The sequence below is a fragment of the Helianthus annuus genome, chromosome 15 (genome assembly GCF_002127325.2).
Source record: "Helianthus annuus cultivar XRQ/B chromosome 15, HanXRQr2.0-SUNRISE, whole genome shotgun sequence".
Taxonomy (NCBI): domain Eukaryota; kingdom Viridiplantae; phylum Streptophyta; class Magnoliopsida; order Asterales; family Asteraceae; genus Helianthus; species Helianthus annuus.
In genome coordinates this window covers 97033839-97105927 of record NC_035447.2, presented here as the reverse complement: position 1 = coordinate 97105927, position 72089 = coordinate 97033839, and the positions used below count along the sequence as shown (strand labels likewise).

The 72089-nt window shown below is 36.9% G+C and overlaps 2 protein-coding genes and 1 long non-coding RNA gene across 4 annotated transcripts; 1 reads left to right on the top strand and 2 right to left on the bottom strand.

The window, feature by feature from the left end:
• The first annotated feature begins 16969 nt into the window (after positions 1 to 16969).
• On the top strand, positions 16970 to 20362 carry LOC110911992 (probable magnesium transporter NIPA1). Its single transcript, XM_022156654.2, has 8 exons — positions 16970 to 17457; positions 17827 to 17883; positions 17973 to 18063; positions 18171 to 18331; positions 18809 to 18936; positions 19021 to 19158; positions 19691 to 19783; positions 19874 to 20362. Exons 1-8 carry the CDS (start codon positions 17328 to 17330, stop codon positions 20060 to 20062), a joined length of 987 nt encoding a protein of 328 aa, XP_022012346.1. The 5' UTR covers positions 16970 to 17327; the 3' UTR covers positions 20063 to 20362.
• An 11942-nt stretch (positions 20363 to 32304) lies between these two features.
• On the bottom strand, positions 32305 to 38181 carry LOC110911993. Of its 2 annotated transcripts, none has more exons than XM_022156655.2 (11): positions 37957 to 38181; positions 37783 to 37854; positions 35660 to 35755; positions 35490 to 35565; positions 35297 to 35392; positions 34689 to 34771; positions 34485 to 34592; positions 34254 to 34391; positions 34058 to 34163; positions 33328 to 33539; positions 32305 to 32668 (listed from the first exon to the last, which is right to left on the bottom strand). In XM_022156655.2, the coding sequence occupies exons 1-11, from the start codon at positions 38029 to 38031 to the stop codon at positions 32600 to 32602; spliced, it is 1131 nt and encodes a 376-aa protein (XP_022012347.1). In that variant the 5' UTR covers positions 38032 to 38181; the 3' UTR covers positions 32305 to 32599. The 2 variants fall into 2 exon arrangements, with proteins under 2 accessions (XP_022012347.1, XP_022012348.1); XM_022156656.2 differs by having other exon boundaries at positions 35297 to 35389.
• A 10648-nt stretch (positions 38182 to 48829) lies between these two features.
• Positions 48830 to 49271, bottom strand: LOC118487639. Its single transcript, XR_004882329.1, has 2 exons — positions 49155 to 49271; positions 48830 to 49065 (listed from the first exon to the last, which is right to left on the bottom strand). It is a non-coding gene; the product is annotated as an uncharacterized LOC118487639 (long non-coding RNA).
• Positions 49272 to 72089: the final 22818 nt, after the last annotated feature.

Genomic DNA, 72089 nt, shown 5'->3' with positions numbered 1-72089 from the left:
ATTGATGACCAATGGGGAATGGACCACTAATCCGCTTGCGATCAAAGAATCTTTGTTTGATTTTTTTCGCCTTCAATTCACGGAACCGATGCCAGTGAGACCGAACCTGGTATGCCCAAACTTGACTAGCATTACTGATTCGGATGCCGATATGTTGGTAAGCCCTTTTTCTGAGGAGGAAATTAAAGTTGCGGTATGGGATTGTGAAGGTGACCGAGCACCGGGGCCAGATGGTTTCAATTTTAAATTTATCAAAAGATGTTGGTCGGGACTTCGGTTGGATATCATAAAGCTTTTTGATAAGTTCTTCATGGAGGGATCTCTCAACAAGTGTTGTACATCATCCTTTATCGCTTTAATTCCCAAATCGAAAGATCCGACGGGGCCCGCAGACTTCAGGCCAATTAGTTTAATTGGTGTTATCAATAAAGTGATATCTAAAGTACTCGTGAACCGGCTTAAAGGGGTAATGGGGAAGCTGATTTCAGAACATCAATCAGCCTTTTTGGCGGGCCGAAGCATTACGGATGGCCCTTTGATACTAAATGAAGTACTTAATTGGTTAAAAGCGTCCAAGAGATCGGGGATGTTCTTCAAAGTTGATATCAGTAAGGCATATGACTCAGTTAACTGGGCTTTCCTTAATTCGATTATGACCCAAATGAACTTCCCAAGCAAATGGAGAGGTTGGGTTATGGCTACGTTATACTCGGCCCGTGCATCAGTACTAGTAAATGGGTCGCCAACTAGAGAGTTTGACTGTTCGCGTGGACTAAGACAAGGTGACCCGCTTTCCCCTTTCTTATTTGTCATTGTTATGGAGGCCCTAACTGGAATTATGAAACATGCTACCTCGCTTGGCCTTTTTAGTGGGATAAAAATCCCAAATGGTGGTCCATCTTTATCTCATTTGATGTACGCAGATGATGTAATGTTCATGGGTGAATGGTCGTCATCAAATGTGAATAATCTAAGAAGGGTGATGAGATGCTTTTACTTAGCCTCCGGCCTAAAGATAAATCTTGCTAAGTGCAGTATATATGGGATTGGAGTGAATGATCAGGAAGTACAAGATATGGCCTCTATCATAAATTGCAAACAAGGTACGTTCCCATTTAAACATCTCGGCCTGGTAGTAGGTGCAAATATGAATCTTACTCGAAATTGGAAGTCGGTGGTTGATATCTTTAAACACAGACTGTCACTATGGAAAGCCAAAACACTATCGTATGGTGGGAGAATAACACTCATAAAATCTGTCTTAAATTCGTTGCCGACATATTATTTCTCCTTGTTCAAAGCTCCTTTGAAAGTAATTGAGTCGTTGGATAAAATAAGAAGAGTGTTTTTTTGGGGGGATCGGAAGAAAAGGCGAAAATGAATTGGGTAGCATGGGATAAAACAATCGCTCCGGTGGAGTATGGGGGTTTGGGTTTCGGTTCACTTAGAGACGCGAATCTAGCTATGCTAGCTAAATGGTGGTGGAGGTTTAAAACAGAAAAGGATGCTTTATGGCGTCAAGTAGTATGGGCGATTCATCATAGACCGAGGGCATGGAGTGAATTCCCGGGTAAAGTCTCAATAGCTGGGCCATGGAAAAATATCCTTAGCATATGGCAACCGCTCTCCTTGGTTGGAGTTGATATGAAACAGGATATATCGGCGACAGTAAGAAATGGTAAAAGCATATCCTTCTGGCTGGACAGGTGGGCCGACCCATCGCCATTGTACCTAAAATTCCCGGACATCTTTAAAATCGAATCGGATAAAAACTGCAGCGTGGCGGATCGGTTGGGTTCCGGACAGGCTGGGCCTGCTCTCAATTGGGCCTGGATTCGGTCTGATTTAAGTGGGGTTGAAGCGGAACAATTACATCAGCTCACGGGCCTACTCAATGGTTATGTTCTTGAGTCTGGGCCGGATAGATGGGCCTGGAAATACGAGACCAGCGGGTTTTTCAGTGTGTCCAGTATCAAGTCCTGGCTTGGTTCTTTTAACCGATCGGTCCCGCAACACATTTTTAAGTGGAATAGTTGGGTTCCAAAAAAAGTAGCGATCGTAGCTTGGAGAGGCGAGATGGAGAGGCTCCCAACCAGGCAGGCTTTGTCAGCTCGGAACGTGCCGGTTTTGGATCAAAGATGTGTTATGTGTGGCGAGTATATTGAGACGTGTGAACACTTATTCGTGTCATGCCAGTTTGCACAAATAATATGGCAAAATGTTGCGGATTGGTGCAAGATTCCCCCTATTTATGCGTTTGGATTAAAGGATCTACTGGTTTTACACGAGTCGGTCTCAGGTTCAAGGATGAAGAGGAAAGCGCTGCATGCGGTAGTCTTGGTCTCGATCTGGTGCCTTTGGAAAGCAAGAAATGAGCTCGTATTTAGACAAACGAACCCGAATACCATCAAACTGTTGGAGGAGATTAAAGCAATGGCGTTTCTTTGGGTTAAAAATAGAGCTAAATTGGAGGCTTTCTCATGGGAGGCTTGGAGTCGCTTTTATTTTGGTTAGTTTGTAATGAACATGTATCTGGTTTGGTGTTGATGTAACTGTTGTATATTGGTGGTAGCACCTTGCTACAAGTGGAATAAAATTTTTCTGTCGGCCGTTCAAAAAAAAAAATAACATATTTGATTGGGCCGCAATTTTATGATATCACATGGGCTTACAAACACATGCAACCTGACAATTATGAGCAATTTCAGAATTAATGGCCAACACTCCTTTAATATCTACTGATTTTAATTGGACCTCAATTTGAACAAATCACATACAATATGTACCAATCAATTTCCCATGCAAACATTGAGTTAGCGGCCGACAACTTTAAAGCAAAGATTAATTCTATTTGACCACCTCGTTTCAAATAACTTTCAAACTGTTTCAAATGACTTGGTCACCTCGTTTCAAATTGTGCGACCACTTCGTATAAAATGGACTAATTTGGTGCGAAATGGATTATTTAGAACTCAATCCGTGCGAAATGGAGATTCAAATTCAAACGAAATGATGAACTTTCAAGCAAAATGGACCATTACGTGCGAAATGGAGTCCATTTCATACGAATTGATATTATTTGGTGCGAAATAAAGCTGATGTCTCGTGATTTCGGACCAAAAAATTTAGATTTCTCCCAAATGGCTTTGAATTAAGATCTGAAACTTTGTAGGGTTATAGATCAGGTGTTTTCGCACAACATATCCAAAAATCAGCTAATTTGGACCGTAAAAACCCGTTCAATTTTGCAAAATTTAGTTGAAAACGTGAAAGAATGAGTAGAAGTCAGAATTTTCCAGTGAAAACAAGCTAAATGGTAAGAACTCTTCATCCTGAGCTCTGATACCACTTGTAGGATTGTTTGCACGACCAAACGAGTCGTTCAGAAGAGTTCTCGGACCAAATATATCCGGACATCTAAAAATTTATGTAATCATTAAAATATTTTATTTTAGTGATTGGCATGATAAAATTCCATTCGTCGCGTAATTTGGATCGTTTTTGCGTTCGTTACGACTTCTGTCGTAATTAACCGAATAATGCAACCGTACGACCAAACGAACCGACATCCGAGATGCTTTTGAGCATATTTTAAGTTCCCTATACTTTAACTTCATTTTAGAGCCTTGAAATGAGGTTAACGGGGCTTAAACGTGTCAAAACGCATAAAAAATCAAGTTTGGACCTGTTCTGCCATTTAGTGAAAGTTCCTGCCAGCAAACAAGGCCCTTATGGACCTTGTTACGGTCTGTAAGCCTTCACTAGATCAGCAGAAGCCATTTTATTTAAAACCTAGCTGCTCCTTTGTTTTGCACATGGTTTCCTTCATTCTATGGACTGGTTTTGAACTCCCCTAGTTTGCTAAATTAGTGGGTACACATGGAGGGCTAAGATTGAAGCTCAGATTTCAAGAAATGATCCTAACGGTTTTGAGAAATCTATAAATACCCACCTTGATTCATTTGGTTCTTCACACTTGATCTAATTTATGATCTAAGTTGAAGCCTTTGCTTCATACCTGAGTATTTTAGATCAAGTTCTTCATTGCTTGGACCTTTTGTAAGTCTCCTTCATGCTTGTTCATGTATTTCAAGCATGAAAGTCAAACAGTGTTTGACTTTCTGCTTTGACCAGTCAATGGTCAACACGAAGTTCGTTTGAACTTCACAACATGAGCGTAACCACGATGGTCATAGTCCTTTGTGACTATACCTACGGATTACCACGTTGATTAGGAGTAGTGACGAGTCACAATTTCGGTCAAAATGCGTATTCATGCGTATTTTTGCAACCAAACTATTCTTGGGTATCAAAACCCTTTGTTTTGATATCAAAACCTGTTTTCTAACTTTGTTAAACATGTTTTAACATGTTTAACTCATCACTTTTAGTCTAGTGCTTATATAGAGTCGTAAAGTCAAGCGGTCTAAACCGCCGCTTAGACTTTCGAACTCGACCCGTTTGGTCGATCATTAGGAACCGACCAAGCATGTTTAGTGACCATAGTTGTATAGGGAATAACCTTTCGAGGTTATACCATATGGTCATTAGTTTAATTAGTTGTATGATAGGTTGTTTATATGCCTTAGGTAAAATGACCAAAATACCCTTTTCATGCATAATTGGTATACAAGCATATGTAACCTAAGCTTTTGTCACTTAACTAATTATGCAACATATTTAAACATGTTTAGGCATATAATACTTGTCATAGGACTAGTTAGGCATTCCGAACGTGTTTTACGCGAACGACGCGTTAAAGTAGCGTAAGCTACCTAAACGAGTCGTATTGGGTCGTAAGCATATAGGATAGGTTCCGTTTTAGTATGTAGGCTTTGTTAAACCATATCACATGAGTTCCAATACTCATTTGGTTTACGAAAACTCATCCTATCCGATCTCCCGATTTAGGTCCGGTTTATTAACATAGTTACCTATTCCGATCTCCCGGTTTAGGTCCGGTTAATTAACATAGTTACCAATATTAGGTGCCGGTTGATTTCCGTGATCTCTTTAGCTTTGCTTGGTTGTTGTTCAAGACTTCTAAGCATCCTCAAGTGAGTACATAGTCCCCTCTTTTACTGTTTTCAAATATTTTGGGGTGAAACACATGTGCCTACTTGTTAGTTTCATGCTTTTCATGTTTTTATATCATATGCTTACTATGTTTATATAGTACAAGTATAGTACATGATTTCATTATGTTTTGCTATATATGTTCATTTAGCATGCTAGCACATTGATTTTTTATATATTACATTTTGTTGCATATGTTCATCCAGCATATGGACACATTGTTTTACATTTTGATCCGTTTGAACCATTTGGAACTGTATGATCCGTGTGAATTATTTGATCCGTTGAACCGTTTGGAACTGTATGATCCGTGTGAATTATTTGATCCGTTTGAACCGTTTGGAACTGTATAATCTATGTGAACCGTTTGGAACTTTTTATCTAATCCGTTTGGGACTGTTTGATCTATTTGAACTATTTGAACCGTTGGGTTAGGGAAGTGATTAGGTAACGGGGCAGGTGTAATGTGATAAAAGCATGGTGGATACGTCGCTGATACTTCCTATATATAAGTGCTTTTAACACATTATATATCATTGCGTTATCTAGATCACTTGGGAAAAGGTTATCAAAACAAAGTTATATTTCAAGGTTTTTCTAACAATATAAACCATTTAAGTTTTATTACAAAAACAATTTACGATTTGGGTTTACAAAAACAAATGTTTTGGGTTAAGAATCATGGCTACGAGATTTTATAAAGTTATAACCATCTTGATTTGAGTTGGTTATTTATGTTGCAATACTATACACTTTTCAAAACAAGGTTTTTAAATAAAGTATCGCAACATGTAAACTAGCCATGAATCCGACACTCTCATAAAACCTATGTACTCACCGACATTTTTATGCTGACATATTTTCACATGTGTTTCAGGTACCATAGTTGATGATGTTTCATGATGATATTGATGCATACTCACATAGGATTGGACGAGGCCTTAGTGACTTAATACCAATTAAAGTCAATTTGTTCATGTCTTGTTTCTAATTTCAATACAATGTAATAAACTTAATTCAATAAAACGTAACTTTAATCCATGTGTTGTGAAACAATGACTCTGTTACGACACTCCCCGACGTTTTCGCCGCGGTTTGGTGTTTTAACACGATCGGGGTGTGACAGAAAAGTTGGTATCAGAGCCCATGGTTATAGGGAATTAGGTTATCAGTAATGCTTTGACCTACTCTATAACCTTCCTAGGACCCTAACGCGAGTTTTCTTGCGTTTAGTCGTAAAACAATACTGTCGCCTATCTTTAGGTGACAACCACAACAGGAACACAAATTTCGAATCTGCTTTGAAAACTAATCATCTGTTCTAGGATGATTTATTATAAGGTTTTGAACCTTCAAAGTTTTCAAAATCTTGTCAAAGTTTGGGTCTTAATAATGTGAACACGTGCAATCTGGAAGGGTGGGTGCCTGTATCCTGAGTTTTTTGTCTAAGGCTAGAGTGTTCGTACAAATCCACATAATCGGACCAGCCACTCTTACCTGGGAACTCTTGGGATGAGTGTCCACTTATAGGCTAAAGCATGTCTACGTGGTTCGAACAAATGAGGACCTATTTACTTTGATTTAGCTTTTGTGCGTCGTTTGTTTGCATTCGTGGTTCGAACAAATGACCATCACCCATGCCTTTTCGGTCGGTAATTGTAACATCCTTACCCAATGCCATTTCACTTGTTTTCTCTCTTGTTTCCCCTTTTAGAATGCCTCCACGACGCGATAATCAGGTACCTAATGAAGAACTGACAGCTATCATTACACAACAAATGACTGCTGCAATCCCAAACATCATTGCTCAATGTAACCAAGCCCTCAATAACAACAATAATGCTCCCTGTAACTTCAAGACATTCAACTCTGCCAAGCCATCAAAATTTTATAGGTCTCAAGGAGCGACTGCACTTCTGCAATGGTTCGAGAGTCTAGAGAGCACCTTCAGACATGTTCAGTGTCCAAACGAGCGAAAGGTTGAATTCGCATCTAGTGTCTTTGAGAAACGAGATTTAACATGGTGGAATGGTATGATGAGAGATAGGAGTGCCGAGGTAGCACTGGCTCAAACCTGGGAAGAGCTTCGAGCTCTAATGATGAGGGAATTTTGTCCTCGTCATGAGATTAGGGCATTGGAAAGGGAATTCGACGATCTTAAGCAAGATAGCGGTGAGTATCGAGCCTACACGAACCGTTATGAAGAGTTAAGTCTGTTATGCCCGAACATGGTTACACCTTTGGATAAGGCAATCGAAAAGTACATTGATGGCCTCCCTGACTCAGTACAAGACATTGTGACTGGTAGCAACCCCACTACAGTTAGGCAGGCCATTGAGCTATCCACTACCTTGACTGAATCTCAAATCAGGAAAGGTAAACTTTTTCGAAAGAGTGACAAGAAACCGATAGAGGAATCGAAACCAAAGGATGAACAGACTGAATCCTCCAAGAAGTCAAAGAAGAGAAAGGCTTCTCAGAACTTCGCCGTGGTTGCTCACAATGATCAAGCTGTCCCCAACCAACCAGCTCAACCCCCTGCTAGGAAGCCATACAACGGAACTGCACCCTTGTGCAACCAATGTAGCCTTCATCATCATGCCAGTGTAAAGTGCCGCAAATGCCAAATTTGTGGACTTATAGGTCATACAGCAAGAGTTTGCCCAGTTGCAGCTGCACCAAATCAAGCTGACAACAATCATGCTCAAGCTCGTTTTCCACCAGGTTCTTGCTTCAATTGTGGCGAGATGGGCCATTTCCGAAGAAATTGGCCAAAGCTTGCTAATGCGAATCCAGCTCAGGTGTGAGCATCTGACCAATTAGAAGACGACATTAATTAGAAATAATCAAGCCTTATGTATTATTTTCTTTTGTTGTCAAGGACTATGAAACAATTGTTGTTGTTGTTTATAAATAAATTTTTTATTTACATTGCGATGTATTTATGTGGTTGCATGTATAAACAACATATCCCCTATAATTCCGACAATCAAGGAATCGTATTCCTTGAAGAACAGACTACCCCTAAAATTCTTCCATTTTATGATCTCTTGCGTTTCCACGAAAATCCTAAGTACCCGTTTCTTCCAAGGAAACGAAGTACAAGGCGCAAGTTACAACTCTGGACGAATACCCAAAGTACCACTATAAATCCTTAATATGGTACCTAAGGGTATTTCCTTAAGTCCTTAATTGTTGTCTACCTTAATTCGAATATTACGTTTCCTTGTAAACGAAATCGAATTTTTGGAAGATCATCCTATCTTTTCAGATATATTCTTGAGGACGTTAAAGTCCATCGACTGGGTTCCTGGTGTACCTTGAATACCCATGTTCAAATCGATAGCAAGTTAATAGCAATTAAACAAACTGATAACAAATTTATAACCAAGAAAAAAATTATGTGCTTATGTGTTTATGTGTTGACCTAATTAAAGTTGTCTCGACCTTGTTCAAATTCTATTCCCTTCACATTATAAAACAAACTATGATTACTATGCAAGGAATTACGTAATTATGGATGCATACATAATTGTGGAATTTAGTGCACATAAACCACATCAAGTTTTATCATGTGTCTAGAGTTAACTCTATTCATTTCCATTTATGATGGAGCACCCATTGAGGAAAAATGAACTAGCTATTCATTTTTCACTTCTGAAAGAATATCCATTGAGGGAAATGAATATCCTTTTGATCACCCCTTCATTTCCATTTCTGAAGAATACCTGTTGAGGAAAATGACTCCGTCCGTTCATTTTCTTTTCTGAAGAATATCCGTTGAGGGAAATGAATATCCTTTTGATTATCCCTTCATTTCCATTTCTGAAGAATACCCGTTGAGGAAAATGACTCCATCCATTCATTTTCGTTTCTGAAGAATATCCGTTGAGGGAAATGAATATCCTTTTGATTATTTTTTCATTTCCATTTCTGAAAAATACCCGTTGAGGAAAATGACTCCGTCCGTTTATTTTCGTTTCTAAAGAATATCCGTTGAGGGAAATGAATATCATTTTGATTATTCCTTCATTTCCATTTCTGAAAAACCCGGTGAGGAAATTGACTCTGTCCGTTCATTTTCATTTCTGAAGAATATCCGTTGAGGGAAATGAATATCCTTTTGATTATTCCTTCATTTCCATTCAGAAGAACCCGCTGAGGAAAACGACTTCATCCGTTCATTTTCGCTTCTGAAGAATATCCGTTGAGGGAAAATGACAGGATTTTTCCTTGCATATCTTTGATGGGTTACTCTATGCAAATAGATAATACCCTAGATTCCATGCAAGACAATCGTTTAACACAACGTCACAGACAGACTCCTACGAATAAATTTCGGGACGAAATTTCCTAAAGTAGGGTAGACTGTGACATCTGTGTCACTTCAACCGTCAAACAAATACCAAATCAATGAAATACTGTGTTTTATACTTGGGATTTGTATAAATATGTGTATCATTTGCACATATCAATTCTTGTTCGATTTCGAGCTTTAAATCGCTTTCTAGAAGGTTATACGCAAACTGATGCATAAACGTAATTAGTTTAACGCAAAAAACACTTCGGAACAGTGACATAGGCTTAACATACCTTAAATAACCTTTACATAACTTAGAAATAAGTTTTGGAGGGTTTGGTGTGTCGAAATCAAGTTTATTCGCTTATAGGGACTAATTTCGACAAGCTGCGAAAGTATGCTGATTCGTACTGTAACGAACATTCCAGAACTTGATCATAAGTTTAGTATGCCCTAAATATCCTTTATATAGCTTAGAAATAGGCTTTGAGGGGTTCGGTGTGCTAAAACAAACTTTTTGGTCAATCAGGGACTAAAAGCGCCAAAAAGTGCACAAGTTTGCATTTTCGCGCATATCTTACGTTCTGAATATATCTGGATATCCAAAAATTTATGCAATCATTAAAATATTTTATTTTAGTGATTGGTATGATAAAATTCCATTCGTCGCGTAATTTGGATCGTTTTTGCATTCGTTACGACTTCCGTCGTAATTAACCGAATAACGCAACCGTACGACCAAATGAACCGACATCCGAGATGTTTTTAAGCATATTTTAAGTTCCCTATACTTTTTCATTTTAGAGCCTTGAAATGAGGTTAATGGGGCTTAAACGTGTCAAAACGCATCAAAAATCAAGTTTGGAGTCACAGGGGCCTGTTCTGCCATTTAGTGAAAGTTCCTGCCAGCAAACAAGGCCCTTACGGACCGTATGGACCTGGTTACGGTCCGTAAGACTTCACCAGATTAGCAGAAGCCATTTTACTTAAAACCCAGCTGCTCCTTTGTTTTGCACATGGTTTCCTTCATTCTATGGACTTCTATGGACTGGTTTTGAACTCCCCTAGTTTGCTAAATCAGTGGGTACACATGGAGGGCTAAGATTGAAGCTCGAGTTTCAAGAAACGATCCTAATGGTTTTGAGAAATCTATAAATACCCAGTTTGATTCATTTGGTTCTTCACACTTGATCTGATTTATGCTCTAAGTTGAAGCCTTTGCTTCATACCTGGGTATTTTAGATCAAGTTCTTCATTGCTTGGACCTTTTGTAAGTCTCCTTCATGCTTGTTCATGTATTTCAAGCATGAAAGTCAAATAGTGTTTGACTTTCTGCTTTGACCAGTCAATGGTCAGCACGAAGTTCGTTTGAACTTTGCAACGTGAGCGTAATCACGATAGTCATAGTCCTTTGTGACTATACCTACTAATTACCACGTTTATTAGGCGTAGTGACGAGTCATAGTTTCGGTCAAAATGCGTATTCATGGGTATTTTTTTCAACCAAACTATTCTTGGGTATTAAAACCCCTTGTTTTGATATCAAAACCTGTTTTCTAACTTTGTTAAACATGTTTTAACATGTTTAACTCGTCACTTTTAGTCTAGTGCTTATATAGAATCGTAAAGTCAAGCTGTCTAAACCGCCGCTTAGACTTTCGAACTCGACCCATTTGGTCGATCATTAGGATCTGACCAAGCATGTTTAGTGACCATAGTTGTATAGGGAATAACCTTCCAAGGTTATACCATATGGTCACTTAGTTTAATTAGTTGTATGATAGGTTGTTTATATGCCTTAGGTAAAATGACCAAAATACCATTTTCATGCATAATTGGTATATAAGCATATGTAACCTAAACTTTTGTCACTTAACTAATTATGCTACATATTTAAACATGTTTAGGCATATAATACTTGTCATAGGACTAGTTAGGCGTCCCGAACGCGTTTTCCGCGAACGACGCGTTAGAGTAGCGTAAGCTATCTAAACGAGTCGTATTGGGTCGTAAGCACTTAGGATAGGTTCCGTTTTAGTGTGTAGGCTTTGTTAAACCATATCACATGAGTTCCAATACTTATTTGGTTTATGAAACCTCATCCTATCTGATCTCCCGATATAGGTCCGGTTTATTAACATAACCTATATTAGGTGCCGGTTGATTTCTGTGACCTCTTTAGCTTTGCTTGTTTGTTGTTCAAGACTTCTAAGCATCCTCAAGTGAGTACATAGTCCTCTCTTTTACTGTTTTCAAATATTTTGGGGTGAAACACATGTGCCTACTTGTTACTTTCATGATTTTCATGTTTTTATATCATATGCTTGCAATGTTTATATAGTACACGTATAGTACATGATTTCATTATGTTTTGCTACGTATGTTCATTTAGCATGCTAGCACATTGATTTTTTATATATTACATTTTGTTGCATATGTTCATCTAGCATATGGACACATTGTTTTACATTTTGATCCGTTTGAACCGTTTGGAACTGTATGATCCGTGTGAATTATTTGATCCGTTGAACCATTTGGAACTGTATGATCCGTGTGAATTATTTGATCCGTTTGAACTGTTTGGAACTGTATGATCTATGTGAACCGTTTGGAACTGTTTATCTGAACCGTTTGGAACTGTTTGATCTATTTGAACTGTTTGAACTGTTGGGTAGATAAAATCAGAGGCGGAATTCATTGATTAGATCTTCCTTTCAGCTTGATATGCACTGAGATGTAGTTTAACTGTCGTTTGTATTGATATAACAACGTTACACGAGCTGGCGACACTTCGGCAGAGTTTCGCTACCGGAATCAGAATGTTACAAATGAGAAACCAAGACCTCCTATTTATAGGAAAGCTCAGATCGCATGAACCCATCCCACACGAACTGGTTCATCTCGTGCGAGTTGACAGGTTCCAATCTGTTTCCCGTTTCTTTCGTTAAACGTGTCTTGGTCTATCTATCCTATTGCACGACTCGATACAAGACGAAGTCAACAGACATATACACCAACAATAATCTTTTAACCATCAAAATAAGAAGTAAAAATAGGATCAAAGAAGCTTACTACTAGCACTAAGGCTAAGGAAGAACAAGAAGCAAGATGATGAAGAAATGTAGTGGATAAAAGCTCTTTGTGAAGGTCCTTCAAGTTCCAATGCTTCCAAGCCTCCTAAATATGCTTAAGACACCTTGTAGGATACTTAGATTACGAAGGAATGAATTGAAAAAGGATGATGGTGGGTGGAAGTGTATGGTCGTAGCTAATGGGGAAGGAGGAGAAAGAGTTGTAGTTTTGATGATGATGAAGATTATGTGTTATAATTCAATGGTTATATAGAATTTACTTCCAACATTCATTTAACTCTTGGTTATTATGTTCCAATCCTTACTAGCATATCCATTAAAATAATTAAAAGAAATCAAGGGGTGGGACCCTTGTCCCTAACCAGTTATGAGGGGGGGTCTAGTTGAGATAAAATGGTAAGTTAAGTGTTATAGTTAGATTTCAAGTATACTAGTTAAGGTTATATGTGTTATATGTTTATAGGATGTGTTGTGATGTTCGGTGACCATAACTAGCTTGGAAATAGTAAAACAATGCTTCTAGTGAAAATCTGGTGTTTTGGGTAGTGTTCGGTTGTTCGGTTGGTTACCGGTTCGTTAAAGTGCTAAGTCGCGCAGCTTAGTGTGCTTTATGTTGTATTTTATGACAGTTTTGGTTCCCGACACCTAGGAAGGTATTCAGGACCATTAAATCATAATTCTGCATTATATTTAGTTGTTAAAAAGCTGAATATTGCTGAATTTGTTTATTTTCTGCAGAATTTTGTAGTTTTAGTGTGTTTCTGGCACTTTCTGGTACCTAAATCATCACTAGGTAAGCAGTTTTATGATCCCTACTTTCCTACACTCTATTCTAGTGTAACTCTTGGTTTCGGGCTCATTCTGTGTCTTAACATCACGTCTGTCTAAGTACTGAACTCCCGTCAGTACTTCTTGTTTGTCTGATAACTGTGCTAACTTTGTTTTGTGCATTTATAGAACTATATTGTGTTGCATGTAGTAATGATAAAAGTCTTGCAACATTAAATGTCATTGTATGCATATAACAGTAATCAGAAATTCATTCGTCTTGTAAACTACATCATGCGCAGTCATTAAAGCACCGATTGCTGTTTAATTATTGTACAGAATGCATGGAAAAGTGCCAGTTGTCACAGAGGCAACGTTACCCTCGGCCATATTGGTCTGAGTCAGTAAGGATACGGTCTCGTAAGGCCGAAATATTGGAAGATAATAAAGAAAGTTATTAATGCAAAATGTGGCATGTCTCTCTTTTGGAGGCAACGCTACCCTCGGCCATATTGGTCTGAGTCAGCAGGGATACAGTCCTGCATACCCAGTTTAAAGTTTTAATAGTAGTTTATTTATAAGGGATTCAAGTCGTTCTTACTTCCCCCGATTTGATGCTATCTGCCTCAAGAGAAGTCCTAATAAACTTGAATCAAGTCCTCGCAGGATCTGTACACTGAACGAGGCAAGAACTTTACCCAAACCACCCTTCTAACCCCCTTCCAGGTAGTTAACGTGTTTTATATAGACCATAAAGACATGAATGAGTGAATCAACAAAACATGAAGAGATGATAAAATAAAGTTCACTTTCAGTATAAAAAAAACTAGTTATTAAAGTTATTAATACATATCCAAATAAAAAGTTAACCAAAACGTAGAAATCAAAAGTACTACATAAAATATTTGTCTTCACCAAGTGATATAAGAGATTAGTCAAGCATGACCTTTGTTTGACAAGAACTCTTACGATTAAGCATGACATTTGTTTGACAAGAACTCTAAGATTAGCCAAGTGATGTAAGAGATTAATTTAATGAATTTATTTTCTTCTCATATTGATGTTTAATCTCTTTCTTATTGCTCTATGATGATAATGCTTACCATAAAATGATAAAATTGTCTCTACAATATTTTTATCACCAATATTTTTAAACCCCTTAAAGATATTAACTTCCATCAAATTAAGTACCTAAAAGTATAGTACCAACACAAAGAAATTAGTTTGCACCAAAATAAATATTTTTTGTAAACCGCTTTATCGACTTATTAAATTTTTTTAGAGTAAATTACAAGTTTTGTCCTTAACGTTTCCAAATCTTGCACGTTATGTCCTTTAGTCCTAACCTAGTTAGATTTTTTTGGTTAAATTAGATTGCACAAGGGCATTTTAGTCTTTTTACCTTCTTAGGGGGCATTGTTGTAAACAACTTTTAATGAGGGACTCTTTGAACAAAATCAAAAAATAAAAGGTTTTATATAAACTTTATATTCTCTCTCTCACTCTCATCAGATTTTCCCTCTCTCTCTCTTCTCTCCCTCTCTCATCTGAAAATCCATTCCGGGACATCTCTCTGTTTTATGAAACAAGAATGGTTGTTGGAGGTGATTAGGGGCCATCTTTCTGTTTTATGAAACATCATTACAGCACCGCACCGGAACAATGATTCGAATCAATCAATGAAACCTCACATCCATCGATCGAAACCGGCTCGGAAATCGGCAACGGCACAACGAATGAACCTGAAACGTTGAGTACTTGAAGCTGAATCGGCATCGACACAACGAACGAAGGAATCAGAAATGAATTTGTTTGATTTTTTTTCTCTCTCTATCTCTTTAAAACCCCATTTGTATATTTTTTTCTGATTTGTACAAATCTTTCAATCCTTATAGCTGCCAACATTGAAACGATTGTGAATTTGTGGATTTTTGGTTGTTAAGTTGATTGGGGGATTTGGGGATTTTTGGTTGTTTGAGTTGTTATTTGGGGATTTTGGTTTTTGATTTTTGATTTGGAGATGGCAGTGGCGGTATAGTGACGGGATCGATGATGGTGGTGGATTAGATTGAATGTGGTGGTTGATGGTGGTTGTTAGCGGCGGTGGAAGTGGGTGGTTGGTGGTGGGATGGTGACGGGTGGGTGGCGGACGTTCAATCTGTTGCTGGGTTTTTTTGGTTACATATCTTTAAACCAAAAAAGGGTTTTAATTTGGTGAATTCATACATTTTTTTTTGTTACAAAGAGGTATTTATGGTTTTGTTCAGTAGGTTTTGAGAAAAGTTCTGCAAAACAGCAAATCAAATTAGTGTTTTAGATTGAATTTGGTTAAAACCCTTTTGACGAGTGGTTGTAGGAGGTGATTAGGGGCGGCGGCGGTGGTTGTGTGAGGGGCGGTGGGTGAAGCCGAGAGAGAGAGGGAGTTGATGGTGATGATCAGTTGATGGTGGTGGTCTTGCTAGAGAGAGAGTAGGAGAGAGAGAGCTGATATATTAATAATAATAATTTTTATAAATATTTTGTTTTCTTTTCTTTTTTTAAATAATATTAAATAAATGGGTAAAAAGACTAAAATGCCCTTGTGTAATCTGATTTAACCAAAAAAATCTAATTAGGTTAGTGCTAAATAACATAACGTGCAAGATTTGGAAACGTTAAGGACAAAACTCATCAATTTTAAAGGTAAAGGACAGCGCCTGAAATTTGAGACAAACATAAAGTACAAAACTTGTAATTTACTCATTTTTTTAACATCATCTCACCATAAGACCGATCCAATCATCCAAACATTCTAATTTGTATGTTGCCATCCAATTATTAAAGCATACTCATTGAAAGTAATAAAATCAAATTGTTTAATAAAAAGTCTTCTCATGTTGCACGCCCTCAACCATTAAGCCACCATTACCAACACACTTGGTTAAACTTGTAGTTAAATATTCAAGAATATTATCATCGTGCTTAGGGTTGTTTAATAAACGAACGAACGTGACCTCTGTTCAAGTTTGTTCATTTAACTAAACAAACGAAATTTTCTTGTTTGTGTGTGTTTGTTTAATAAACGAACGAACACAAACGAAATTCTCGCCGAACAGTTCACGAACTATTCACTGAACTTTAGGTTCGTTTGCAGCCTAATCGTGCTAGCATGAATGAGTTGAACCTTGACAATCATGAGCATAAGTCGACTAGTGTTTTCACTAATATTAGTGTCTAAGTCATCACTATTTTATAGTTTCAACGTCATAGCTATCATATATGGGTATATTTTTAATATAACATAATGCATATTGAATATTAACGTTTGGATTATAAATACATTATAATATAATTTGGATTTTAGTTTAAACAAATTAAACCAACAAGCTTACCTTGGCACGGGTTCGGCTTCTTTATAAATGAGTCAATTTCTAACAGGGCAGAGCCAGTGTATTAGAAGGGGTAGCACGAGCTACCTCTCAACCCGTCTTCGTACCGTTTTTGTAGTAAAAAAAAAAAAAAATTCTGATTTTATACAAATGATACCGTTGATCCATAAAAGATATATATATTGGGATGCCCTGAATTTTTGGGCTAGAAACGAAGCAAGTCCAGAGCCACAAGCTTTGTAAAAAAACTTTGACCTGGCCCAGCAAAATTGCTATACCCGGCCCATTAGTGATTCCCGTTATCAGGAAAGTCAGCATAATAATATTACAGATAGATACAGAATCTGCCTGCCTGCCAAGCCAACTTCATTTTTATACCTTTCCTCAGCTCAGGCGCATGCAGCAGACGTACCGTTCATTCTCCGCTGGATATTCTCTTTCTCTTCCATTTTTGTGAAACAAATTCAAACCTTCACTTTTCTATTAAAAAAAAGTTGCAAACTTTTCAAACCCCTGTTACCTTAAACCTCTGATCAATCATTTTCCTTCCACATGAATTGATCATTTCAAAATATACCCATTTGCCAAAAAGGTGAAATCTTTCTTTATGGTTTGAGTTGTGATTTTTGATTGAAAGTGTGAAAAGATCGTAAATTGGGTTGTGGGTCTTTTGATTTTTGTGTTTTTAGTTGAAAATTGTTGGTTTAGGGTTTGTTTATTAAAATGGGGGGAATGTCGTCTGATAATGTTCATGGGCTTGTGTTAGCTGTGTCTTCAAGTGTGTTTATTGGATCCAGCTTTATTATTAAGAAAAAAGGTCTCATGAATGCTGGTGCTACAGGAATTAGAGCAGGTTTTCTTTCATCTCTCCCTCTGAATTTTCGTTTTTAGAAATGTTTATTTGTATGTTGTGAACACAATAGGGTTTATGTCTTAATTCTGATCAAATCTTGTTAACTTATGGGTTTTGTTATTTATACATAATCCTTGGTTTATATTATGGGATTTGTTAACTTTTCATGATCAAGTCTTGTAGCTTTTGGGTTTTGTTAATTATACATGATCAAATCGTGTTTTAACTTATTCAATTAAATTTACATGATAAGATCTTGTTAACTTATGGGCTTTCGTAATCAAATCTTGCATAACTGACGTGCTTTGTTAATCTTTCATGACGTGAACTTATGGGTTTGATTAATCAATCTTATGTTTCTTTGATTAGGTTCAGGAGGCTATTCTTACTTGAAAGAACCCTGGTGGTGGGCCGGGATGATGAGCAGTAAGTTCTATTAGTCATTGCTACAATCGAGCTCACGATTTTATAACGGTTTATTAATTAGTATTACTCTAAAGTTGATCGTATTGCAGTGATCATTGGTGAGGTGGCAAATTTTGCAGCTTATGCATATGCTCCAGCAATACTTGTAACCCCTTTAGGAGCTCTAAGTATGATAATCAGGTAGTGAGTGTTGCTGTCTAATATTTTTCTGATTTAAATGCTAAATAAATTTGATAATATACTTACCTATTATCCTATTGTTATCTGTACCACAAAATGTTATTCAGTGCAGTTTTAGCCCATTATTGTTTGGATGAGAGGTTGCATATTTTTGGTGTAGTCGGGTGCGCACTCTGTGTAGTGGGTTCAACCACAATCGTCTTGCATGCTCCACAAGAGACTCAAGTTAAGTCAGTTAAAGAAATTTGGTTCTTTGCAACCGAGCCTGGTACGTTATATCATAAATCTTTATATTTTTAGATGGTATATTGGATTTTAATAATCCCAACTATTCGCCGTAGGCCGCTAAAAACGGTTTTCCGGCAAAAAAGGAGTTTTCCGACGACTTCAATAATTGAGCCTTTTACTAGAAAAAGGTTCCTAAAGGTCCGTAATAAGGTTACAAAGAGGTCTGGGACAAAAATGTTGAGTTTTCTGGCAAAAAATGAGTTTTCCGGTCAAAAACGTTTTTTCGGCCACCGGAGACTAACGGTGTTTGGGTTCTGTTAGTCAGGGTCCATTGGAGGCCAATATGTTAATAGTTGGGACTGCCAGTGGTTATTTTTGAAGTTGGGACTGTTGGCGGCCAATGACGAATAGTTGGGATTATTAAATCCAATATTCCTTTTTAGATCATATATTTAACAGAAAAGATTATGCTTTTTGGTTTTATATTCTAACACAAACTTTTAGGGTCTTTAAACAGGATTTCTGGTTTATGCCTGCATTGTATTGGTTGTTGTTGGCGTACTTATTTACCGTTATGTGCCACTCTACGGTGGGACCCATCTGGTCGTATATGTAGGGATTTGCTCTCTTATGGGCTCCCTCACGGTCCGTGCTGTTTTCTTTAAATCTTTCCTTTCATTTATGTTTTCGCGTTTTCTGTCCCTCTTTAATGCTTGTTAAAAATTATAGGTTATGTGTGTGAAAGCAGTAGGAATCGCCATGAAATTATCGTTTTCAGGAAGTAATCAGTTCGTATACTTCCAAACATGGTTTTTCACTGTGCTGCTTTTCGGTTTCATTCTTACGCAACTCAACTATTTGAACAAGGTAATTTTAAAATGTATAGTTTACTATTTATTTTAAAGTAAAATGCCATTTTTGTCCTTGAGGTTTGGCCAGTTTTGCGACTTTTGACCAAAGGTTTGTTTTTTCGCATCTGGATCCAAAAGGTTTGAAATCTTGCCATTTTCATCTGGCTCATTAAGTCCATCCATTTTTCTCAGTTAAGTCAGGGGTATTTTCGTCTTTTTTGTTAACTTAAAGGGCAATTCGGTCTTTTTCTCTTTTGTACAAGCATTTAATATACCCTTACTAGATAAAAAAAACACTGTATTGCCCTTTAAGTTAACAAAAAAGACGGAACTATCCCTGACTTAAAGGAGAAAAATTGATGGAGTTAACGAGCCAGATGAAAATGGCGAGATTTCAAACCTTTTGGATCCAGATGCGGAAAAACAAACCTTTGGACAAAAGTCGCAAAACTCGGGGACGAAAATGGTATTTTACTCTATTATTTAAATTCGAACATAAAATTTACAAGTAATGCGTTCTTTATTAAAATAAAATTGTGTGTTTGCAGGCACTAGACACCTTCAATACTGCTGTCATTTCGCCGGTGTATTATGTGATGTTTACAAGCCTCACCATCTTGGCTAGTATGATCATGTTCAAGGTGATTTACATTTTACAGTAACCATGACATCAAATTAAAACTTTCAACTTTTTTTTAACATTTTCTTGAAATTTATTATCCAAACTGCAGAACTGGGATAGTCAAAACGCATCGCAGATTATATCTGAACTCAGTGGTTTCGTGACTATTTTCTCGGGGACGTTTCTCCTTCATAAAACTAAGGATATGGGAACTCCAGCAATACCTTCACAATCCCCTAAACTTTCAAATCCATCAACCAGAAGCCGAAACCAAAGCCCCGTAAGGCCGGACTTGTAAAATGGCACAGGTTGTTGTGGTGACTGGTGGTTGACCAAAGCTCCGGTGACCCGAGTTCTGAAATGTCACATGCTGTTAGAGGGTCTGTGGTAGATTAAGATGTTATTAACAAGAGAGTTGCTAGTGCATATATGGGTAGATGCTGCTGCTGAGAAGTGAGAACCATGAGGATTTGATTCATACCTTTGGCTCCTTTTATTAAATATTGATTATTATGATTTTTTGGCTTACATTCATGTGCATATTGTGACAAAACTGTTAACAGATTTTTTGTTTCTTTGTCAATTTTTAGCTCTAACTTTTGGCATTTATGTATTTATTTTTTCTTCTTAATATATTGGATTTGAAATATTACTGCCACTGTTCAAATAATTATTAAAATTGTTTTTTTTTTTTTTTTGAAGTTACAAAATCAAACATTTTTTACAAACAGGCAAATCGCAAAACCTATATTTTTTCACTCCTTCATTGTTAATTCTTTTAAAGTTTTATATAATTTTTTTCAAGTTTTGGTAATATTACTATTTATTTTTTTTTTCCAAAATCATCTATTATATTAGTTGTTCATTTAAATTATTGTCTATTTAGTAAGAAAAAATTACACCGTTAGTACTTGTGGTTTCTATCAAATTTCAGTGTCGGGTACTAATAGTTTTTTGTTGCAAAATCATGTGTTAACGTTCTAATTTGTCATAATGTTGAGTGATAAGGTCAAACATTGTTAACTTTTCTAATAAGTCTTACTAAAATGACTAAAATTCCCTTTAATAATTAAAGTTTTTAGGCATTTTGTAAAACTTAGAAATTGCAGGGAATATATATGTTAAATAACCAAACTTGTTAAATCAAACAAAAAGAAAGCACACTGATACGTGGTCGAAAACCAGTGTTCTAGCATATTTAAGTTGATGTTTTTACATAACTTTTAGTTTCGAATAGTCTACTTTTGATTGAAATTGTGTTTTGCAGGTCTAACGGAGTTTAAGGAGCTATACGGAGCATCGGGGCGGAAAACGGGTCAACCAGGAAGGCGAAAATGGAAAAACATAAAACAGGAAATGGGGAGGCCGTCGCCGACGCCCCCCAGATAATCCCGTCGCTCGAAATTCGTCGTAGGCAGTAGATTTGGACGTCGGAGGAAAACCGGTGACACAAGCACCGTCGCCGACGCCCAATAGGGTCGTCGGCGACGCCCCCATCTAGTCTGTTACGCGGATTTTGTTTGTTGGTTGTTTGGGGACGCATAAACATGTTTTGGCCATTTTTGAAGGGGTTACATAATTTTTGAGTTTTGAACACCACTTGGGAGCCAAGAACTTCATCCCCTTCAATCTTAATCATTCCCAATCACCCATCATCATCCGAATTCATCATTGATAATGCTAAGACTAATCCATAACTATCATCACCATCATCCAATCTTCATTCCATTCACCACCACCATTCACCACAAACCCTAACTCTCATCATACCTACCTTCAAAACTCCAAGATATCAACATTCAAGCTCTCATCATCCGGTGATAAGTTCCGTTCACCATGAGCGGCTAATTCTCGCGGGTTTCACCCCGGTGTAAACTTTTGTAAGGTTTAGGGTTTGCTATGTGTTCTTTAGTTGATTTGTGACAAATTGCTTTGTATTTTGGATTGATTGATAATTGTCTTGCATTTGAACTACATTTGTGAATTGTCGAATGATTATAAAATTTTACTTTGCGAAATAAGTTTGTGTATTTATGCTTTATCTTTCAAGAGGTTTTACTTGTCCGAGTTAACAAAGTGCATTGAATGACAAATTCAATATTGTTAATGACAAATTCAATTGAATGAATCTAAAAATGAGTAGCAACCCTAGACTTTGCAATTGTTGAACCAGGTGTGAACCTTGATTCTCACTTATTGTTTACATCATCAATCTAGTTTTCGTACAATAATTCTAGTTTTTCATAGTTAATTAGTTTAAAAAAATGTCAGTGTAATCCGACACCTTTTCAACCAAATAATTAATCAAATTAAAACCAGTCACTTAGAGAATACATGTTCAGATGAGGGGGAGTATTATATAATTTGCACTCATTTTCTCTTCACTAAGTTTTGTTCCAATAGGGTTTTCATAGTAAGGTTGTTAATGAGGCAATATATCTGAACCTAAGTATCATGGGGAGACAACGCGCTGCACTCTTTATTCCTTAGCTATGGTTTTGTCCCATATGGTTTTCCTAGCAAGGTTTTTAACGAGCCAACATCACCAAGCGTATTAAAGGTATGTGGATAGTCCAGGGGGAGTGTTATGAATGTATCATAATGGTGACTCTTCACATACAAAACTCCTATCTCTTTGATTTCTTTTGTATTAATGTATGTGCCTATATATAATGGCATTTGTATATGGTGTATATAGATCAATGAATAAGAATTCTCTATGTTCTATTCTCTACATGATTTTATAGTCTCATTCTCATGTTATATACTTATATATTGGTTGCTAATAGACCGTTTTTACAACAATTTATACTTTATGCAAAATATATAAATCGTTAGAAATCTATATATTAACCTATAAATTTTGCCTTTAATTGTATACTATTTAACCATGATGTTTTGATCATAGGTTTAATCAAATTAGTTTTTGGACTATAAACAATTTTATTAATATTGTTAAATTAGACATAAGAATATTTTTGGTTAAATTGGACTATAAATATAAAATTTTGCAAGTTACATTAAAAATATATTTTTGATTAAAATAAGCATGCAAGTCACATTATATCAAGTGTGTATATTATATGTATATATAGACACACACTTTGTCGCGAAATTATATATATTATTCTTGTACCCATAGTCCATTGTTATGAAAATTATAAATCTATATTTTTATTCATTTTATACTTATATTCATGATCGAAATCAAAAAATCGTTTAGACTAAATCATTATTTGTTGGTATTCTTAGTCAATCTTGATATATATATATATATATATATATATATATATATATATATATATATATATATATAGGGGAAGGTTCATTTGAGAAGAAAATTTTATTGAGAAGAAAAAGAATAAAAGGGTACAATTGTAAAACATTAAATAGTTTTTTTTTCATATCTCATTTATTATTATGTTTGACTAATTAATTAGTCATTAAGACTATAATCTTTCATACTAAATATTTTTGCCTACACACATCAAAAGTTATCCTACAAATTTCGAAATTTATCCTACACATATTGAAATGTATACTACACAACTCGTAATTTATCCTACACGCCTCGTATTTATCCTACACTATAAATGAATTTTTATTTTTATTTTCTGTGAAAAATATATATCTTAAAAATAAGTTACAAGTTTAATATAGTTAGTTATTAAAGATGAAACTACCAATTAATGATGTATGTAAGTTTACTAATATACCCTTATAGTTACATTAAGTACAAATATTAAATGAAGTCTAATGAAACATTTCTATTGGTTGAAATTTCTTCTTTTTTCTTCTTACAAAGAATTTCTTCTCATTTGAACCCTCCACTATATATATATATATATATATATATATATATATATATATATATATATATATATATATATATATATATATATATATATATATATATATATATATATATATATATATATATATATATATATATATATATAGGATTAGGTTCAAGAGTGAACACAAGTGTAGCTTGCGAACTGAGCGAACTAATCCTGGCCATACACATGTGTAGATCAATGGCCAGGATTTGATGTTGAAATACACTAGTGTATTATACGATTTGATGATGAGATCCTGGCCATACACGTGTGTAGATCAATAGCCAGGATTTGTTCACTCAGTTCGCAAATACATTAGTGTTCACTCTAGAACCCTACCCTATATATATATATATATATATATAGAGAGATAGAGAGAGAGTTAGGTTCAAACGTGAACAAATTTCCTAGCGTGAACCGCGTGAACTGATCTGAACCATTGATTTCATATACATAAAGAAAGGGTAAGATTGTAACTTTATATAAATATTCAATTTAAATTATTTTGATATTAATTTCAAAATCTTAACAATAAAGGAATATTCAGTTTCAAAATCTCTTCAACATTTGTCGATAATTTTGACAATTTCAAAATCATAACTTACTCCATCATTAATCCACTTACTTGGTTGTAAATCAATCATTTGAAAATGGTACAACCTAACCTCGCTTTCAGTTTCAAATACCAATTTTCTGCAAAAAAAAAAAAAGTCATTATAATTAAAAAAATCAACTCGTACGCATGTGTACATCCCAACTCCGTTTGCAGTTTAATTAAGTACACATGTGTATACTGTACATAACCTTATCGTACACATGTGTACATCGTACACATGCTTTCACATATACATACACATGTGTACACCAGTAAACTTTATATCCAAAATAATAAACAAACAAACAAACCATATATCATCTGATTACCACTATGTACATCGGTGTACATCAACATTTAAACACAAAATTTTTATAAACCATTAAACATGTGTACTTCGGAACCATACTACTAGATAACTCAACATACGTTATTGATTTTCTTTTAAAGGGATATGAAAAGATTTCACAAACAATAAAATAGAAAATTACGGGATACGGGATGTTATCTTTAATTCTGGAAATAGTCTTCCATTTTGATTTAAATGACTATTTTAAGCTAATTACACTATTACCCTTTTGCTTTTAATAAAAGATTAAAATCTAACCTATTAATTACAATCATGACACCCCTTTCAAATATCAAGATCATATTAATCAACGGTCCAGATCTGTTCACGCTGTTCACTCTTGGGAGGTTGTTCACGCTGGAACCTCACCCGAGATATATATATATATATATATATATATATATATATAGGGGAAGGTTCATTTGAGAAGAAAATTTAATTGAGAAGAAAAAGAACAAAGGGTAATTTTGTAAAACATTAAATAGTTTTTCACTTATCTCATTTATTATCATTTTTGACTAATTCATTAGTCATAAAGACTATTATCCTACACACTAACTTTTTTTTGCCTACACACATCAAAAAGTTGTCCTACATATTTCGAAATTCATCCTACACGTTGAAATTTATCTTACACAACTCGTAATTTATCCTAAACAACTTCTAATTTATCCTACACTTTAAATTATTTTAGTTTATTTTTTTGAAAAGATATATATTTTGAAGATAAGTTACAAAAAATTTAATGTATTAGCTATTAAAGAGGAATACTATAAATTAATGACATGTGTAGATTTACCAATGTACCCTTATAGTAACATTAAATACTTATATTAAATGAAGTAAAATAAAACATTCTTATTGGTTGAAATTTGTTCTTTTTTCTTCTTACAAAAAATTTCTTCTCATTTGAACTCTCCACTATATATATATATATATATATATATATATATATATATATATATATATATATATAGGGTAAGGTTCATGCGAGAACCACCTTTATTACGAGAACCGCGAGAACCAATGTGAATACAACCTAAAATAGCTAAAAAAAAACTAACCCCCACCCATCCCCCCAAAAAAAACCTAACCCCCCCCCCCCACCCCACCCCCCAATCTAAAATGCTAAAAACTAAACCCCCAAAAAACCTAAAAAAATCTTAAAAAATCAAAAAAAAAAAATCTAATTTTTTTTTAATATTTTTTATGTTAAAATCACTACTTTTAGTAGCCAAAAAAAATTTTAAAATTTTTTTTTGCTACTAAAAGTAGCGATTTTAACATAAAAAATATTAAAAAAAAATTGTGTGTTTTTTAGCTATTTTTAGGCATTTTTGGTTGTGTTCACATTGGTTCTCGCGGTTCTCGCAATAAAAGGTGGTTCCTAACGGATCTTTGTCCTATATATATATATATATATATATATTAACAAATCTAGTATATTTTATTATATCGAACTTGAAGATCTTATATATTTGTTTTAGAGAAAAATATATATAATATCTTTTTAGTCATGATCATACAACTTCGTCATATTTTTACTATTATATATAAGTACGAATTGTATTATTTGTACTTATATATTTTAGTCATTTAAATCGTTTTATCATTTAAACAAGAAAATCCCCAAATCATGTGAACCTAGAAATCATCATCCATCGTATTCGTTTATTCGCTCGTTTGGTACCTTGTTTATTGATATTTTTTAGGGTGTTTGTTGTTCTAGATATTATCTATTTCTTTTCGTGCGATAATTCTAGTGGATCATTTCTTTGCAACCAGTGAGTAGATCTATTTCTCTCCCCTTTTTAGTCATTAAATATTTTTGGGGTGTATCATGTGTCATGATTTTCTATTGTTTTCTATTGGTTAAATAACATGCAAAGTTAATGTGTCACTATGTGTATCGCGTTCATTGTTTCTATTATTTCTAGTATCTATCGTTGCATATACGTGTATCTATGTGTTTACTCGCTTTGTGTCACAGGTTTTGCATGGATCCACCTGGCTGACTAGGTTCGCCACAGTCATGGGTTGTAGCCTACTATCGCCACCAGTATTAGACTCGCTCTTCGGGGCTTGAGTCTAATGCATGTTATAGTTTTCGAGTCTTATTGTTTCTATTGTATCTAAGTTGTGATTGTGGTGATTTGTTGATTGTTGTTGTGGTTGTAGTGATGTAGATTGTTTCTACAACACATGAAATTGTATGTTAAATATATTTTTTAAAGATTTCTAAGTAAAATAAATCAATTAATAAAGCAAAACGTTTTATTTAAAATCTTGATCTATTTACCAATATTTTGTTGACCCAAAACCTTTTTATTCATGATGCAAGTACACAAGTAGGGGATAGTTTTGAAGGCAAAGACACGTAGGACATGCCTTAGTAATAGATTGGACCTTTGTTCATAACTATTTATCTTTTGAATAATGTATGAATTATGTTAAATGTTTTCTATGGTTATGTGTGACAAACAGGGGCGGACCTACATTGAGTGGGTCGGGGTCCACGGACCCCAATCTTTTTTAAGAAAATAGTAGATTCGGTATATTAATTTTTGTAAGGACCCCATAAAAATATTTAGTTGGACCCCATAGTATCAAAAGCAAAGTTGTTCTGGTGGTTAATCCCTTGTTTGCTAACAAAGAGGTTATGGGTTCAAGTCTAATACCTGGCGATTTTTTTTAAAATACACTTTTAAAATGTTAAAATGAATGAAAATTTACTCAATTTATGCCTTTGTGCTTAGACATGTGTTGTTTTGTTATTTATTTATCTTTTTTTAAAGGTTCCAAGCTCAATAAATCACCCCGACCCGACCCAAACGACGACCGACCCGAAAATTCTATCGTTTGGGTGTAAAAAATCCAAGTATCGAAAAAACTGGACCCCACTGGAAAAAAATCCTGGGTCCGCCACTGGTGACAAATTTAATTTGGTGACCTTAAATATCTAAACTTATAATAGTGACATAAGCTATGGGCAATCATCATGCCACGTACCATATCCGTTGCGGGTCGGGGTGTGACATTGGCTTTAAGTGTTATCAACAATTGGCATCTTTTTCAACTCGATGTTAATAATGCCTTTTTACATGGCCATCTCTCTGAACATGTTTTTATGGAACAAACCAAAGGCTTCATTAATGCTCAATTTCCATCTCATGTTTGCAAATTGAACAAAGCTGTTTATGACTTGAAACAAGCTCCACGGGCTTGGTTTCACTGTTTAAGCTTGTTTCTTCTCAACAGTGGTTTTACATATAGTCGAGCCGATCCATCCTTATTTATCTACAATCGTGATTCATGTACGATGTACCTTCTTGTATATGTTGATGACCTTATTCTTACATGCAATCATCAACCGACTATCGGCTACTTTATTAACTGTCTCACTAAAGCAATTGCCATCAAGGATCTTGGTAAACTCAACTACTTTCTGGGCTTGGAGGTTACCGACACCCAAAATGGACTTTTCTTGAATCAATCCAAATATGATTTAGACATTCTAACTCGTGCAAAGATGTTGGATGCTAAACCTGCTCCACACCTTTAAGCACCAATGTTTCATTTGTTTCTATAGGTACTATGTTTCCAGACGCTACTTTCTATCATTTGAGTAGGTGCTCTCCAGTATTTGACGATCACGAGACCTGATATCTCTTATGTTGTTAATCAGATCAGCCAATATCTTCACAGTCCGACTACTACTCACTTTCAAGAAGTGAAAAGAATTTTGCGCTATCTCAATGGTACTGTTATCTTTGTGTTACACTATACTCGTTCCACTTTCACGTCTCTGCTTGGGTACTCTGATGCTGATTGGGCTCGTTGCTTAGAGACACGTCGATCTACTTATGGCTACTCTATATTTTTGGGCGGGAATCTGATTTCTTGGAGTGCTAAAAAGTAACTGATTGTTGCCAGATCCAGTTGCGTATCCGAGTATCGTGCAATGGCCAATACTGCTGCTGAAATTGTTTGGCTAACTCATCTTCTTCAAAAACTTCATGCGCTTCCTCCGGACAGACCAACTATTCTTTGTGGTAATTAGAATGCTATTTTTCTAACTCAAAATCCAGTTGCACATAAACGAGCCAAACACATAGATCTTGATTATCATTTTTTACAGCAACAGGTGAATGCAGGCAAATTGGTTACTAAGTTCGTCCCAACAAAGCTTCAGGTGGCTGACATTTTCACGAAGAACCTTCCTAGTTCTCAGTTCAATGTTTTTCGAAGCATGCTTCGTATTGGTCCTTCACCATTTCGCTTCCAAGGGGATGTTAGATAATACTTATGTTATTAATGCAAGAGTTAATTACTGTTTTCGTCCCTGTGGTTTGTCAAAAATCACTATTTCAGTCCATTAGTTTAAAAATTGCGATTTCAGTCCCTTTGGTTTCACTTTCATAACCATTTCAGTCCCTGTACTTACAGAATAAATGGATTGAAATGGTTACGAAAGTGAAACCACATGGACTGAAATGGTTACGAAAGTGAAACCACAGGGACTGAAATCGCAATTTTTAAACTAATGGACTGAAATATTGATTTTTGACAAACCACAGGGACGAAAACAGTAATTAACTCTAATATTAATTATCATTTTAATTTTCCTATTTCTTGAGGTATCTACTTGTAAGTACTATGTGTCTGTATATTGTATCAATGTAATCTGTTTATACTTGCAGTTAAATTACACGCCAACGTTAACACATTTGACCATGTTATGTTACCAACGTTAATACGTGTGTGGTTTCACGTCTAACCAAAAACTTAAATGCATACACGAGTTGGATACCCTAGTGTTTGACATAACTTTTGACTATCATATTGAGAATTTGAGATACATGCTAATTTCATCAAATTTTTTGGTTTCCTATCCTTATGCTCCAAAAAAAAAAATGTAAAACGAAAAAAAAAAAGAAATAGAATAAAAAAAACTTTAAAAAGACTCCATATTTAACAAAAGAAGTCGTAGCAATTTCTCACTCATTGAGTCATTTCTTCCTTCAATCTTCCAATTCTTTTCCTATATCTTCTCCTTCACCAGAGCAAAATTCCATTCCATTCCATTCCAATACAACACCACACACACAATCTCCAAACCCCTAACCAACCACCCAGTTTCACCTCACAACCCCCAATTCCACCATCAAAGGTATCTTCACTTACATATACATACAAATTAGGGTTTCTGTAACAATCAAATGACCCATAGTATATAATCACGATGCCACAACCCAGAAGAAAGAAATGGACCGAAGCAGAAGAACGAACCCTAATCGACAAATACTGCGAGATGGTTTCAGATGGAACTTTAGCCAAGATGAAAACCAGAGAGAAGAAGTATAAACCGATCGCTTCACACGTGAATTCGATTCATCATGTGGGTGATCCGGTTGTGTACCCATGGGAATGGACTTGGAAAGATGTGTCCAATAAGGTGCAGAATATGAGGCACCAGTACTCGTTAGTCAAACAGAAGATTAAGCGGGGTGATGGCGATCATGACGAGTTTGATTGGGTTGAGGGGTTGACTCATTGGTCCAATTTTCTTCGGTATAAGGAGGTGTTTGGTGATGTTACGGTTGTTGCTCCATTTGTTAACGGGTTCGGGGAGGGTGTCGAGTTTGGGCATATCGGGCAGTCGAGTGGTGGGGAGTATCCTATCGGGTTGGAGTTTGATTACAATGAGGAGGGAGGTTATAACAATGGGGATCGGGTTTATGAAGAGGATGAGACGATGGGGAGGAAGAAGAAGAGGAAGGGTGTGAAGAACGTTGAAAGGAAAGCGTGGGCGTTTGTGACGAACCAATTGGCGCAGCTGCGTGAGATGGAAGCGCGGTTTGAGCAGCGTGAGGAGGAGAGAGAGCGGGAGAGGAAGAGGAGAGAAAGTGTTAGAGAGAAACAGGACGAGGAGATGAGGAAAGTGATGGAGAGGTTGAAGGAACAGAGGAATCGAGAATGGGAAGCGATGGAGAACGAGAGGGAGGATAGGAGGAGGAGACGAGACGAGGAGTTGGTTCAAGAGCGGAAATGGGAGGAGCGGAATGAGAGGAGGAGGTCGGAATGGAATGCAAGGATTGAGGAGATGTTGAGTGAGCATAGAGCGGAAATGGCACAGTTTCAAGCGAGGGTTCTTGACGAGCAACAGAATCTTACAAGTCAGTTGCTCGGGATGGTTTCGCAGTGGAGTGGGCATCCGGGTGGTATTGCGGATAACACGAATGGTGGAACTAGTCATTATCTTTCACAAATGATGCAGAATTTGCAGCATGTTGGTGGTATGGTTGATGGGGATGCTCAAGTCGACGGGCATAATCAAGATGATGAGTTTATTGTGGATGGCTGAAGAAGAAACAGTAGTCAGCTAAAGATGGGTTAGTTGTGTGCATTTGTTTTAAATAATTAGGAATCGAACGGATTATTTTTTTGACCAACGGATCAAGATTCATAATAGAGAAAGATCGCGATCGCTTGAAAGTGATTCTTTTATCTGTATCAGTTGTTACTAGATCATTCATTCATGGTTTAATTGTTGGGAACTTGAAGAAATTGTATAATCTTTTATGATAATATGTTACTGCAAAATTCATTAATTTGATACTTTTTGTAGAGAACTGTTCAGCTTTATTTGTATGCAAAATGATACAGCAAAATCAAAATAAAAATAAAAATGGAAAATTTAAAAAGAAAACAGATTAATGATGTTAAAGGGAGTTGCTTGTTGGTCAAGATTCAAAGGTCCTTCTTTTTAGCATCATATATCATCTTTAATCAACCAAAACACAAGATCAGTCTGTTTGAGAAAGGCGGTTACTTGTTAGTCAAGATTCGTAGGTGGGGGTGGGGGACCGGGGGTGTAGAGGAACCGAGGAAGACCAGGAATAGTCCATGGGAGATCTGTTTGCTGTCCAGCAAGTGAATAATATGCAAGCAAAGATCAAGGTTGGTGCTGCTCTGGATTCCTAGGTAAGCGATCTCGTCTTTCCGAGCTAATTAACTCCACGATCCAAAACACGCAAGTCATTCGCCAGTATCCGAAAACGGCTTTCAGTTAGGCGATACCCTCAAATCCTATCTAAAAGAAGCTAACAAGTCCTGCATCTGACTCACCTGTAAAACCAAGAAGCATGCATCTCTTTTGTGCATGCTGCTCGATATAGACACCTAACCGTTGTAATTTGCTGCACCCATTCAGCGGAGCCAAACCCCGTTATCTAAAGTAAAATCGTAAAGAAAGCAACAAGGTCTGTATATCACATTCACTGATCTTCAGACACTAAAGACTCGCAGCAGCAGCAGCAGCTGCTTTTTTGCAATAAAATCTAGATCTTTGAAACTGAACTCTCACACAGAAGTTACATGATTCCACTCGGACTAACATAAACAAATCGGACGATATTGATTGGTAGTGGTATAATGTTACAATAACACAAACCTACACAGATCTTTATATCTTATTTTTTAAGGGTGCGAGGTAATAACTATATGCATCTGTATGTAATTCAGAATAGATCAAGGCTTATCATCCCGAGCATGGGCGGTTTAAAATGGTGAGCCTTACCCAGAGCTCAAAGGGCCATGTCACCAAACTGCATCATTTCTAAATCATAATTACCGCGATAGCAGCCTTCCTACCAATGTTTTTGTTTACAAGGTAACCGTACAGTTTAAATGGTCTCAACCAGAACACTTATGGTGCTGGTTTCTGGTCCGACCGAACAATTCATTTCTAATTACAGTGATCTAGATGGGCTTATTCTCATATTATTCAAAAAATAGAATATTCATTATTCAAGAAATAGAACAGAATGCCTAAAACAGCAAGCAAGCAAGCAAGCAACAAATAATAAATAAGTAGTGGTGTTCTTATTTCTACCCCCTCCCCCACCATCAAACCACCGCAAACTGTAACAAATATACAAACACGATTCACTAGACACACTGTTTGTAATAGCTATCAACTCCTCAACGTGTTTCACCGCGATCAGAAAACAGTAAACAGAAACAAACACCGACTTGTGATTCCCATCGCGTTCAGTCGAGCTTGACGTTTGAATACAAAAGGGTGTCCCTTGTGAGTGGCATATACATGAGGAACCATACCTGTAAAATAACCAAACATAACTTATTACCTGTTTATGTAGAAGGGTGTTTGTTTTTTGTTTATACAAACGAACCGAACGATCACGGACAATTCGTGTTCGTTTGTTAAGGAAATATATATAATATATGTATTCATGAACTGTTCAAGAACACTTACCAAACAAGATTTTCTGTTCGTGTTCGTTCGCTCGTTAAGGAAATAAAGGTGTTCATTTGTTAAATTTTAAGTAAGGAGCGCAGACGAACATTCATGAACACATACTAATGTTCATGAACACAAATGAAAACAAACGAACACAAACAAGCGTTCATGAACATAATACATTGATACTTATTAAATGTTTTATTTATCGGAATTTGAAGTATTTAAACAAAATATAAAAACACTAATGAACTATCAAAATAAACGCACATAAACACACACGTTGCCGGACGTTCACCGACATAAACGAACGAACATGACCTCTGTTCATGTTCGTTCCTTTAACTAAACGAACAAAATTTCTTGTTCGTGTTCGTTCATTTATTAAACGAACAAACACAAATGAACTTCCTGCCGAACGGTTCACGAACTGTTTGCTAAACGTTCAATTCGTTTGCGGCCTATGTTTATCGGTCGGGTCATTACCACATGTTATGGTTTATAAACGGAAGCTTACCCCCATGAGAGTGGCGATAATAAGAATGATGCCCGTAATCCACGCAAGGGTTCGTCTAACGAGAAGCACCTCTGCAATCAAAATGCGTGCCGCATCACCGGAAGCTTCCTTTTCCTCCTCTAACCACCTAGGAGATGCTCTTGTCGCCAACTTTATGTTTAGCGTCTCTTTAGCAGGAGACTTGGTGAAAACAACAATTCCGACAATTTCACCTGTTGAATGACACACGGACACTCTTTTTGTAATGTCACTGACTCAGAAGAAAATGGATAGAGAAAAAGAAATGAGTAAAATGCCATTTTCGTCCCTGAGGTTTGGCTAGTTATGTGACTTTCGTCCAAAGGATTGTGTTTTCGCATCTAGATCAAAAGGTTTATCTTGCCATTTTCATCGAGCTCGTTAACTCCATCCATTTTTCTCCGTTAAGTCAGAGGTATTTCCGTCTTTTTTGTTAACTTAAGGGGCATTTCGGTCTTTTTCACTTTACGTACAAGCATTTAGCATAATGTACAAGTATTCAAAAGACCAAATTGCCCTTTAAGTTAACAAAAAAGGAAGGAAATACCCCTGATTTAACGGAGAAAAATGGATGGAGTTAACGAGCCGGATGAAAATGGCAAGATTTTAAACCTTTTGGATCCAGATGCGAAAAAACAAACCTTTGGATGAAAGTCGTAACATTGGCCAAACCTCAAGGACGAAAATGGCATTTTACTCACAAGAAATAAACCTTTGTATGTTGTTTGCAAGGTGTCGTATATCTTGGATACCACGGTCACTAGCAGTTCAGCACCCTTCTGAACAACTTCATCGGTTCCATATTGCTCTTGAAAAGCCTACAACATATCACAATTATGATTCACGAGCTATTTAAACAGCCCTATGATCAACAATAAAACAGAAACGAAGATGATTATTATAACAACCTTAAAACCATCAAATCTTCCGTTGAGCAATTCTGCTGGAGTGGGAACACTTCCAACTAAATCTTCATGCACTTGTATCGCCCTCTCAACATTGTGGATAAGAGAGATGATGCTCGTTATAAACTTTCTGTCTGCTTTCTGCAATAATAAACGAACCGGTATCAACCCATTAACGATACAAGAAAAGCTTACAAACATACGAAAGATCAGATAAAGATAACGGAACACAACCTTTGACATATCTAGCTTTATTTGAGCATCATTTGCCATTGGGATAGTCAATTCTCCGGTCAATGATTCCAGTTCATTTTTAACGTATGATCCGCCGAACCATGAAGCCTAGATCAACAATCAACAGATATGATTAGAATTTAGACATAAAGATATAACACAGTTAGGGACTTGGGGTACAGCATGATCTAAGTTAAAACTAACAAATTTGGTTATATCTGTGTCGGTGCATTCCATATCCACAGGCTGGGGTTCGTTTAAAGAGATTAGAGATAACTCATCCTCATCTGCAAGTATATAAAAAAATTATTCGTCAAACATATAACCAGCTTCGTTTTTAAGATAACAAATATATATATAGGGTGAGGTTACATAGGAAACCCACGTTAGGGAGAAGACTCCAGAAAACCCTATGTAAGCTTTTTTTTTTTTTTTTTTTTTTTTTCTGAAAACGTTAACACACATAGTATGCATTTTTAAGCGTTTTGACCCAAAAAAAATCAAAAAGGTGCCGAGAGGTTTTTTTTTTAAATATTTTCTCCCAGTTTTTTGTAACGTATGTAACAGACGTGTTACACACTGTTATGCAGAAACTTGTTTTTTTTTTTCAAACGTTTGGCACTTTTTATTTTTTTGGTTCAAAACCCTTAAAGACATGTATATTACATGCCCTATAATTTTCAAAAAAAAATTGTTACATAGGGTTTTCTCCCTAACTTGGGTTTCCATTCTATCTTTACACTATATATATATATATGTGTGTGTGTGTGTGTGTGTGTGTGAGTGAGAGAGAGAGAGAGAGAGAGAGATACCTGATAGCTGAATGTCGGCATCTCCGGCAGCAATTTCACTCTTAAGAGCCTTGCTGAAAACATCGCTGTCTGAACCAAGCTCAGGCTGCTTATCTACTTGCAATGTAATAAAAGATTTAAGAAATAACAAAATATAGATCTCTTTTGGAAGTAACTTATGATAATGATTCATGCTAAACGTGAATTTAGGTACCTCCGAACCCACTGATCTCTAGCAAGAAAACAGCATGAGGCCTATTAAAGGGGTTGGCCCTAAGCACCTCATTTAACTGCAAGATCGATAAAAAAAAACTATATCACTTTAAACAGATAAAATTACGAAAAGAGACTTGAGAAATTTGAAAGATTTAAGAGTAATATTGCCTTTTCTGAGCTGGCAGATGACAATGAAGAAGGAGGTGCATAACCGAGCAAGACTGAAACAGCTGCGCCTACTTCTGGAATCGAGATTAATTTGGACTGCAGAAGCAAAAATGAATGAAACTGGCTGTCATGATGTGCCCTTAATTTTTCTTAAAATAATTAATACTGGAATGGTACAATTTCGCCATTCACACACATGAATATACATGACCAATTGACTCATTTCATTTCAACAGGACATAGACTCATATGTTATTTAGAGTATTGATAGATCTACAAGCGAGTTGTGGGATTCCATAAAAACATGTCAAACTATTACTGCTATAGGGACATTTACAAAATAAGAAATTTCAAACATCTTCACTTCTCAGCAGATGAGTGGATGACCCAGTTACGAGTCCAAATACTCATGTTAATTAAGGTTAAAAAACAAAGAATGTAGATTTTTGTCTTGAAAGTCTTGGAATTATTGGTTAGTACTGTATGAGATTTTTTTTTTTTTTTTGCCTTTCAAAAAAAAATAATAATTCCAAATTCAAGGGTATTAGCTCTTTCATTTCTGATTAGAGACCAATTACTCCAATGGTCGACTCATATATGGACCAGTGGGAATGTGAAAATAGAGTGCAGAGATGGGTCAATAACTCTAAAAAAATGTAACCATAAAAAAAAACTCTTATATATAATTTGGTGATTTCTTTTTGGGTTTTATTATATATTTTAACTGAGCCTAGAATGTTGGTTTTGTTGACAGAAATCAATAATTTCGCTTACGGTCTTTTATATTATATAAGTCTCTACTTAATATGAAGGTTATGTTGACCGAACTTAATTCTTCGATAATGAGCATAGCCTATAAATAGGGATTCATTTGTAATGCTTAAGAAGAAGTTTTAATATTATTATATAAACTTTTTTCCCATATGGGTTTTATCTAAACATTTTCTAGAACGTATCTAGCCCTTTTCTCACTTCCGCCCTGCATCAATTTTTTATTATATCAACATCTGAAGCTTGGTTTTAAAATGCACGCATAATGCGTGATGCGATGTGCTGCGATTACATGATGCAAGGTTGATGCGCCCTAAATCAGATAATGCGCTCGCATGATGCGCGCATATTTCTGAGATCGACCACTATTGAGTAAATTGTACAATGAGCTTGTAGAATGTGCTTAACAAGCTTGTACAATGAGCTGATGAAGTTGTTAAATGAGTTCCTACAAAGATTACTTGTACCTTATGCATAGACTACTTGTACACTTAAGAGTTCAAGGCTTATTTTGGTTATATTGAACTACTTTCATGGCACTAGAGTTATTTTGTTGTATTTATTTATTTTAATCGCTAAATTTTTAGAATTAAAGTTAACATGTTAAAATATTTTCTATAATTATATTTTTAAAAAACAAACGACCTGCATACTCACGCATCGGCTTTTGGGATCAAAACGCATCGGAGCGCATCGCGCATTTTAATACCAAGATGAGAAGTCCTTATTGCCCACTATGTGGAACTCGAACCCGCAAAACTTTGGTGGGAAAACACCAGGTTGATACGTGCCTTTGGTCCTGATGTAACGTGGGTCTTCCAAGCTATTTTTATGCATTTAGTTAGTTCCATGAGTGTGTTATTCTCTTTGAATTAGTAATAGATAATCGGTTAGTGGGTGGTTAGATTATATTTTGTTTCATCTTCTTCTTCTTCTTCAACGTATGTATGTGTAGCCTCCTATTAATATATTGGCAGTAAGTGTTTTGAGATTATTAGGAATGAAAAGAAATGAATTAGTCACTTCTCTCAAGTTGTTATCTATTTTCTTTGGATTACGATTCGGTCCGTATCACAGTTGCTACCAGGCCAAGAGGCTTTCGGCAGAAGACGAGAACTTTTAATAGTGAAAACAGATTATTATATATCAAAACATGTAATTAATTACAAGATCTAGCTTTCAATTTCCTAGTAGTATATCATCAGCAACAGTAATTGCAGAATGCAAACAAATTCAAGCCAATCCTTATAAAATAAGCATCTACATCTACAAATATAATATTTCAATATCTTCATTAATTCAAAAAAAAAAAAACTACATCAAAATTCAAAGTAAAATGACAAAGAAATTACCTCAGATGAGCGAGATTGGAAATAGTTGTGAGTTGAGCTATCAAGGAAATAAACCGAACCGGTTCCACCGGCCTGTAACCAAATTAAACAGTCAATTGTTATTATTGGCCGATCTAAATCAAATCTCGATTAACGATTAGAACAAGAACAGCGATCGTGTGATTCATTACGAACCCTAGATTGTGAGCACAAAATTGATGAAACAATAAGGAAGATGACGGAGAAAAATTGGGGTTTTTTAGAATCCATCGAGAATGAGAAAACCGGTCTCCGATCCACGATTTAGAACAGGGAGGGGTGTGATGATTTTATTTTATTTTAGGATGATTCAGGAAGTGATGTTGGGATAAAATCTTTGCCAACGACGTCGTACGTGCTTCTTCTGGTGTGGCTGGTTCAAGCGTGTTGTTAATGGGCCTTTTGGGTTTATCTTATGGACTCGAGAAATGGATCTTCTATGCTATCATGCGTTCCGCACAGGAGCCGATTAGTCGATTACTATAATCGTAGTACTAGGTTATAACCCCGTGTATTAGACCATGTGTAGTGGTTAAACAAAATAATGTCTCTACCATGGGACATTATTCGACACGTGGCAGTCTAGTCAGCACGGGGCGTTATTGCAAAAGTGGCGTAGTGGGAATAATGCCTGATAATGCCCCTTCCAATCATTAAACAAAAAAAAAAACAAACTATTAGGGGTGAGCAAAAATAGGGTCGACCCGAAAATACCCGAGAACCGACCCTATTATTACCCGAAACCGACCCTATTATACTTAAGTAGGTTCTTTTTCGGTTCTTAAAATTTATGAATTTCGGGTATCGGGTCGGTTCCGGGTCGGACCACATAAGAACCGACATGTACCTACTTTGGACCGAAATTAATAAGTAGTGCAATGAAACTGGGCCAAAGCCCAGCAGCTATAATTAAACCTAAGCCATTTTTATGTTGTAGTTGTATCATAAACGTTCCACAGGATCCATATTTTCAAGCATCTATTCGATATTGTTTCATTTCATCTTTCTCATAACTTTTGCTGCTTCTTCGACTTCAACTTCAAGATACCCGAGGTACGTGGTTACTTTTCCTAATAAATCATTATACAAATTCAAATTAGTAAACAATACAATGAATTCTATAAAAAAAACAAAAAACTAATAGCATGTTTGAATCAGTATATTATTCACTTTGTTTTTATTGTCGAGTAAACTTAGATGGCTAGTAGGAGAACAAGTGCTGTAAATTATAAAGTTTGGGAAGAGTTTGTGAAGTTTTTGGATGACCATGGAAATCAAAAGGCAAGATGCAAGCACTGTGGAAAGGTCGTCGCTGCAGACCGGGTAAAAAACGGAATATCGGCATTGATAAGGCATGTTAAAAGATGTCGACAACTAGTGACCAATTGTGGCTGAAATGCAAACGATCTAGAGATGGCTGATATAATGTTTTACGTTTTGTTTTCTTGTATTGGATTCGTGTGATTTGGTTTAGATTTTGTTGAATTCTATTATATGGATATCCTTTTGTTTTAGCACTTAACTTAAAATTCGGTCCATATTATCGATTATATCGAGATAATCAGTCAATCATGTTACATAAGTTAAAAATCGGACTATATTTCGGCACCATGTTACACAAGTTAAAAAACGAACGTAATCAACTTTTTAAACAAATTATATTGACCCGTTACAAGAAACCAATTCTCTGCCTCAGTAACGAAAAATCCTGGATTATTAGATTAATCTGAATTGTACCTTATCTAGTTATCTTCTCGATTGCTAAAGATCGAATTTTGTTATTACTTTCTTTTTAAAAATCGGAATATATTATATTATTATTAGATAAATTTGAATTTTTAAAACACATAACAAACCAAAGATATACTTAATCTTATCTATTAAACACAAATTTAAAAAAAAAATTATCTATTAAATCGGACATGTTATCTATTAATCTATATTCTGGAGTAAGATTTTTTTTAACAAAATAATATCTTTTTTAAAAACAATTCCCTACGTATATTTTTGTTAACAAAATAATATCTTTTAAAAATATTCTGGTATATTTTTAAAAACAATTCCCTACGTATATTATTAATCACAACATTACCTGCAGGCTGCAACATCATTCTGCGTACAGAAACTTGTAAACAAAACCTGCAGTTTGACAGCACAGAACCTGCAGTTTGACACCAACAGAATTCGTCCATCCGTCAAGGTACGTAAAACAGTTTGTTTAAACCGTTTGTGTGACACCAACAGAATTCGTCCATCTCTCATGTGTGACACCAACAGAATTCGTCCATCATTCTGTTTCGATCCCACTCACGACAGTTAGTTATTAACTTGGTTATTTGTTTGTTTAATAGAATTAAAGTGGTAATATACATAAACCGTTTGACCCATTACCTTGTGTTAAGTGCAGTCCTAATGCGTATGTTCAATCGCCAAAACAGAACCCGTTTGACCCATTACCTTGTGTTAAGTGCAGTCCTAATGCGTATGTTCAATCGCCAAAACAGACCCCGTTTGACCCATTACCATTGTGTTAAGTGCAGCCCTAATGCCTGTGTTCAATCGCCAAAACAGAACCCGTTTGACCCATTACCATTGTGTTAAGTGCCGTCCTAATGCCTGTGTTCATTCGCCAAAACAGACCCTGTTTGACCCATTACCATTGTGTTAAGGGCAATGTCTTGTCTTTATTTAATTGGAGTACACATGTTCAAATTTAAATATTTAGAACTCAGAAGCTATATTATGTAAACTAATGTAAACTAAGTGACCCATTTGAATGAAATCTTTGATACCATTACCCGTTTAATGATTATGTAATTCATTGTATGTTTTATGAAAAACTGTAGATGGATTCATCAAATGTCGACATCGAGAATGTATCAAGTGACGATTCTCACGTGGACGGAAGAGGAAAGAGGAAGTCACAAAATGTCGAAAAACAAACCGCAAAAAAGAAAATTAAAACCTCAACAACGAAGAAAACGACAGGTTCTAAAACTTCGGGAAAATCTACTGTTTGGACTGATTTTGAGAAGTATAAAGATGAGGACGGAAACCAACGGGCAAGATGCAAGCATTGCTCGAAAGATTTGGCTGCGGACCCGTATAAAAATGGCACATCGGCGTTGAGTAAACACAGTAGGAGATGTGAAAAGCATCCGGACCGATTAAAAAACCAAAGCAATATTTTCTTGAAAAAAGGCGATGATGGCGAGGGCGGTAGTGGTGAGGTAAAGGCATGGAAGTATTGTGCGAAAGCGAGTAGGAGAGCCATTGCAGAGATGGTGTTAATCGACGAGGTCCCTTTTTCAACCGTTGAGCATCAGGGATTTAGAAGAGTTATAGAAAGTTTTAATCCGACTTTTAAGATGCCAAGCAGGTTTACGATTGCGAGGGATATTGGGGAGATATTTTTAGAGGAAAAGGGGAAGTTGAAGTCATTTTTTGCAAAGAATAGCACACGGGTGTGTCTAACCACAGACACGTGGACTTCAAATCAGCGGGTTAACTATATGTGTGTTACAGCTCATTTTATAGACGACAACTGGGTGTTACACAAAAGGATCATCAACTTCAAGCAAATATTCAGCCACAAGGGAGAAGAGATAGGTAGGTCCCTTATTCAATGTTTAAAAGAATGGGATATTGAAAATGTGCTGACCATTACATTAGATAATGCGTCAGCTAATGATGTTGCCATACAGTTTCTAAAAAGTAGGTTAAACAACCTCTTGTTCGAAGGGAGATACTTGCACATCCGATGTATGGCACACATAATCAATCTGATTGTGAAAGACGGCTTACGTGATGGGTCAACATGCATAGATCGTATCAGAGATGCAATTCGCTATATTAGATTGTCTCCTCAGCGAATAGACACTTTTAAAAAATGTGTTAAGGCAGAAAAGATCGAAAGCAAAGCATTCATAGGTATAGATGTGAATACAAGATGGAACTCGACTTGGGAGATGTTAGAAAAGGCAGAAAAATTTGAGAAGGCGTTTAACAGATATGATCTGGATGACCCAAATTATAAAAATGATATGGGTGATGATGCTCCTAGAGTTAGTGACTGGAACTACGCGAGACAATTGGCAAGTGTGTTAGAATTGTTTCAGCGTAAAACTGCCAACGCTTCTGCTACAAAAACAGTTACCGTTAATTTATTTTTTAACGAGGTTATGGATATAGACAAGCATTTAAGGAATATGAAAGACGGATCTGACTTGGAAGGTAGACTTATGGGTGCTAAGATGCACCTGAAGTTCGACAAGTACTGGAGAAATCTACCGACTGGCAGATCATTTAATTACATTCTGTATTTTGCTGCAATTTTAGATCCGAGGTTAAAGGTTCGTGTTATTGAGTTTGGATTTGAGAGAATATTCAGGGCTGAAAAAAAAGACGATGAGACAGAAGATCATTTGAAGAAACGAGTTAAAATTGTAGTTAATAGTATAAAGGATGAATTGAAGCTTTTGTATGAGCATTATGCATCAAGCAGTGAAAAACAAGCTTCAGATAAAGTTTCACCAAGTCAGGAGAACGTTGAACCATCATCACAAGGAGATAGTGATTTTTTTACAGAATTTAAAGCGGGTGGCGGTTCTACATCTTATAACACCAAGTCAGAACTTGAGAGGTACCTAGACGACGGAGAGGAGGACCATTACAAGGGATTTGATATTCTGGGTTGGTGGAAGGCTGCATCTTCAAAATACCCGGTACTAGCGAAAATGGCGAAAGGTATGTTTTCTAATTAGTAGTTTATTTTTATTACTTATAATAATACGATAGTGTTAATTAGATTTTCTTCCTATCACTATAGACATATTGGCTATCCCGGTATCCAGTGTTGCTTCTGAAGAGGCGTTTAGTACAGGCGGAAGAGTTGTCGATACTTATCGAACTTCTTTATCAACTCCAATTGTCGAGGCATTGATATGTACAGAGGATTGGATTCGTGCATCAATTAAAAAGAAAATCTACGTCGAAGATTCGGCAGAGTTCGATGACATTGGAAAAGGTAATTTTGAGATACACCGACATACATCCTTGTTTGTTGTTTACGTTGTAATTATCATTATATTTGTTTTCATGTAGAAATTTATGATAAAGTTGAACCGGATCACATGAACATCGATGTCGATTAACGGATAGCTGGAGATGGATACGGAAAAACGAGAAAGGATTTAAACTTCTGAACGTAGTATCGGTTTCAGTTCGTTTACTTTGGATTTGTTGGATTTTTGTTTGGATTTTTACATGTTTTTCGTTGTTATGTTTGACGTTAATATTTTTTTTTTTGAATTTTTGGATGTTTAAGTTATCAAATTTTGGATGTTTAAGCATCAAACACTTGCAAATTCCTATCAGTTTTCAGTTATTATAGCAAACATATTAGTTATGGTACTTATTTCACTTCGACATTCTATCGAACACCTTGTGTGCGAAAAAGTGCAACCTTAGATACTAGCCTATTCAATGGATAATAATCAACATCAACACACCAATTTGATGATAGCTATCAAACACTACAACAGTGGTTTCATACCAATCAAACAATTAACAGTGGTACCAGAATTATAAGTGACTAGATCATACATACCTTCAAATTTATGATTTAATCCACCGATTTTGGAATCTGAAATAGTGATTGCACATTGAAGTGGGATTAATCTTCATACGTATAAGCGTATAACTGAAATTGCATCTTCAATTTATGAGTTTCACTTGAAATGGAGGTCGGGTACGGGTATGGACTTGGAACCGAGAGAACCGATTCACTGCAGAACCGATACCCTATTAATTATGTTGGTCCACTGATCGGTTATTGTTTTTAAGAAGATTCGGGTATCGGGTCGGGTCGGGTAAAAGTAGGGTCGGGTCGGGTATACCAGTTTGCTCACCCCTACAAACTATTTTCTCATTGGTGGGTCAAACCCAGTCAACCATTCCACAAATTGAATCAGGCGTTTTATATATAATGCCCCACCAATTTTTTTTTCAAAAATAATGCCCTATAATGCCCTATGTAATGGGGGAGGGGGCGGTTTTTTTGCCCTATAATGCCCAATAATGCCCTATAATGCCCCACTACACATGGTCTTACAATGGTTAAATAAATAAATCTTCTATCTATTTATGCTGTCTATAAAAGGAGAAATCCCAAGGACATAAGAAAAGTTGATGTGTCAGCTAAAGAGGCTATCCAACAATGCTTTTCTTATGTCATTACTGCATCATAAACCGGAATATATAAATCACTTTAAAATACATTTAATTTCAAACAACTGCCATGTATTCAAATATTAAATGTCTGGCCCACATTCAAAAGATTGCTCATCTACAAGAAAGTATAACTTAGCAGATGGTTCCTTTGGCAAACTTACACCTTAGCAGATGTTTCGAAATTGCCGGTAATTTCAAATTCAAAATGCATGGGGATTGCAATTACTGCATGTCACTCACTCACTTCTGTCAATCATCTTCTTATATAAAGTTATTTATATTCTCATTTCACTCTTCATATTTACACTCTCGTGTTCTCTGCTTTTGTATTTTCAAATCACATTTCTAATGTATCTCTCCCTCAAATCCCTTCTTCTCAATACTCGACATTTGTTCATAAAGGATAAGAGAAAACGGAAGCTCTCTCTGACCCACTTTCAGAACAAATTTTGGGGATATGTGGTTTGCCTTGATGATGGTAATGTGATATATATGATTATGTTTGTTTTGGTTTTTGATTTTTACTAAAGATTTTTTATCTGAGCTATGACTAAATGATGATTGTGTTGGGAATCATGGTATCAAAATATTAGCGAAAGCGGTTTATATAATTTACCAAAAGCCGATTATATTCCCAATCAGGATCAAGGTTATACGCGTATAAACAAATAAACGGAATAAATAACCATAGAGGGTTTTAGTAATCAACCTTTGACGACTACACCGGAATTGTAACACGCGGGTTACAACGAATCCTCGCTAGTAGGAAGTTCACAACCGAGCACAAGATACCCGAGAGTAGAACCGGCCAAGAAGGAGGTGGCGGCGATGCTTGGTCGACGGCAAAAGAGTGGCGGCCAAGCTTAGGAGGGTGGCTAGGGTTTTGTGTTTTATAAAAGTGTGTCTAGGGTTTCCACCTTAAACATCCTTTTATAAAACCCAATCTTACATTAAGGCCCTTTATGATTATACAATTATAATCCTCTTAATAATAATCTAATTAATATTAAGTCCCTCGGGTTATTATTTCACAAATAATAATCTACCTACTCGTGAACATATACGATTCGTGTACCAACGTGTAACTCTTCGGATCGTACCGAGTTAGTTACGTTGACTTTAATTACGGTCAGACATACATATATCCAACAATCTCCCACTTGGATGATTATAATTAAATGAGTCAACGTGTGCAGAGTTGGACGCCTAGCTGCATCGCACTGCTCTTAACACGGCATGACACTTTACAGTCGTCAACTAGTTCTTTGAGTTCAAGTAACACTTTACTTAACCAAATACTATAGCCCTGATAATTCTATCAATAAGTCCCTTCTGTATAGAACATTCGTTGATCATAAGACATGGATCATTCATTCTTATATAGTGATCAACCATTCTCTATTCTCGTCTTTAATTCAAAGTGGTCTAATGAACTACTTTTAATCCGAGTGTGGCCACGCGTTTATTCCAGTTTGAGTTAACGAGGGTGCCAGAATGTCTAAACTTCTAATCCCATAGAAGTACAGAATTCCATCAGCATCATACAACTCCCACTTAACTTTGGATTCCTCCCAACGCTACCCGGATTACTACCCATGTTTCAGGACAGTGTTAGATAACATCAAAGATTGTCCTTGATCAATGTAGTTTAATATGTGCCTAAGGAAAAAGGACAGATTGAACATATCAATATCAAAACATCTCATGACTTAGATCCATGGAGATCGTTTTGAAGCGAGTTACATCCAATATCATTCCCTAGTGATATATGTGAATTTTGATTCTCAAACTCTTGAGTTATTCATCTCATGAATACAATCATCTCAATTCACAATAGTCTTACATTCAAATTCATTCCCATGTAATTTGATCGACTACGGATATTTTAGAATACGCTTATTCAAGGATATAAACATACAAATAACGAACACAGTTACAAAATAATTAAACTTGCATTTAACCAATAAATCAAGTAACTATTTCAATGTAACTGTTGTAGTTCAAAATTAAAACACCAATACTAACTACAGATCATGCCCACTGTCTAGCAAATCTAAGCCCTATTTTTCCAGCATGCTCCTCATGTTTAGCTTGAGGTAGAGGCTTAGTAAAGGGGTCAGCCAGATTTAGATCCGTATGAACTTTGCTTATTACGATGTCTCCACGCTCTATTATCTCTCTAATATAGTGGAATTTTCTGAGTATATGCCTTGTGGTTTGATGCGACCTTGGTTCCTTTGTAAGAGCAATGGCACCAGTATTGTCACACAACATCTCGATCGGTTTCTTTATGCTAGGCACAACGTCGAGATCAGTAATGAACTTCTTCATCCAGGCAGCATCCGATGCAGCATTGTATTCTGATTCACAGGTGGATTGAGCAACCACACTTTGCTTCGAGCTCTTCCAAGTAACAGTCCCACCATTCAGAATGAAAACATATCCTGTCTGTGATCTTGAATCGTCACAATCAGTCTGGAAACTTGCATCAGTATAACACTTAACTGACAGCTCCTCATTCAGTCCTCCATATATTAAGAACATGTCCTTAGTCCTTCTTAAGTACTTAAGAATGTTCTTCACTGCAGCCCAGTGACTCTCTCCTGGATTCTGTTGATATCTACTCGTCATGCTAAGAGCATACGAGACATCAGGTCTAGTACATAACATGGCGTACATAATGGAACCGATAGCAGAAGCATATGGAACTCTTTCCATTTTCTTCTTTTCCTCTTCGGTCTTAGCACACTGCTCACCATTGAGAATGGTTCCATGTGCCATGGGCAAGAGCCCCCTTTTTGAGTCTTGCATTGAGAAGCGTCGTATGACCTTATCAATATATGTACTTTGACTTAAACCTAATAACCGCTTTGATCTATCTCTATAAATCTTTATTCCTAGAATATAAGCGGCTTCACCAAGATCTTTCATTGCGAAACATTTTCCCAACCAAGCCTTAACGTTTTTTAGCATAGGGATATTGTTTCCAATGATTAGTATGTCATCTACATACAAAATTAGAAAAGTGATATAGCTCCCACTAGATTTCTTGTAAACACATGGTTCATCTTCGTATTTAATGAAGCCAAACTCTTTAATTTTCTGATCAAAACGAAGATTCCAGCTGCGAGATGCTTGCTTCAATCCATAGATGGATTTATTTAGCTTGCACACCTTATTAGGATTATTTGGATCGACAAAACCTTCAGGTTAAACCATATAGACATCTTCAAGTAAGTGTCCATTAAGGAACGCGGTCTTGACATCCATTTGCCATAACTCATAGTCATAATATGCAGCAATGGCAAGTAGAATTCTAATAGACTTAAGCATGGCTACTGGCGAGAAAGTTTCCTCATAATCAATTCCTTGAGTCTGAGTGAACCCTTTTGCTACAAGCCTTGCTTTGTAGGTTTGCACATTTCCATCCATGTCGGTCTTCTTCTTGAAGATCCATTTGTTTCCTACAGTCCGACCTTCAGTAGGAAGATCAACCAAATCCCAGACTTGGTTATCATACATGGATTGCATCTCTGCATTCATGGCTTCTTGCCATTTCTTGGATTCTGAATCCAACATTGCAGCTTTGTAAGTAGCAGGTTCAGCTTCATCAATCATGAAGATATCGTCATACCTTTCAGGTGCACGACGATCCCTAATACTTCTTCGAACAGTTGGTGTTTCTGTTGTTTCTTGAGTCCTCTTAGGCTCAACTTCAACAACTAGATCAGTTACTTCTGGTTATGTCTGAACAACTAGTTCAGTCACTTGTGATTCTCGAATTTCTTCAAGATCCACATGGTTTTTTCCAACCCCTCTTGCCAGAAGCTCTTCCTCCAAGAAAGTGCCTCTGCGTTTTGTGAAAATCTTATTTTCAGTGGGGTGGTAGAAAAGGTAACCGATCCTTTTAGCGTATCCGACGAAAACCACTTTTTCGCCTCTAGGATCTAGTTTATCCGAAGATTCTAGAGTGACATAAGCGTTACATCCCCAGACCTTGAAGTAAGATACTTTTGGTTTCTTTCCATGCCATATCTCATAAGGCGTTTTGTCAACCTTCTTCGTTGGTGCTATTTTCACAAGTTTTGCGGCAGTTTCCAGAGCATAACTCCAAAAGGAGCGTGGGAGGGTTGTTCAACACATCATTGATCGAACCATATCTAATAGAGTTCGATTTCTCCGTTCAGACACACCATTATGTTGTGGCATTCCAGGTGGAGTGAGCTGTGAAACTATTCCACAATCCTTTAGATGGTCGATGAACTCCTGACTAAGATATTCACCGCCTCGATCTGATCGAAGCATCTTAATAGTTCTATTTAGCTGATTCTCTACTTCGTTTTGGTACTCTTTGAACTTTTCAAATGTCTCATGTTTATGTTTCATAAGATAAACATAACCATATCTACTGAAATCATCAGTGAATGTAACAAAGTATCTTTCTCCATGCCTTGACATTGTTCTGAATGGACCACATACATCTGTATGTACAAGTCCCAACAGATCATTAGCTCTTTCTCCAACATTTGAAAAAGGTGCTTTTGTTAACTTTCCACTTAAGCATGATTCGCATTTGCCAAACGTTTCCGAACCCTTAGAATCTAAGATTCCTGCGGTTTTAAGTTGTTTAACACGGTTCTCGCTTATGTGACCAAGTCTACAATGCTACATATACGTATCGTTAAAGTCCAACTTATTACGTTTATGGGAGATGTTGCATAATATGTTATTGTTTTGGATTTCTATCTCATAGATTCCATTGTTTGGTTTTGCATCATAGTAAAATACATCATTAAAATAAGCAGAAATAAATTCACCATTAAAATGATAATTGAAACCTTGTCCATGCAAAGCAGAAACCGAAACAATATTTCTAGTAACACTAGGAATAAAATAAACATTGTTCAAAACAAGTTCTAAACCAGAAGGAAGCAAAAGAACATATTCTCTAATCGCCTTCACAGCAACTCTTTGTCCATTGCCAACATGGACCTCCAAGTCGCCTTGTTTCAGCTTCTTAATCTTTCTTAGTCCCTGCAAAGCATTACAAATGTGAAAACCACATCCTGTGTCAAACACCCATGTTTTTCCAGAAAAAGAAAAGATTTCAATAACATATATACCTGAGGACTCTCCTCCTGAAGCCTTGGCTTGCTTCAGTTCAGCTAAATACTTAGCACAGTTCCTCTTCCAGTGCCCAATTTCATTACAATGAAAACACTTGGCATCCTTCTGAGGCTTCTTGTTTACAACTAATTTGCCTTTGCCCTTCCCTTTGCCCTGATTGCCCCTTTTCTTGGTGTTAGGTTTCTTAACATGACCCTCCTTGATCATCAGCACTGGTGCAGTCTTGCTGGGTATATTCACCTCAGCAGTTTTGAGCATCTGATGCAGTTCTGCAAGTGTCTTCTCCATCCCATTCATATTGTAGTTCATAGTGAACTGATCATATGACTTAGGTAATGAGTTGAGGATGATATCCCCAGGTAATTCATCACTCAAGGGGGATTCCAGACGAGCCAAGTGATCAACATATGCCTTCATTTTTAGCACATGAGCGCTAACTGATGTACCCTCTTGCATACGAGTGGTTATGAGTGATCTCATCACATCAAACCTCTCATGACGAGCCTTCTGTTGGAACATTTCAACCAGGTGCTCATTCATCTCATATGCCATCATGTCATCCATGGTCCTTTGAACTTCAGGAATCATGGATGCTAACATTAAACATGAGACTTTCATAGAGTCATCAAAGTGCTTTGCATAGTTTCTATATGCAACAGTTTGCTGATTGATGGGTTCATCAGGGACTTGCGTTTCAAGAACATACAGTTTGTTCTCCGCCTTGAGAACAATTTTCAAGTTGCGGTGCCAGTCCATGAAGTTGGAGTGGTTCAGTTTGTCCTTCTCTAAGATGGACTTGAGAGAGAATTGGGAGGAATTGTTTTCAGTTGACATCTACAAAATCTATATATATTCTAAAGTTTAGTTATATGTTCTATTTTAAAACCAAAATTTATGGTTGTTTTAAATGAGGTCATTTACATATATCCCCCTCCTAAGATCATTTATTACATATATACCCAACCCATAAAATCAATTACATATTTCCCCCTTTTAAACCATACATATTACATATTTACCCATTTTATTAAAATCACTCCTATTAAATTACTATTTTACCCTTAATGAACTTATTAAATGATTATTACATTTTTCCCCTTTCTAATACCATTACTTACATATTTTATGATTTAATGTGTAATATAATTGTTTACAAATAAGATATTAACCTAATGATATGAATTCATTTTTTATAAGCCCTGCCTATTTTTTTATAAGCTTCTGCCTCTGTTATGTGAAAATTGAAAGTTTTGCTTATATATAATACATCATAGCTCTTAAGCATTACTTTTTTTAAAGAAAACAGTCATGCGACCATGGTTTAAAAATTTACTTTTGCTGTAAAACAGTTTTTTCAATATTATTTTGAATGTTTAAAACATGACAATTAGATTTCCGAAATAGCATTACACAAAAAATGGAAATTTAGCTCCTGCTTCAAAACAATTAAAATGTTGATGATCGAACTAAGATTCAGGCTAAAGAAAAATTGATTACGACTTGAAAAAAACAAACGTATATTGTATAACAATATGTTTTTTTTATATCAGATATTTTAGATAATCAATATTTTAACGTAAATTGTTAGTGTAGTTAACTAAAATTTAAATGTATAATGGGTCGGTTGTAAAAAATATGTAAACTTAAACTTAACCAGTAACTAGATATGTAAAAAGGTCACTTGTTTTATAAAATGGGTATGACCGTTTTTTTTTTCAAAGAAATATTTTAAAGATTTTATCACAACATATAGAGTATTGACTAGATTGATTTTGAAGTTAAGAGATAAGAAATTAAGAAAAAGGGTAAAAGGGTAATTTCATAAAGAAAGGGGGAAATATGTAATTGATTTTAAAGATTGGACAAATATGTAATAAGGGCTTTTAATAAGGGGATATATGTAAAAATTCCTGTTAAATGCACCAGCCTATAAGAATGCTATTAATTTCATTTAATTTACTTAATAATCACAAGTTACATTACTTTAATCATTTGGGTCAAAAACAATTCCAGTTTAATAATCACAAGTTACATTACTTTAATCATTTGTGTCAAAAATAATTCCACAAAAATAATTCCACAAACCCTAGATCATCTGATAATAACAATAAGAAGAAAGCTCCGGCCGCACACAAATCTCCGGTATTCGACTGCGATTGCTTCGATTATTACACGAACTACTGGTTCCGGTGGGACACGTCTGTTAACCGAGAGCTAATTCATCAAGTAATTGAAGCTATTGAAGAAAACTTTACCAGTAGTGAACAGGTTAACTGTCACGGCCGTAAACCTAACCAGAAGAAAGAGAAGGCGAGTCATCGGAGGTTCGCCGGAAAAGCTTTAAATCCTCCGCCAGAGGTTTCGGTTTCGCCTCCGTACGAAATCTCATTAGATTCGCCTCCGTAGTTGCATCGTTTTGGTTTTGATTTTTCCCAGGAATTGTTTTGTTTCGATCTAAGTTTTTTGAGTTCGTTTCGGTAAGATCTTTTACGTTTTTTGTTCCGTTTTCAGTTTTTTTTTAGTTTTGTGTAAATTTAGTTTCTTTTCCGGTTAGATTCGCTTTATTTGTTTTTGGTTCAGGTTCGGTTTTCATTTCAGCAACGTTATTTGTCTCAGCTTATTAGTTTCGGTAAAATTATTCAGTTTGTATAGGTTCATTTCGGTCTGGTTTGTTTTTTGGTTCGTTTAGGTTTGGTTTCAGTTTCCTTGGTTTTCGCTTTTAGTTGGGTTCCATTTTTTATTTAGTCCCCGGTTCGCTTTCTATTGGCTCAAAACTATTTATGCTGATCAAGTTAAAAACATATATTCACATACACACACACGCGTGGTTAAGGTACGTTGCATAATCTATACATCTTGCTTTAAACAGAAGTAGGTGCAACCCGTAAATGAATTGGAGGTTCAATGTTATGTTCGTTTATTTTCGTTCATTTATGTTTGATGATTGACTTTCGTTTATGTCTGTCCTCTCTCTTATTTGCGTTTGTTTGTAACCATTCTTTATTTTCATTTGAATGTTCGTTTAAATTTATACATTACTAATATTCATTTGAAATAGTTTTCATATTATCAAACCATTTGTTTACTTTTAAAAAGTTGGATGTAATGATACTGGTAGAATATTGACTTCCACCATGCTAGTAAAATTAACACAGTTTTACAACCCACCAACCCGATTACTACTCGCCTGCCTATTTAAATAAATGGGTTAAATAAGTAATGAACCGCATTCAGGTTACATGAATTTAAGCGTGACGGAGTTAGACTTGCATGGAGTTTTCCTACATATTTTGATAGGTCTGTTTGAATTTGCATATAAAAAATAATTATCTGAATATGATTTATTTCAACTTTAACTTTCAGCAAACAATTTCTAAGTTTAGCTATATCTTATATTTAAAATCAAAATTTATGGTTGCTTTAAATGCATTACAATTAACTTTAATGAAATAGTACCAGCCTTTATGACCATGTTTAATCAATGAGTCTCTTCCTTTTCTCCATATATTAATGTTTAAGTTAGGGTTTATAGACTTTTCATAACAATTCACCTTAAAGGATTGATTGGTTATTAGATAACTAATACTTAATATTACAATTAACTTTAATGAAATAGTACGAGCCTTTATGACCATGTTTAATCAATGCGGCTCTTCCTTTTCTCCATATATTAATTGAAATAGCTCTAGCACGGGATTTCTGGACTCTGAGATACACTACCAGTTTAGCAAATGGTAGTCTTTAGGTAAGTTTATTGTACCATTGACGGTTCACCATTATCTTTAGAAATTTACTTCTGATGTATATGTTGCTTCTTTAAATAACTGAGAAATAGAGGCGAAACGAGTTGGTTAACGGGTATTAAAACAACATCACATGACTATAAGCACAATGACAATTGTCACAAATAGAGGACTACATTGTACCTATGCGTCAACTAAAAATAAAATTTAATTAAATGGACTAAACAACTACATTAAGTTTGAGACCAGGGTAAAAATCTAAAACATCATTTTTGTTTATTTTTTACTTTTATAACCAGATGTGTTGCAGGCATCTGAAAATGTTACCCTGGAGTCGGTACACAAGATTGGCAAGCTGGAGTGACATACGTGTCCAGATAACACTTTTTAAGTCCTGCATACCCTATTTATTAAGTATTGGGTTAATTGTAATAAATTTTAGTAAACAAATATATAGATTATATAACTAAACACTTGAAGAACTGTTAGGATTTGTTAATTTTATTGGTTTATAAACTGCTTTCTGATCTATAAAAGGTAACAAAACCTGCAATTGACTTTTAGATGTTAAAACTAAATTTATATGTGTATGTGTATGTAGTATAATATGTGTGTATATATATATATATATATATAACATCTATTTTACACCATTTAAAACACAATGAAAAAGAAAAAATAAAAAAATTTGAAAACTGTGACGTCTTTTGAAGATGATTGAGAAACCACACGTCCATAGATTTGAAGTTTTGTGAGACCACATGTGGTGGGGCGCAAACCTCTCTCAAAGCGTCTTAAAAACGTGGGGGAACACTGTACCCTCGGGTGTTTTGGGCCTTTTTTGACTGGTGGTGCTACCACAAATTAAGCGCCAAATGAGGAGTGGACTTTGATCAAAATAACCATGGTCAAACGGCTAACTTTAAAAAAACCCGGTTTTTGTTTTAAAAATCTATAGTATATTCGCACTTTCGTACCGTGTCACGCACTATCTATATCGGTCGTCGTTCCAGGAAAAAACAATAACTATTATGCATGTCGTGCATCGCACGGGTATCCCCCTAGTTTAAAATTAATTAATTAGTATTTTATGCTTTTAATATCTTAATTTAATTTTATGACCCAAAAACAAAATTTTAATTAAGATGAGATCCCGATTCATCATATGACAGTGAATTGGCTTAAGCACTATCCACTGGTATGATTATGTAGGTAAACAACGATTGTTAATTGTGTCCACTACACAACTCTCCATTTGGGGTTATCGCTTAAAACGATGTATGTTTAACCCCAACTATGCCCACTTGATGAACAAGTGATGTTTTGTCCTTTACTGTTAACTGTAACACCGGCCTATGTTACACAGGAAACGCGATGATTACCTTCTTTCATGATGGACGCCCAGATGCAGGGTATAGCACTAACATTTGGGTTCGATTTAGAATGAAGTGTTAACTCGTTAAGGGTGGCATAAAACATCAATTTAAAATTTGGGATTTATTTTAATATTTACAAAAATATTTTGAATAACTCGTAGCATGAGACGAGTTACACAATTATTTATAAAATCTTGATAATAGAAACTCCTTTCCACGCTCGCACGATATAGTTTTAAATACCCTATTAAACTATGTCGGTCATTTTATCGCGAATGATCTTGTTTTAAATATTAATAAAAACTTTTATTAATTATACTTTTCAATTTTATAAAACTTGTTTTAATAAAACCGTTGTCTTGATTGTGAAAATTTTATTTATTTTGGGTTATCTAGATTATTTACAATAAATAAAACACAACCACAAAACACAATAAAAAAAACGAATCGAGCCCCTAATAGGTTGGTCGTTTCGTTTTAGCCAGAAACGAAACGAACTAGTCAAAAAGGGTTTCAAAAGCTAATTTTTGAAAGCTCCCACTTGACCCGCGATCTCTATCTTCATGGTACCTGTTCGCCATTTATCTTGATCTTGATCTTGTACTCGAAGGATTACATTAATAAATCTGAAAATACAATAAAACCAAATCTATTCTAATCCTATCTATTACATCGGATCCAATATCCGCAACAAAATACAAATCAAAAATACTATTACATCGGATCCAATATCCGAAAAAAATACAAATCAAAATAAAACCATAACCAACACAACCATGACAAAGGTCATAACCTAGGGCTCGATTCACATCACCATCCATAGACAACCAAAAGTTTTTGATCTTTTGTCAAAACAAATAATTTTTGACAAATAAAACATAGATCAAAATTGTAACTTTACCATCTATACGCGTGTAACCGTGGCTCTGATACCACTGTTGGGAATCATGGTATCAAAATATTAGCGGAAGCGGTTTATATAATTTACCAAAATCCGATTATATAAATTTGATTTATTAATCCGATTAATAAATATTCCCAATCAGGATCAAGGTTATACGCGTATAAACAAATAAACGGAATAAATAACCATAGAGGGTTTTAGTAATCAACCTTTGACGACTACACCGGAATTGTAACACGCGGGTTACCACGAATCCTCGCCAGTAGGAAGTTCACAACCGAGCACAAGATACCCGAGAGTAGAACCGGCCAAGAAGGAGGCGGCGGCGATGCTTGGTCGACGGCAAAAGAGTGGCGGCCAAGCTTAGGAGGGTGGCTAGGGTTTTGTGTTTTATAAAAGTGTGTCTAGGGTTTCCACCTTAAACATCCTTTTATAAAACCCAATCTTACATTAAGGCCCTTTATGATTATACAATTATAATCCTCTTAATAATAATCTAATTAATATTAAGTCCCACGGGTTATTATTTCACAAATAATAATCTACCTACTCGTGAACATATACGATTCGTGTACCAACGTGTAACTCTTCGGATCGTACCGAGTTAGTTACGTTGACTTTAATTACGGTCGGACATACATATATCCAACAGATTGTGAATGATCTGAGCAGATGATGATGATGATTGTTCTACGGTTGTTTCCAGCATCATTGTTCCAACATCGTTTAAAGTATGTTTTTTTTGCTACTCTAATTTTGAATTTTTAATTTTGAAGTGATCTACTCTAATTCTCGCTTTATATTTCAGTCTAATCACAGTTGTTTGAAATTCATACAATCATTTGCGGGTTATTTTCCATTTGTATTAAACGAAGCATAAAGTTAAATTAAAAACAAAGAAAGATTATTAAATGTACAGTTAAAATAATTTTTGCTTATGACTAAATGATGATTATAATTGACTTGGGCAGAAGATGATGTAGAACCCATTGTAGTTCCTACTAAACGCAAGAAAGGATCTGCTACTGTTGTAAGATAAGAATTTATTTTACTAGAGATTTGTTCTTTCCTGTCTTTTTGTATTAAAAGAAGCATAAAGTTAAATTAAACACAAAGAAAGATTATTAAATGTACAGTTAAAATAATTTTTGCTTATGACTAAATGATGATTATAATTGACTTGGGCAGAAGATGATGATGTAGAACCCATAGTAGTTCCTACTAAACGCAAAAAATAATCTGCTACTGCTGTAAGATAAGAATTTATTTTACTAGAGATTTTTTTGTATTAAAAGAAGCATAAAGTTAAATTAAACACAAAGAAAGACTATTAAATGTACACTTAAAATAATTTTTGCTTATGACTAAATGATGATTATAATTGACTTGGGCAGATGATGATGATGTAGAACCCACAGTAGTTCCTACTAAACGCAAGAAAGGATCTGCTACTGCTGTAAGATAAGATTTTATTTTACTAGAGATTTGTTCTTTCCTGTCTTTTTTGTATTAAAAGAAGCATAAAGAGTGGAATTTTGATGTATAGAATGTATACACTTGTCCAGGCTCTGATGGTTTAAAGCAGCTCTTTATGAAGTATGTTGAGGATTAAGTATATGATTATAGGGCTACTCTTCAACGGCTGAAGAAGTGTTTTCATGTACTGCATCTTGGTCTGTTCATGAGAGACGAGGTTTCCAGAAACCTGATGGTGATGCATTCAGTACTTCCGTGGAGTTCATGGCGATTGTCGAAGATATACAATGAGAAGTTCGGTACTCGATGGAGTTGAAGCTAAAAGCACTAAATTTTTGCTGTTATATTCCTAAATTTCTTGGTGTTGTTGTTAGATTTTAAAGTTTCGTTGTTCAGTACTCGATGTAATTATTGATCTTTTAATCCTCATAATTAAATTTTAATCCTATTAATGTTTATGGAGCATTTTATTTTTACTAATTTTAAGGTGCATAAGTATTATTATGTAATTTTTAATATCATTTGATTATTGCAGATCGGTACTTTTGATGTAGAAGTGAAACTGTCTTTGAGTTTAATTAGATTATGTTGATGTTGAACCAATTTCTGTTAGTGTATAGATCTGTCAAAGTTAAAGTTTGTCAAAAGAGAACATCTGCTTGAAATCATCATCTGCTGATCTAACGGCTGTTTGACTTGCTACTGTTGCCAACATCTGTTGTTGCCTAACAGAGCTTTTCGAAGAATTTCCTCCTCTCAATTGTAAATACTAATGCATCTGTTACTTTAAATCTCTGTCAAAGGTAAAGTCTGCCCAAAGAGAACATTTGTTTAGTGGTGATCTTCTGCTAATCTAACGGCTGTTTGACTTGATACTGTTGGCAATATCTGTTGTTGCCTAACAGATTTTTTATCTGAGATTTTTTACAGCAGTTAAAATACATTTAATTTCAAACCACTGCTCTATATTCAAATGTAAAAGGTCTGGCCCACATTCAAAAGGGCAAACCAATGCCCATCTCCAAGAAAGTATAACTTAGCAGATGTTTCCTTTGGCAAATGTATACCTTAGCAGATGTTTTGAAATTGCCGGTAATTTCAAATTCAAAATGCATGGGGATATGTACTTTGCAATTAATGCATGTCACTCACTCACTTCTGTCTTATGGTAAAGGCGTCTTATGGTAAATGAAGAGGTTAATTGTAATTATGATAACGTGTTTAATTTTATACTTTTCCCATGGAAACGCACTTTTGAAATGTTTTGCATTAAAAGCTTAACCAATGTCGCATCATATTCTTTAACAGTAAGTTAGTTTGACGATGTATTTAGTCATAACCGCCTTCATTGGGTATAAAATACATTGGGCAGAGGCTTTCATCATTACCGCTTTCATCCATCTACTCAATCATCTTCAAAAGTTTTTTTTTGTTTATCAATATCATTACAATTTATTTGGCTTTCAAACACGTATTTGTTCACTTCAAAATGGAAACATTGGGTTTCAAGTGATTATTGACGAAATTTTCACAAGGCTCTCTGCAGAAGATATTGGTCATTTTAAATGTCTTTCCAAGAATTTTTATATGGAACTGTCAAGTCATGCATTTGAGATGATGCATGCTCTCCGAAGTGGAGATTCACTACAAAAGAAACTACTCTCCTTTAAAGATACGTCAATTGTCGTTGACGGCGTGGTTGCTGGTAATTTGGATGTCGTTAGAAGCAAAACCTTAAGTTTTGCTAACAATGTCCACCCTACCTTCTTACGTATTCTATCGCCATTTAATGGATTGTTGTTAGTTTGTAATGAAGGGATTTGCTGTGAGCTGATCCTTTGGAATCCAACTACCAGGCGCTATAAGGTTTTGTCTGACGACTACTTAAATTATATTCATGATCGAAATTCTGATACTGGTGTAATTTATTTTGATCAATTCAATGATCTGAAAGTGCTGAACATCAGATGTTACCGTAATGTGGCTACTGCTCGTGTTTACTCTCGACGTCGTGAGTCATGGAGAATAATAAATTTCGGTAGCGTAAATAATTATGGTTCAAGCAGTTATTCATGTTCTCCAGGAATTTATGCTGATAAAACCATATATTTCATGGTTTCAAATTATTGGTATCCATTAGGTGAGAGGAACATCGTTGCTTTCGATGTTCTTTCTGAGACTTTCAGAATGCTTCGTTTTCCAGAGAGTATCGTAGTCAATCCTTACCAAGGGCATTGTTTGACCATCGCAAAGAGGCTGCATTTGATTGTTATTGGAAAGTCTGCTGAGCTGACTGCTGATTTGCTCAGATATGAAGAAGAAGGCTGGATCAAGGTGTTTGCTTTCAATAATCCTCGTGTAGTTGATTATGCAAATAGGCGCCGAAGGACTAATATAATTGAAAACAACAAGTGGCTGATAACAAGCATTTGGGGGGATATGGTTGAAGTTGATCTGAATAACGAAGTTTTGAAATACCTCCAACATGTTGACAACTACAATGGTCCGAAAGGAGCTTTATTTATCGAGATTGTTTCGCCCATAGATTAGAAATTATTATATTGTATTTTACTGAATGTTGTTTGCTGTTTTGAACTTTGTTTATTATATAGTTACGTCTGTTTGATACTTGTAGTTTTTATATAATTAGTTGTGTTAAAATTATTAACTATGTTTGTTATTTAAATTAATTAAATGAATACTTAGGTTTGAGAGTTTAAAAGCTTGTAATATTTTCAAATGTCTGTTTAAATGATGAAAGGTCTGTTGTTGTGAACACATATTTGAAAATAAAACAGTGGTTGATACATCTGTTGACTTTGGTCAACAGATGGATGAAAACAGATGTTTGAAACCACTGTTGGGTTAAAGCAGAGTGTTGTGGTGAAAACTGTGGTTGAAACTGCTGTTGGTTTAAAATGGTGGTTTAAAACCACTGTTGGGTTAAAATAGTGTTTTGTGGAGGTTGAAGGGGATTAAAACGACTGTTGAGTTAAAATATTGTTTTTTTGGAGAAGGAACATGCTTGAATGCAAATGTTATTTTGTTTACTGAATGAATTATAAGTTGTATATTTTTGTATTTTTCATACTCTAAACTTTAAGTATTTAAGGTTGAAGTTGAAGTTGGGGGGGGGGGGGGGGGGGATATGGTTGAAATTGAGCTGAGCAATCAAGTTTTGAAATATCTCCAACATGTTGACAACTACAATGGTCCGAAAGGAGCTTTATTTATCGAGACTACGGTTTCGCTCATTGATTAGAAATTATTATGCTGTATTTTACTGAATGGTGTTTGCTGTTTTGAACTTTGTTTATGATATAGTTACCTCTGTTTGACACTTTCATATTTTATATAATAATTAGCTGTGTTAAAATTATTAAGCATGTTTGTTATTTAAATTAATTAAGTGAATATTCAGGTTTGAGAGTTTAAAAGCTTGTAATATTGGCAAAGGTCTGTTTAAATGATGAAAGTTTTGTTGTTGTGGACAGATGTTTGAAAATAAAACAGTGGTTGATACATCTGTTAACTTTGGTCAACAGATGGATGAAAACAAATGTTTGAAATCAGTGTTGGGTTAAAGCAGAGTGTTCTGGAGAAAACTGTTGTTGAAACTACTGCTGGGTTAAAATGGTGGTTTAAAACCACTATTGGGTTAAAATAGTGTTTTGTTGTGGACAAATGTTTGAAAATAAAACAATGGTTGATACATCTGTTGACCAGTCAACAGATGGAAACAGATGTTTGAAACTACTGTTGGGTTAAAGCAGAGTGTTGTGGAGAAAACTGTTATTGAAACCGTTGTTGGGTTAAAACGGTGGTTAGGGAATTATAGAAACCGAGTTACCCAAATAGATATACCTTCATGGTTAATCTAAAACGTCAGCTAAAGGCTTGAATGTATTACCAAATGACCACACATGTTTATACAAAATTTCTTTCCAAATAGCCTTATAATTTGGCTCTTGTTGACACTACGGTGGTGTTTGTTTTTTGGGTAAAAGCTCTTCTGAGCACTTATGTTTGCGTCGCGCAGACGCGCGCAGACCTTTGGGTCCTGCAGCTTGTTTGTTTTCTTGAAGAGCTTCTCACTAAAAACATCTTCCCCACCTCTTCCCCACGCAGACATCAACCCAAGTCTTCAAGCCTCTTCAAACCTCTTATCCCTCTTCTCCCTCTTCTCCCTCCAGCCGACACCACCTCCTCTGCCACCACCTCCACCTCCGACACCACGTCCTCCGCCGCCCACCTCCACTCCGCCACCACCTCCACCTCCACCTCCGACACCCATCTCCTCTTACACACCACCTCATCCGACACCCATCTCCTCCACCTCCACCCCCACGCTGAACTGACCTGAACCATCTCCCTCCACCAACGCCGCCGCAATCGTCGAGTGTCGCCACCAAGGAGTTGTGGTCGGCTCTGTTTCTCTCTCCTCCGTCTCTCTCTCTCTCTTATGTGTCTCTCTCTCTGTCCGACGTCTCCCTCACTCTGTCGATCTCTCTCTCTCTGATGTCTCCCTCTCTCTGTCGATCTCTCTCTCCGACGTCTCCGGTTTCCTGATTTTGAGAGAGAGCAGAGGTGAGTTCTTGGAGTGGGGGCTAGGGTTTGTGGTGGTGCTTGGCTTCGCGGCAGGTGTTGACGATGGTTGTTGGTTGTGGTGGTGGCAGGTGGACGGTGGAGGAGGTGGTGGCCGATGGTTATGGTGGTAGTGGTAGATGAAGGCAGAGAGAGAGAGAGAGAGAGAGAGAGAGAGAGAGAGAGAGAGAGAGAGGTGTTGTGTTGTGTGTGTTATGAGAAGAGAACAAGGGTTTTTGTAGAAGTAAAAAAAGCAAACAGTCTTCTCCTTGCAGACTGCAGACCTTTAGTCCACCTCTTCTCCTGCAGATGATTGCAGATGTGGCCCGCAGACTGCCGACCTTTTACCTCTTAAAAAACAAACAACACCTAAATGTTTAGTTTTCCTAAAACCGAAGTATACTTTATGTATGCTGCAAGTTCTATTTTCAATAACCAAAGTATTGCAATACTAACTATTTTCGCAACAAAACAAATTTTCACATCAACTTTTATAGTTGACCAAAGTTTTGTAATACTAAACATTTTGTCATATTCTTGGCTACAAAACCTATGTTACTCACCAGCTTTATGTTGACTCGTTATTTTTACATATGTTACAGGTGTTGTTATGCACAATGATTATCCAAGTATGCTACACGTAGGAATGTACTCAAGCCTTAGTTTCCTTCGATTTAAAAAAAAATTATTTGAAATCTTTGTGTTGAAAAACAATGTAATATAATGAAACTTTAGTACCATGTGTTATGAGCAATTTGTAACGTGACTCCCCGACGTTTCCATCACGGGTTGTTTTTATAAGCGGTCGGGATGTTACAGACGTTTTCGTTAAATTTTTTTTTTATTTCGTACAACTTTATGACTGGTATTTATAGTATCATGCAATAGACCTTAGATCTTGTGCTCGTTATTGCATGTTCCCCTTTAGACTTAGGTAAAGATACATTTGTTTTTTATATGACCTTGTACTCTATCACCCGAGCGATTATATGTTAAGACTTATCGTTGGGGCGTCAATGACATGGTACTCATTGTGACATTGCGTAACTAAAGTTCACGACGTTTCTAACTTGTACTGGATTAGTACCTTGGCCACTTAGAGGCAAATAAATCGATCTTAGCTCTGCCTGTCATACCCCAACCGATAGCGGAATCATCGGGGCGCGGCACTGAGCGAAATAGATTGTCCAGAAGTTTCCATAACAATTATCATTACTATTCAATTTAAAGTAACATGTCCCATACCATGTCTCAAACAGTAAACAAATTATTACAGACAAAATCTAGGCAAATAATTCTTGTTTCGACAACTCAGATTTAAATATAGCAATTGTTTATCTGCTTCTAGAGACCCTTGATTCAATTACTACAGACAACTATTTGTTAGACTATAGAGCTTTATTCTAGCCTCACTTTCCTAGCAGATAAGCATCCTAATTACCTGTCACATACGTTAAAATAAAAGTCAATACACATAGTGTAAAGGCGAGTATACAAGTTTGATAATAACATATAGAGTTCGAAATAGTTTATGCATAACCAGCACGTATATAGCGGAAAACGAAGCATGTTAATTATCGACACGGATCTATCGATACCAATGACTGCGGGTTGACTGCCCGAGGCAGTTCGTAATACATGATCACCACTGTAATCCATGCAAATAATTGTCCTTAACAACCCCCGCATGAGCGGGTGCTGAGTCCAAACTATAGTACTATAGTCGTTAAGGTAGGTAGACAGCATTCCATGTGTAAACATAACAAACAAGCATTCCTTAAGTCACGTATAACATGCGGTAACGGTTAGCGTTTAAAAGTATTGCGTAGTGTGTTCGAGTATACTCACAGCGGTTGATGGATTGAAGGGAGCGCTTGAGAGTAAGGTTAGCCTGAACAGTTCGATAGTACAACGATAAGCAATGCGTAAAACGGAAACAAGTGTCGATAGATCGGACAGCTGGTCGATCGGACGGTAGTCCGATCGGACGACTGACCTTTCGGTTGGCAGTCCGTTCGGACAGTTGTCCGGTCGGATGGGAGTCCGATCGGATGGCTGTTCGAGTGGATTGTTTTTTCCTTTGAGTAAGATGTGTTTGTGTATGATGGTTGACTTTTAAAGTTTTCGTTGTAGTATTTGAAAGCCTTGAAGTATCTTTGCCTTTCAGGTCGGTCGATCGGACGATCGTTCGATCGGTCGGCAACCCGATCGGCTGGTACTTCAGTGAAGAACATGTCCTCAGCAAGAGGTCACTCGATCGGACAGTAGTTCGATCGGGTGGCATTTCCGTGCATCGAACATGTTGAAAAATCGATTAAGTATTTAAAGTCAAGTATCTCATGATCCGAAGAGTAATCCGATCGGATGGCAGTCCGATCGGATAGCAGTTCGTTCAATACTCACTTCAATTAGGCTGATTAAGTGTGGGACCCAAGTGCTAGCCGATCGGTTGGCCAGTCGTTCGGCTTGTCTGTCCATTCGGACAGCTGTCCGATTGGACAGCACCATGTCCTGGTCGGCCTGCTCGTCTAACGCTTGGTTGTTTTGATTTGTCGTTTTAGCGAGATATTTTGAGAACGAGTCAAACAACTGAACCTCGTCACTACTTGGTCCTCCTGTTCGGACAGGAATCACCCAAATCCGTCTAGCGAACGTTTCGGAACGGTGTTTCATGTTTAACCCGAAATCGGTGAACCTCATGGATAGAATCCGGATCTTAGGCCATGCAACGACCGGAATGATTAGCAAGTTGGCACAAGCTCCGTTTCTACCGATTTTGAAGACATTGAGTGTTAAAGAGTTGAAAGAAGGACGAAAATCCATCTTTCAATCTTGTTCACCGTGAATATGCTTAGATCTATGAAAGATCTTTGTTTGTTTATGTGGAAATCGGTTAGATCCAAGTTATTCTTGGTGGATTGAGGCCAAAACATGAAGTTCTTCAAGAACACCATGATGACATCATCCTAGAACACTTGAATCTTGATGATTTCACGGTTAAAAGTTAAGATTTAAAAGATAGAAAGGTGTAGGAGTGCGTGTAGATCAAGAAAGTACAAGATTTAGGACGAGATCTTACCGTAATCGCGAGAAATCTGAGAAAAGGTGGAGAGCACGAGCTGGTCGGTCAGAGGGTTTCCAAAAGTGGAAAGGATGACAATGACAGGGGTATTTATAGGCTTCCAAATGAGGAAAGTGCTGGCCGATCGGCCAGGCAGCTCGATCGGACAGCCTGTCCGATCGGACAGCAGCCCGATCGGCTGGCTGTTCGATCGGCTGGTAGCCTGATCGATCAGCTGCCTGATTCGAGTGTTTGGTGCGATGATTTTTTATATTACGATTTCGATTGCGATTGATGCGAATGCGATAGAGATTCCTATTCAAATTACTTTTAATCCCAACTACTCATATCGAGCACTATCCTTTCTCCACTAATTATCATGATTCAATTTCGGTTGAGTTCGATTGCGATTGAGTTTCGATTGTGATTCGATTGATTACCACATATAACATAAATAAACACGCATAAGAAACACATAAAAGGCACACACACACACGTATAACAGTAACCAAAAATGCGTATATTCGAGTTTGCGAGTGCGATGATGGTTAGATTAGTTCGATTTTTGTTTAGTTAACTTTATCGCATTGATACTTCCTATTATTCACAGTCGTAAAGCGGTTCATATTGAGAAATATACTTCGATTACTTCGATTGTAATTAATTACTCCACATAATACAACTAACGTAAAAACATAAAATAGACTAACGACGGTCAAAGAAGTCAAAACGGGGATTCAGCAAGGAGAGACAGATTGCTATTAGCGATCTTTTCCTCCTTTGACTTCAATCTTGACCTTGACCTTGACTTTCAAAACACTGGGGTGTTACAGCCTCCCCTTGTTTAGGGAATTTCGTCCCGAAATTAGGCCGAAGTCGTAACAAACAACTGCGGGTACTTTGCCTTAATGTCACTTTCAAGTTCCCAAGTGAACTCTGCGCCTCGTTTGCCTTCCCATCGGACCTTCACGATAGGAATGCGCGAGCACCTGAGCTGCTTGGTTTGGCGATCCATGATTTCAACAGGCTTTTCCACGAAGTGCAGTGTTTCGTTTATTTGGAGGTCATCGAGCGGTACAATTAAATCATGCTCAGCCAGACACTTTCGGAGATTTGACACATGGAAAGTCGGGTGGACGTTACTAAGTACCTCCTGTAGTTCGAGTCTGTAGGCGACTTTTCCGATCCTTTCCAGAATCTTAAAAGGTCCAACATATCGAGGCGTTAGTTTCCCTTTCTTGCCGAATCTGACCACACCCTTCCAAGGTGATACCTTTAGGAGTACGTAGTCGCCAACGTCAAATTCAAGGGGCTTGTGTCGTCTATCGGCATAGCTTTTCTGTCTACTCCGAGCTTTCAACAAGTTGTCTCGAATTTGGAGGACTTTGTCAGTCATTTCTTGCAATAGCTCAGGACCGGTTAATTGCGAGTGACTGGTCTCATGCCACACAATAGGCGATCGACATCTTCTTCCATATAAAGCCTCGAATGGTGCCATTTGGATGCTGGTATGATAACTGTTGTTATACGAGAATTCAACTAATGGCAGGTATTTGTCCCAATTACCACCGAAGTCTATGACACACGAACAAAGCATATCTTCAAGAGTACGAATCGTTCTCTCAGTCTGGCCGTCAGCCTGAGGATGGAATGCGGTACTCAGGTTAAGCGTAGTACCAAGAGCAGCTTGAAACGTTTCCCACAATCATGAGGTAAACCGAGCATCACGGTCAGAGATGATGTCACGAGGCATCCCATGATTACAATTGATCTCGTTGGTGTAGATTCGGGCTAATCGTTCCACCTTGTAGTCTTCTCGTATTGGCAGAAAGTGGGCTGATTTGGTTAAACGATTAACAACAACCCAAATGTTGTCGTGACCTGATGACGTGTGCGGAAGCTTTGTTATAAAGTCCATAGATATACTCTCCCATTTCCACATAGGGATTGGGGGTTGCTCGAGTAAGCCAGAGGGCCTTTGATGTTCAGCCTTGACCCTTGCACAAGTCAGGCACTTCCCAACATAGAGAGCGATATCCCTTTTCATTCCCGGCCACCAGTACCTGTAACGAAGATCCTGGTACATTTTATCGGCACCGGGATGAATAGAATACCGGGATTTGTGGGCTTCGTCCATCAAAATCTTTCGCAATGCAGTCCGCTTAGGGATCCAAATTCGGTCCAGAAAATAGAAGATCCCATTCGATTTGCTTACAAGCTGAGCTCCATCGTGATAGATTCTCTCCCTCTTCAAGGTGCGTTCATTAAAACAGGCGTGCTGGGCTTCGCGGATGAGAGTTTCGAGATCGTATCGGGCTTAGGTATTACGAATGCTGAGCAAATAACTCCGTCTGCTAAGCGCGTCGGCAATGACATTTGCTTTGCCTAGGTGATAATGAATCTCACAGTCGTAATCGTTGAGAAGTTCTACCCATCGGCGTTGACGCATATTAAGTTGTTTCTGATCAAAGATATGTTGCAGGCTCCTATAATCGGTGAAGATCGTACACTTGGTACCATACAGGTAGTGTCGCCAAATCTTTAACGCAAAAACAACTGCGCCTAGCTCGAGATCATGGGTTGTGTAGTTCTTCTCGTGGATTTTGAGATGTCGAGAAGTGTAAGCTATAACCTTGTCTCGTTGCATGAGAACACAACCAAGACCGAGGTTGGAAGCATCACAATAAACAATGAAACCGTCGTTTCCATCGGGCAATGTGAGAACAGGAGCATTGCAAAGCATATGCTTGAGGGTTTGGAAAGCAGACTCTTGTTCAGTTCCCCAAACAAAAGACCTGTCTCTATGCGTAAGAGCGGTAAGCGGCACAACGATCTTTGAGAATCCTTCGATAAGTCGTCGATAATAGCCCGGTAGTCTGAGAAAAGAACGGACTTCAGACGGGTTCTTTGGCGTAATCCAACTCTTAACTGCTTCAATCTTCGCAGGATCGACATGGATACCCTGACTATTAACTATGTGTCCCAGAAACTAAACCTTCTCCAACCAGAATTCACACTTTGAGAACTTGGCATAGAGTTGATTCCCTTGTAGTAGTTCGAGAACCAAACGTAGATGTTGTGCGTGTTCGGCTTTCGATTTGGAATAGATCAAGACATCATCGATGAACACGATGACGAAACGGTCAAGATATGGTTTACACACGCGATTCATCAGATCCATGAAGACCGCGGGTGCGTTGGTTAAGCCAAAAGGCATAACAACGAACTCGTAGTGGCCGTAGCGAGTGCGAAAAGCGGTTTTGGGTATATCCTCCTCTTGAATACATAGCTGGTGATAGCCTGAACGGAGATCGATCTTCGAGAAACACGTAGCACCTTGTAGCTAATCAAACAAATCGTCGATGCGAGGTAGGGGATAGCGGTTCTTGATGGTTAGCTTATTCAATTCCCGGTAGTCGATGCACATCCTGAACGACCCATCCTTCTTTTTAACGAAGATGACTGGCACGCCCCAAGGAGAGGTGCTTGGGCGAATAAAGCCTTTCTCAAGTAATTCCTGGAGTTGATTCGAGAGTTCACGCATTTCGGACGGTGTGAGTCGGTAAGGAGCTTTGGCAACAAGGTTACAAATAAAAAGCCATTTAGTGGCATGCGCTTTTAGTGGCATTTAGCTTATGTGCCACAAATTTAGGTTTTAGTGGCACTTTACGTATGCCATATTTGCTTAGTACACACTTTTAGTGGCATTTAGCTTTTATGCCACTATTTTAGGTTTTAATGGCACTTTTTATATGCCACGTAAACTTTTATTGGGTTTTTAATGACACTTTGTATATGCCACTTAAATTTTCAAGTTTCGTTAAAAAAACTTAATTTTTCAAGCACTTCTAAAATCATACATTCTTTTTAGGGGTGCTAAACTAGCTCAAGTGAACCGAGCTTTAACAAACTTAAGCTCAAGCTTAAAGTTAAGCATGTTTAGTAAACAAGGTTAAGCCCGAATTTCATTTGTCAAGCTCGACATTTGTTAGATATATAATTTTTAATTAATGTAATGAATTTGTATTTAAATTATAATTAATTAACAATAAGTATAATTAATAAAAATTACTTATTAAATAATAAATGAGCTCAAGCTTGAAAATGTACCCGTGAGTTGAGCTTTAGGAACAAAGATCAAATTAAGCCAAGTTTGTGGTCAAACTTTTGTAAGTTAAACAATATTGAGGCTTCAAACTTTCGTAAATTAAACGATCTCGATCCTAGTCCGATGTGTTTGCACATTCATTCCCTCTTTTTTTTTTTTTTTTGAAAGGAGAACTTCATTAAAAAACGCCAACCCGAAAACCGGGCCCGACAAAACAAACAAACAACTACATATTCACAAATCTACACCACTCACACCAATCTAACATCCCTCTCTTTCGTCTATATTTAAACCAAACAAAACTAACCGAACGGACTTCACAAAAGAGGTCTTCCACGTTCCTTCTTTTATTGGAGAACCGGACATCATTTCTGGCTTTCCAAAGTAACCAACAAGCTGTAAATATGACTCCTTGAATGGCTTTCTTCTCCGACTCCGGACGCGACCCGTGCTTGTGAGCCTCGACCAGATCTCTAAACGAAAAGATGAAAAATCTATTCACCCGACACCACAAAGTGATCTTCTCCCATAGTTTTAAAGAGAACGGACACGAAGTGAACAAATGGCTGACCGAGTCCGCCCCATCATCGCAAAAACAACAACCGGGATTCTCCACTGAAACCCCTCTTCTGGAAAGAGCCTCCACCATGGGAATCCGGTCAAGTTCCGCCCTCCACACGAAAATATTACACTTTAACGGGACCCAGGGACACCACTCCATCTCGTAGCGATTGCTAAAATCCTTAGCCCCGTTTATAACTTTTTTTACAGCAGCCACTGAAAATGAATCCGACCCTGCCCCCAACCAAACCCACTTGTCCGGCCCAGGCGAACGTGAGACCGAACCCAGAGCTGAAGATAGCTCAGACCATTCCTTTTTCTCCGACTCAGTATCCAGGTCATGCTTCCAAAGCCATAACCCGTCCCCGCTGATTCTTTCGCTGACACTGCAGTTTTTTACCAACTCGAGCTTGAACAAATCAGGGAATTTTTCCTTCAGCGGAATATCAAACAGCCACGGGTCCAACCAAAAAAGAATACTGTCACCCGAACCCACCACTCCACGAACGAACTTCCGAAACGGAAAGTTCTCCACGATTGGCTTCTTGAGAAAGGACGCGATATTGCACCAGACTCCCCCTAAAGCTTTTCGGCTAGGAAGAAAGTCCCAAGCGGAATCGCCAACGTGAATAGCACCAACCACTTTAACCCATAAGTTCTCCCTTTCCGTTTTAAATCTCCAACCCCATTTAGCAAGAAGCGCTAAGTTAATCTCCTTCAATTTCTGGAGACCAAGACCCCCCGACTTCTTAGGCGAAGCAATTCTTTCCCAAGCTACCCAATATAGTTTTTTAACACCATTCGTGCCTCCCCAGAGAAATTTCCTGATAATGCCTTCTAAGTCCTCCAACACTTTAACAGGAGCACGATAGAGAGACAAAAAGTAAGAAGGGAGACTTTCGAGAACCGACCGAATCAGCGTAACTCTCCCCCCTATGGAAAGCAAAGAAGCTTTCCACAAAGACAGCCTTCTCTCGAAAATGTCGTATACCGGCCTCCAATTGCTGATCCTGTTCATATTCGCTCCGACTGTCAGACCAAGATATTTAAAAGGAAATTTATCCGCCTTACACCCAATCATTCCCGCCGTATCTTCGACACTGTCGTCTTCCACCCCAAGCCCAAAGATACTCGATTTCCCAAAATTAATGTGAAGCCCGGAACAAGCATGGAAACATCTCAGAATTCTCACTACGTTCATGATGTTCTCCATATCCCACTCCCCCATGATAATCGCGTCGTCCGCGAAGAAAAGATGAGATACCGACGGACCGTCATTAGGAAGGACCACACCCTTGATAATCCCCATATTGCACGCTCTGGAGAGTAAGAACGACAATGCTTCCATAACAATAACAAACAAGAAGGGCGATACAGGGTCCCCTTGTCGCATCCCTTTACAACATTTAAACTCGAAGGTAGGGGCTCCGTTGACCAACACTGAAGCTCTAGCCGACGAAATAATGCCTCTGATCCATGAGCACCACCTATTTGAAAATCCCATTTGCGATAGGATATCCACAACGAAGTTCCAGTTCACATTGTCATACGCCTTTTCAAAATCAATTTTAAGAAAGAAAACTTTCTTGTTCGCTTTTCTAGCCCAATTGTGGATTTCGTTAATTATTAACGGGCCATCAAGAATAAACCTGCCACCGATGAAAGCTGATTGGGTCGGAGAGATAATCGAATCCAGCACCTTTTTTAGCCTGTTCGCCAAAAGTTTCGAAATAACTTTATTAATAATCCCAATAAGGCTAATAGGGCGATAATCCTTGAGGCCAAGAGGGTCCTTGATCTTCGGAATCAGAGCGATGAACGACGAGCCACACCCCACATTAATAACCCCGGACTCATAGAAAGCACCCAATATGTTATAAAAATCATCCTCGAGAACGGACCAGAAGTGCTTAACAAAACGAAAGTTTATCCCGTCCGGGCCAGGGGCCCTGTCTCCCCCACAGTCAAAAGCGGCTGCCTTAATTTCCTGTCTTGAAAACGGAGACTCAAGAAGTTGAGCTTCGTCCCCCGACAAGCGTTTGATGCCTGGAAGAACCAGACGAGGGCGAACCTCCCACGGCTCCACGAACTTATCCCTAAAGTATCTATAGACCTCCTTCTTGACCAATGACGGTTTAGACACCCAGTTACCTTGAATCTCCAAACCATGTATCACGTTTGACGCCTTTCTGCAGTTGATCATAGAGTGGAAAAACTTGGAATTTTCATCACCCTCCTTAGCCCACCTAATACGAGCCCTTTGCTTCAGATCCCTGTTCTTTCTATCTTCCTCTTCTTTCAATTTCTTTTTACATTCCAGCATAATCCACTCCTCTTCCTCATTCAAGTCCCTAGACTCCATCACGAGGTCCAGATTTTCAAGCTCAGAAAGGGCCGCATTCACTTCTTCGGAATTCTTAGCAAGCATATTGTCCCTCCACTCTTTTAACCTTTGTCTGAGGATGCCTAATTTTTTCATTAGAACCATGTCAGGAGGGCCGGAATCCTCCTCGCACCCCTTTAAGACCCCCACAACCACTTCCTCGAAACCATCCATGCCAATCCAAGAGTCGAAAACCCGAAAGGGTTTAGCACCAAAATTATTGTTAACCGAGGACAGAATAATAGGGCGATGGTCCGACAGTAAACTGGAAACAGCTTCAACTCTAGCTTCAGGCCACGCATTAAAAAAATCATTGTTAACCAGGAACCTATCCAACTTACTCATTTTCCTCCCATCAGCCGACGCATAAGTAAACCTGCTCCCAATCATATTGTACTCTTGCAACTCAGCCTCAAAAATAAAAGAATTAAAATTGTTGGCACAAGTGTTCTTAAAAGCACAGTTTCTTTTCTCCTCCCTGAAGCGAACCGCGTTAAAATCCCCGGAAACGACCCATAAGCCGTCAGAGCTCGAAATAATCTGAACCAGAGAATCCCACAGGGTTTTTTTAGCCGGGACTCCTTGAGGAGCATAAACATTTAAAACGTTAACCACCATTCCTGACCCCAACATTTTGCCCCTAACCAGAAGGAAATTTCTGTCTTTCATACCACCGATTTGATTGAACAGCGACTTATCCCAGCAACAAACCAAGCCACCCGACAGCCCCACCGA

Coding starts and splice junctions, on each gene's coding strand:
- LOC110911992 (XM_022156654.2), top strand. CDS start 17,328: ATGGGGGGAATGTCGTCTGATAATGTTCATGGGCTTGTGTTAGCTGTG. Junction 18,332..18,808: donor GTTCTTTGCAACCGAGCCTG/GTACGTTATATC, acceptor GTCTTTAAACAG/GATTTCTGGTTTATGCCTGC. Junction 19,159..19,690: donor AACTCAACTATTTGAACAAG/GTAATTTTAAAA, acceptor GTGTGTTTGCAG/GCACTAGACACCTTCAATAC.
- LOC110911993 (XM_022156655.2), bottom strand. CDS start 38,031: ATGGATTCTAAAAAACCCCAATTTTTCTCCGTCATCTTCCTTATTGTT. Junction 37,855..37,956: donor TTTTGTGCTCACAATCTAGG/GTTCGTAATGAA, acceptor ATTTGGTTACAG/GCCGGTGGAACCGGTTCGGT. Junction 32,669..33,327: donor TTATCGCCACTCTCATGGGG/GTAAGCTTCCGT, acceptor GTTATTTTACAG/GTATGGTTCCTCATGTATAT.